This window comes from Heteronotia binoei, chromosome 3 (genome assembly GCF_032191835.1).
Source record: "Heteronotia binoei isolate CCM8104 ecotype False Entrance Well chromosome 3, APGP_CSIRO_Hbin_v1, whole genome shotgun sequence".
In the NCBI taxonomy this organism is placed as follows: Eukaryota; Metazoa; Chordata; class Lepidosauria; order Squamata; family Gekkonidae; genus Heteronotia; species Heteronotia binoei.
Window position 1 is genome coordinate 7403096 of NC_083225.1, and position 72089 is coordinate 7475184.

Genomic DNA, 72089 nt, shown 5'->3' on the forward strand with positions numbered 1-72089 from the left:
GGATCCCAGATCTGGGTTTTCAGGGTTCAGAGCATTATTACCAGGGGTGGGATTCTAGCAGGAGCTCCTTTGCATATTAGGCCACACCCCTTGATGTAGCCAATCCTCCAAGAGCTTACAAAAAAGAGCCTTGTAAACTCTTGGGGGATTGGCTACGTCAGGGGTGTGTGGCCTAATATGCAAAGGAGCTCCTGTTAGAATTCCTCCCCTGATTGTTACTATGCGTGGTCCAGAAAATGTGTGGACTCCAGAAACATGGAAGCAATATTTTTCCCCCCTTCAGTTTCCCCCCTTCAGTTTCACACCATTTTGCCACAGACCATATTGCCTGAGGCAGGGGTTCTTCCTCCGCCTCTCATTCCTATGCTAAAGCATCTGGTTGCTAAAATTTAGCATCCCTAATCTGGGCAGCGGCATGACCTGGATGGCCAAGGCTAGCCCCATCTCATTAGATCTCAGAAGCTAAGCAGGGTTAACCTGGTTAGTATTTGGATGGGAGACCAACAAGGAAGTCAAGAGTTGCTCTGCAGAGGCAGGCAACGGCCAACCATCTCTGAATATGTCCTGCCTTGAAAACCCTACGGCAGGGGTGGGGAACCTTTTTTTCTGCCAAGGGCCATGTGGATATTTATAACATCATTCGTAGACCATAAAAAATTATCAACTTAAAAAAACAGTGCTCTGCCAAGGGAGAACGATTCAGGCCAGCAAAATTAATACAAATAATTGTTTTTTCTATTTGTAGTCATGTGGGGAGACACACACAAAACCCACCACCCTAGGCAAATGCCTAGGTGAACTGACACACACACACACAAAACCCACCACCCTAGGCAAATGCCTAGGTCCAGGGCTTTTTTGTAGAAAAAGCCCAGCAGGAACTCAGTAGCATATTAGACCACATCCCCTAATATTAGCATATTAGGTCACACACTCATTAGCATATTAGGCCACACCATCTGGGATAATCAAGTGCAAACTGAACTGTGACAGTAACTTTTCCAGGCTCTGCAGCAATTCTGACTGGCCAGCCAGGCCCCAGGGAGGCTGCCGCACAGTGCATCTGGGCTAGGCTTCCCAATCCCCAGGTCCCAGCGGGGGATCCCCTGGTTTTACAGGCTTCCTCCCTCCCCCAGCCAGCTGGCCGGCTGGGGAAGCCCCACCCCCACAGCTATTATGCACCTCCATGAACAATTCCCATAGGGAATGATGGGGAATTGATCTGCGGGTATCAGGGGCTCTGGTGGAGCTGTTTTTGGAGGTAGAGGCACCAAATTTTGAGTATAGCATCTAGTGCCTCTCCCCAAAATACCCCCCATGTTTCAAAAGGATTGGACCAGGGGGTCCAATTCTACGAGCCCCCAAAGAAGGTGCCCCTATCTTTCATTATTTTCTATGGAAGGAAGGCATTTCAAAAGGTGTGCTGTCCCTTTAAATGTGATGGCCAGAACTCCCTTGGAGTTCAATTTTGCTTATCACACCTTTGCTCCTGGCTCTACCACCAATGTCTCCTGGCTCCACCCCCAAAGTCCCCAGATATTTCTTGAATTGGACTTGGCAACCCTAACCTGGGCCCTGTGATCCCTGCCTGACCCTAGGGAGGCTGTTGCACAGCGCGGCTGAGCCCCACGATCCTCGCTGGCCAGCCAGGCCTCAGAGAGGCTGCCACATGGCTCTGTTCGGCCCAGCAATCCCCGAGGGCCACACCAAGTGACCTCGAGGGTCGCATATGGCCCTCGGGACAGAGGTTCCCCATCCCTGCCCTATGGGGTCACCATAAATTGGCTGCAAATTGCTGGCATTTTCCAACACTGTCAATCTGGGTAGTAATTCTCACAAATGGTTACAAGGGACACTTGACATCAGGGCTTTTTTTTATAGCAGGAGCTCTTTTGCATATTAGGCCACATACTCCTGATGTAGCCAATCCTCCAAGAGTTTACAGGGCTCTTAGTACAGGGCCTATTATAAACTCTTGGGGGACTGGCTACATCAGGGATGTGTGGCCTAATACGCAAGGAATCCCTGCTACAAAAAGCCCTGCTTGACATAGTGGTAAAATTACAGATTCAGGTGAGTAGCCATGTTGGTGTGAAGCAATAGGAAAAAGTTTGGATCCAGTGGCACTTTTTAAGATCAACAAAGCATAATTCTAGGCAGGCCTTGAATTCAGCAGATGCTCACAGGAGCACAGATCCTGAACCTTTCTGAGGGTTCGCCTCCTCCTCCCCACCTACCTACCATGTCCACTGAATAGTAGGTGCAGCTGCATAACAATCTCTGGATGAGCTCCACCACTAGGGTTGCCAAGTCCAATTCAAGAAATATCTGGGGACTTTGGGGGTGGAGCCAGGAGACATTAGGGGTGGAGCCAAGATCAAGGCTGTGACAAGCATCATTGAACTCCAAAGGAAGTTCTGGCCATCCCATTTAAAGGGACGGCACACCTTTTCATTTTCTTCCTTCCATAGGAAATAATGAGGGATAGGGGTACCTTCTTTTGAGGCTCACAGAATTGGACCCCCTGGTCCAATCTTTTTGAAACTTGGGGGGGGGTATTTTGGGGAGAGGCACTAGATGCTATACTGAAAATTTGGTGCCTCTACCCCGAAAAAAAGCCCCATCAGAGCCCCAGATACCCGCAGATCAATTCTCCATGATTTTCTATGGGGATAAATCTCTATAGGGAATAACAGAGTTCCCAGCAGACATTTCCCTCCCTTCCCCCCCGCTTTCTGATGACCCTGAAGCGGGGGGAGGGCCTTCAAACCGAGGGATCCCCTGCCGCCACCTGGGGATTGGCAACCCTATCCACCACCTATTTTTCTACAAAACAGCACCTGGGGTATATGCTATCGTGCAAATGCACACTAATGAAGTGTACATGTACACAGAAATAGTAACCTAGAATCAAACTTTGTTGGTCTTAAAGGTGCCATTATACTCAAACTTTGTTCTAGTAAAATTATATTTCCACAGGGCCATCATGGTGTATCCACCTTCTATCCGTTTCTATCTGATATATTTAGGGTGGTCGTGGGGGGAAAGCTGGGGTGTATGTTGTATGTAATGTGTATGTATTCCTTTAAGTGAGCCCCCCAAAACTATTTTTTTCCTTTGAGGCCTATATGTGGGCTTTGGTTGCAGTCTCTTGGGGCACTTCCAGACAAAGAAAGTTATCCCGTTTGCATTTAAGTTCAGTCCCAGATGTTGTAAAAATGAGGTGGAATTGTTTCAAAGCGATTACTTTGAGAGGGGCTCTTTAAATTGCATGTGGAGCAGATCTGGATAAGATTTAGAGTTTCAGATGGTGTTGCATTTTCTCTCAGTTCCTGCTTTTTTTGTTGCTCTTGTTCTCTCTCTTGGTTTTGTGGTAGATAGATACACCATATTGAAAAAAAACTGCTTCTGTTTCTTAAAAAAAAAAATAGAAATGGGCAGAGGAAAAAATAAAGCAGCTCATTATGAACAGTTCAGATAGCATCTTCTGTGACTCAGAAACAAAACCACACAACAAAACCTACAGAAAAAATGGTTTCACAAAACACAGATAAAACTTTCATAAAAATGAGACAATTGTGCTTGCCCTTTAAGACATCTGAGCAGAATAAGTACACTGCCCGCCACTGAAATCAGCAATGATTTAAAGAGCTTGCCTGTCTAAAATGCAAACAACAACAACAACCTCCATCAGATACCAAAGTGAAATAAAGAGCCCATCTGAAAACAATTCCACTGCATGTCTCTGTCAGAACTTAAGAACTCCAGGCAGATCCCATACTTAGTTTCCAAGCTAGGATTTTATTAGAGAGAACTAAGAACTGTTAGATACAAGGTACAAGATAACAGTGATGGCGAGAGCCAGCACTGGCCCAGTTTTATATAGTAAAACAAACAACCCACAAAGCTTTAATTCACACCGTTACAGGCACATCTGTCTTCCCACCAGTGCTATCAGCAAAGACGTTGCCTCCTTACTCTGAAGGCCACACGATTCGGCTTCAAAGGGTGTCAGTGTGAGAAAGTACAGAGATACAACATTATTCAGTCTACAGCCCCCAAATACTTTGGATACCATCGGGGCAGGGTCAACTACTACTCAGGCACTTCAGGTTAAGAAAGGTTACAATATGGGGTCGGTCTGGTTCAACGCTCAGGTCCCCTCTACGCATACTTGCCAACCATCAATTATACTGGTTCTACATTAAGCTAGCAATAATAAAGTTACAAGTTCTGACATACTGCCCCCCCTAAGCGCCCTCCCCCGGGGGGTGGCGGCTTGGGCTTGTGCGGGTACAGCAGGTGAAACTTTTTTAACAATTGCGGCGCAGCTACGTTCTGAGATTCGACCCATTCATCACAGCTCGGGGGGAAGTGCTTCCACCTGATTAAGTAATACAGTTTCCCCCGTTTGACTTTGGAGTCCAGGATTTCGTGGACTTCATGGTGACTCTGACCCCTCACTGTCGTCGGAGGGGGCGGCGGAGCCCTGGGATGGAAGGACGTGGCACCAGGGTCTTTCCGGAGTAAGCTGCAATGAAAAACAGGATGGATTTTGCTTAGAGACTTGGGCAGCTCGAGTTCTGCAGTCACCTTATTGATTACTCGTTTGATCCTAAAAGGCCCCAGAAACTTCAACGCAAGTTTGCGGCAGGGCTGAGGAAGGGGGAGGTTTTTTGTGGACAAAAAGACAGTGTCTCCCACTCTCAATTCCCATTCAGGAGAGTGTTTTTTATCAAACTGTTTTTTGTAAGCCTTTTTCGCCTCCTCCAGGTTCTCCTGAATTCCCTTCCAGCTCTCCCGAAGGCCTTCCCACCATTGTTGGCACGATGTGGGTTCTGAGGGGGTGGCAGGGAGGGGAAGCGTTGGGAAAGGCTTGCCCTCATAGCCATTTATGATTTGGAAAGGAGAGGTTTTAGTAGAGCTGTGAAGGCTGTTGTTGTAGCCGTATTCAGCGAATGGGAGTAGGTCCACCCAGTTGGACTGTTGGAAGTTAATGAAACAGCGGAGGTACTGTTCTAGAAGGCTATTAACCCTCTCCGTCTGTCCGTCCGACTGGGGGTGGTAGGCTGAGCTGAGGCCCTGCTCAATACCCGCAAGTTTGCAAAACTCCCGCCAGAAGTTGGCAACGAACTGCGTCCCGCGGTCGCTAATGACCTTGTCTGGGAACGAGTGTAGGCGTACAATGTGTGTAAAGAAAAGTTGGGCAAGTTTTTTAGCCGTGGGGAGCTGCTTGCAGGGGATGAAGTGGGCTTGTTTGGAGAATGTATCGACCACTACCAAAACAACAGTTTTGCCCTGCGACGGCGGGAGCTCCACAATGAAATCCATAGACACTACCGACCAAGGCCGGGTGGCTGTTGGGAGGGGCACTAGGTGGCCGGGAGGTTTACCCCCCCTTCGTTTAGCCATCAGACAGGTGGGACATGAGAGGACGAATTCGGAGACGTCTCTTTTGAGCCTAGGCCACCAAAACTGTCGGGTAATGAGGTTAAGGGTTTTGACATAGCCGAAATGGCCCGCCAGGCGGCTGGAATGACAATGCTCTAAAATCTGCTTGCGGAGGGAGGAGGGCACATAGATCTTTTCGTTGTGCAACAGGAGGCCGTCCTCGCTTTTACGGAGGTTCGGTGGTTGGTCTGCTTCCCGAGCAGTCTCCGTAACTAGCTGAGACAAGAGGTCCGGCTCCGGGGGGCCGATCCTCTTCCCGGAGCGGGTGGTGACCCCCCCCGCGATGGCCGAAGGGGGGACAAGGGAGTCCACCACCTCCTCGCGGAGGCTCTCGTGCTGTGGCAGGCGGGAGAGGGCGTCCGCCAAGAAATTCTTGGTACCTGGGATGTGTTTCAGTACAAAGTCGAATTTGGCGAAAAACCCAGCCCACCGGATTTGTTTTGCAGTCATTTTGCGGCGCCCGGTCAATGCCTCGAGATTTTTGTGGTCAGTCCAGATTTCAAATGGGACTCTGGCCCCTTCAAGCCAGGAGCGCCAGGTTTTCAAGGCAAACATGACTGCAAAAGCCTCCTTGTCCCACACTGACCAATTTTTCTGCTCGTTCGAGAACTTTCGTGAAATGTAGGCGCAGGGGCGCAGAACCCCGTTGTCCCCCCTTTGCATTAATATGGCTCCGACAGCGGCGTCGGAAGCATCACATTGAACCACGAAAGGTTTTAACTCGTCAGGGTGGGCCAACACGGGCTCCGAGGTGAAGAGGCGTTTCAATTCTGTAAAGGCTTTTTGACACTCGGGCGTCCACGTTAGGCGCGCGCCCGGCTTTTTTGCCTCTGCCCCCTTCCCCTTTGTTTTAAGGAGCTCCGTAAGGGGTAACATGATGGTGGCGAACCCCTTTATGAAGTCGCGGTAAAAATTTGCGAACCCGAGAAAACTTTGGAGCTGTTTGCGGGTTCGTGGGGGCTCCCAGTCTAGCACCGCTTGAACCTTTGCTGGGTCCATTGACAACCCTTCCCCCGATACTCGGAAGCCCAGATAGTCTAGTTCAGTCTTGTGAAATTCACATTTTGATAGTTTGGCATACAACTTGTGCTTGCACAGGGTGCTCAACACTTTTCTGACTAGTGGTACATGTGACTTGAGATCTGGCGAATAGATAATGATGTCATCAAGGTACACCACCACCCCCTTAAACAGGAACTCTCGCAGAACCTCGTTGATAAAGTTCATGAATACCCCAGGGGCCCCCTGTAGCCCGAAAGGCATAACCAAGTACTCAAATTGTCCTAGCGGGGTATTGAACGCGGTCTTCCACTCGTCCCCCTCCCTGATGCGGACTCGGAAGTACGCGTCTCGGAGGTCGAGTTTTGTGAATATTTTCCCTGTGGCCACAGTATTCAATAGGTCCTTAATCAATGGGATCGGGTAGGCATTAGACATCGAAATCCCGTTTATCGAGCGAAAATCTGTGCAAAGTCTAAGCGACCCATCCTTTTTCTTTCTGAAGAGGACGGGGGCGGCATGGGGGGCTGTTGCCGGTCGTATGAACCCCCGCTTCAGGTTTTTGTCCAAAAATTTGCGGAGTTCCGCTTTCTCCGCCCAACCCATGGAGTACAGTTTCGCTTTTGGTAGTTGTTGCCCCGGGATCAGTTCGATTGCACAGTCCGTGGGGCGGTGAGGTGGTAACTCATCCGCCTCCTTCTCACTAAAGGCCAGTTTTAAGTCCCGGTATTCTTTGGGGATCGAGGCGACCTCCTCGAGGGTGAGGCAGGCTCGCTCATTCCGGGGAGGCGGATGCGGCCCCCATTCGGGGCGCCAATGGTGGTGTTCGCACCTCCAGTCCGGGAATCGGACGATCTGCTCCTCCCACCTTATGTCTGGCTGGTGGCGGGCGAGCCAACCCGAGCCCATCACCACATCAAACGAGCAAGAGGGGGCAATTACAAAAGTTTCGATCCCCCAATGCTCTTCGGTCCCAACGGGGACCGCCTGCGTTTCTAGCTTACATGGCTCTCCCCTCATGGGCCCCCCGTCCATCTGCTGGAAAAGCATGGGTAGCGGGAGGGGGGACGTGGCTAATCCCAGCGCCTCTACTAGGCGGGGGGTGATTAAGTCCCGGTTGCACCCCGAGTCGATTAGTGCTCGGGCATGCATGAACCGTTTTAGGTTCGGGTTGAGAAGGGTTACGGCCATAAACAATAAACCCCCAGTGGCTCTCACCGTGAGGAGTGCCGGCTGTTGCTGGACCTGCTTCGCGGCACCCATTAAAGCAGGTCGTTGTCGTTTCCCGCCGACTCGGTGTCGTCCGACTCCCCGGTCGATTCTTCCACGGTTTCTGGTTCGGCGGTAAAATCCTCGTCAGTCGCCAAGGTGGTGGCGACGGAGCCCCGTCCGGGCTCTTTCGGCCGATTACTCTTTTTCTTCTTGGGCCCCGATGCGGTTGGCCTGGCTGTCGGCGGGGTGGACCCCGCTTTGGCTGGGCAGTTGGAGGCGAGGTGGTCCGGGTCGCCGCACCGGTAACACTTTCGGGCAGTGGTGGGGGTCGAGGTTGTCGGGGCCCGTCGCCCCTCCGCCTTGGTGGGTGTGGATTTCAACCCCTTCTTCGCCAGTTGCTGTCGGCGAAGCCCCACGTGCTGGATGTTGGTCTCGACCTCTCCGGCTAGCTGAATCCACCCGACCAAGGTGTCGGGTCGCCCGTGGCTGTAGCAGCGGTCGAGGACGTTCGGGTTCAGCCCGTTACAAAAAGCAGTATATTTCATAATCTCGTTCCACCCTCTCACTGCCGCGCAGTAGCCCAGGAACTCCGTGGCATACTCGCGAATGGATCGGTTGCCTTGTTCGATGCGCTGGAGGGCTGCGCTGGCTTTCTCCTCGCGGAGCGGGTCGCCGTACTGGCGGAGCATGGCGTGCAGGAACCCCGCTACGGTTGCTAGCTCGGGCTTCCTCGCGGTGAACAGCCCGACGTACCATTTGCGGGCTGGACCTCTCAGTCGGGACGCAATGTGGTACACTCGGCTGGCTTCGGTCGGGTAGTCCGCACCCCAGTGGGTAAAGAACGTGTCGCACTGTATGGTGTTATAATGTCAGAACTTAAGAACTCCAGGCAGATCCCATACTTAGTTTCCAAGCTAGGATTTTATTAGAGAGAACTAAGAACTGTTAGATACAAGGTACAAGATAACAGTGATGGCGAGAGCCAGCACTGGCCCAGTTTTATATAGTAAAACAAACAACCCACAAAGCTTTAATTCACACCGTTACAGGCACATCTGTCTTCCCACCAGTGCTATCAGCAAAGACGTTGCCTCCTTACTCTGAAGGCCACACGATTCGGCTTCAAAGGGTGTCAGTGTGAGAAAGTACAGAGATACAACATTATTCAGTCTACAGCCCCCAAATACTTTGGATACCATCGGGGCAGGGTCAACTACTACTCAGGCACTTCAGGTTAAGAAAGGTTACAATATGGGGTCGGTCTGGTTCAACGCTCAGGTCCCCTCTACGCATACTTGCCAACCATCAATTATACTGGTTCTACATTAAGCTAGCAATAATAAAGTTACAAGTTCTGACAGTCTCTTAGTGTTCTTCGCTATCCAGTGTTCTTGCTCAACTGGAACCAATAAAGAGTCTCCCAACATCTCCTGTGTGTTGGCTGCAGTCCAAAGCCAAAGGTTGAACTGAAGCAGGATAGAACAAAGCAGTAGACAAGTGCACCTTTAAGACCAACTAAGTTTTATTCAGATTGTAAGCTTTCGTATGCTCTTAAACAGACTTCATCAGACAAAATGGGAATGGCAAGCAGCAATTCTTGGGCAGTGAGTTGGTATGCGGAATCATGGGAATGTTTTTGGCAGATTAAAAGAATCACAAATAGGGATCTGTGTTTGTTAGTGTTAGGACAAAGCAGGGCTGAAACAACACTGGAGGGTGATAAAAAGCAGACTACTGTTGAAGGTGCAAAGTGCTATAAATCTAGGTAACATTCTGGCTTTGTTAGTTTAAATAGAGGGCATGATTTCTCAAGAGGTTATAACATTCATTATAGTTTGCCATTAGAAAAAAAGGAAGACATTAAAATACAGTGGAGGATGGGTATATGCAATAGGCAAAAAGTATATGCAATAAGACAATGCAATAAGTATAAGCAATAAGACAGGATAGGTAAGTTCATACCTATAACCATACTTAAAGATTTTTTATTGATGTTGTGATCAGTGTCCTTTCTAAGCTGAGTTAGCGTGAGCCGGCTCACAGATTTTTAGCTTCCAGTTCACACATTTTTGTCTTAGCTCAGGAAGGATGACCCCAAAGCACACTAATTTATGCAGTAGCTCACAACTTTAATGCCAGGAGCTCACAAAGTAGAATTTTTGCTCATAAGACTCTGCAGGTTAGAGGGAACATTGGTTGTGAGCCATCCCAAACTTTGTGACCTAAGAGAAGGATGGAGTATAAGTTTTTTTTTTCAAAAAACAAACAAACCACAAAGCCAACCCTCCAGGAATACTACAGGCTTTGAATGTAGGTTATCTATCTAGTACATTTTTATCCTGCCCTTCTTCCTATGGCATCAGAGCAACATGAATTGTTCTGCCACCACCATTTTATCAGGAGAACATGAGCCAAAAAAAGCTCACGATGAAGTAGAGCCAGGGTAGATTTCTAGCAAGAGCTCCTTTGCATATTAGGCCACAGACCCCTGATGTAGCCAGTCCTCCAAGAGGTTACAAAAAAGAGCCTTGTAAGCTCTTGGAGGATTGGCTACATCAGTGGGTAATATGCAAAGAAGCTCCTGCTAGAATTCCACCCCTGAGTAAAGCAATATGTATGAGTGGAAGATTTCATGCCTATGAGTCCCTAGCTCGTTCACCTGACAAAGGTCTTGTGAAACGGCTGTAGGCAGCTAGCAATCCGTTGTCGGAACAGGTGGGGACATAAGAGACCATCTATGCGCATCCACGGGAGCTTTTAGAAAGGAGTAGATCTCCACTGTAAAGACTGTACTCCTGGTGGGATGCGGAAAATGCTGTGAATACATTTGGGTCTATGCCCCACATATAGGAGCTTGTGTGTTCGAGACAATGTGATCACAGTTATTGAGCTGTCCATCATTTAGCCAGCTTGACTGTTCAGGGGGAAAAAATGGTATAAATTTATCCTTATTGTCAGTAAAGCATATTTTTGCCTAGTAATTTTTGCCGTGCTCTTTTTTTTGGTTCTTGTTTTCCTGGTCTTTTCCATGGCTTCCTCTGTTTGTCAAGCGCCATCATTTTATCCTCATCACACTCCTGGGAAGTAAGTTTGGCTGAGAGAGTGCTGCTGGCTCAGTCACTCAGCGATGATAGGCTCACTTTTACACTCTTGCCTTGACTTGGGTGGCCCAGGCCAGCTTGATCTCATCAGATCCTGGAAGAGAAGAAGAAGAGGAAGAAGAAGACTGCAGATTTATACCCCACCCTTCTTTCTGAATCAGAGTCTCAGAGCGGCTCACAATCTCCTTTCCCTTCCTCCCCCACAACAGGCACCCTGTGAGGTGGGTGGGGCTGAGAGGGCTCTCGCAGCAGCTGCCCTGTCAAGGACAACATCTGAGATGTCTATGGCCAGGGCTTTTTTGTAGAGAAAGCCCAGCAGGAACTAATTTGCATATAAAGCCACATCCCCTGACATCACCATAGTTTTACACAGGGGGTTTTTTTGGTAGAAAAAGTCCAGCAGGAACTCATTTGCATATCAGGCCACACGCCCTGACACCAAGCCAGCTGGAACTGCGTTCCTGTGCATTCCTGCTCAAAAAAAGCCCTGGCTATAGCAAGGCATTCCAGCAGCTGTAATTGGAGGAGTGGGGAATCAAACCCGGTCCCCCCAGATAAGAGTCCACACACTTCACCACTACACCAAACTAACCAGGATTGGATTTGTCAATATTTGGATGGGAGACCACCAAGGAATACCAGGGTTGCTTAATGGAGGCAGGCACTGGCAAAGTACCTCTCAACACTTCTTGCCTTCAAAATCCCACCATATGTGACTTGGCAGGACAAAACCAGCCCTCACTCTTGTATATGTGTCATTCAGTGCTTTTTTTTGTAGCAGGAACTCCTTTGCATATTAGGCCACACACCCCGGATGTAGCCAATCCTCCTGAAGCTTACAGTAGGCCCTGTACTAAGAGCCCTGTAAGCTCCAGGAGGATTGGCTACATTAGGGGTGTGTGGCCTCTGGCCTAATATGCAAAGGAGTTCCTGCTGCAAAAAAACCCTCAGGTGCCATCAAGTCACAACCTGAGAAGCAGAGGTGGTTTGCCACTGCCTTCCTCTTTAGAAACTTCCTTGGTGGTCTCCCATTCAAATGCTGACCCTGCTTAGCTTCCATGATCGGATGATATCAAGCTACCCCATGCTGCCTTCCCTCACTACTCACTCTTACATGTTTGTTTAAGAAGTGAGTCTATCAATATAAATCTTATCGATGGCTACTAGCCATGGTGACTGAGGGGAACCTCCACATTCAAGGGCGCTAAGCCTCTGAATCCCAGAGCCAGGAAGCAACACCAGGGGAAGGCCTGGGCCTCTATGTCCTGTCGTTGGCCATGCAGAGGAACGGGTTGGCTACTGTACATGACAGGACACTGGACTAGATGGACCACTGGTCTGGTCTAGTGGAGCTCTTCTTATAAGAGCATAAAAGAAGACATGTTGGATCAGGCCAATGGCCCATCCAGTCCAACACTCTGTGTCACACAGTGGCCAAAAAATCAGGTGCCATCAGGAGTTCCACCAGTGGGGCCAGGACACTAGAAGCTCTCCCACTGTGCCCTCCCAAGCACCAAGAATACAAAGTATCACTGCCCCAGACAGAGTTCCATCTATATCCTGGGGCTAATAGACACTGATAGACCTCTGCTCTATATGTTTATCCAATCCCCTCTTGAAGCTGGCTATGCTTGCAGCTGCCACCACCTCCTGTGGCAGTGAATTCCATGTGTTAGTCACCTTTTGAGTGAAGAAGTACTTCCTTTTATCCATTCCAACCTGACTGCTCAGCAATTTCATTGCGTGTCCACGAGTTCTCATATTGTGGGAAAGGGTGAAAAGTACTTCTTTCTCTACCTTCTCAATCCCATGCATAACCTTGTTAGCCTAGATCATGTCACCCCTCAGTCCACGTTTCTCCAAGCTAAAGAGCCCCAAGCTTTTTAACCTTTCTTCATAGGGAAAGTGTCCCAACCCTTTAATCATTCTAGTTGCCCTTTTCTGCACTTTTCCCATGTGCTTAGTGGAGCTGTGATTCTCATTTAAAATACTAGATACCACCCATATTTGGACGCATATGCAGCTTTTTCCAGTTAGGCTATCCAAAACATTGCAGAGATATCTGAAGCACTGGATGAAAAGTGGAAAGCTCTATGGGAATCAAAGGCCCTAATTTCAGTAAGACGAGTGAAGTTCCTCAAGGGAGCGTCACTTGTCCCTTCTTCTAATCTTGTTTAATCTTTCTTCTAACCAGTTTCTGATGGATTTGAGATTTGTGTTATTGCTACTTCTAATTCTGAGCTGTTACACTCCAGAAGTCATGTTTTATAATCCTTCCGTTCTTTCAAGGGGAGGAGGGGGAGAGAAAGAATCTTGTCATGCTGCTGTGTAGTTATTCATAATGTTATTTATCTCTAAATGCCTGGAAATACTTTGTCACATTACCAAGTAACAACATGAGTTTGGAAATGATACCAAAACCGCAACGTTCAAAAGAATAACCCTAGGAATTAGAGAGATGGTAAATAATAGAGTCTTTATCTTTGCACACGCACACACGCACACACACACGTCCCAAACTGACTGATTGCTTTTGATCGGAAAACAAAGCGGAAGCCTTTGAATTTCTCACCCTAACAAAAGACGCGGCACGCACAGTCAAGAATTTATACTGTCCCCTCCCCCAAAATATGATAATATTTGTTAAAAAAGGAAAACTCAGGGCAATGTATTGTGTAGTTTTGGAACATCTTACATGCAGTTTGAACACAAAATATTCTTACATCATTTATAGTTTGATTACATTCTAAGTGCTGACAAGGTACTGCACTTATGAATAATGCAAGGAAACAGAAGGGAAAAGGCACGTTTTTTAATATTCTATTCTAGCCACTGTATTTTCGTCCCCAGCCCAGACGGTTTAACAATCTAAAGCACATGTCATTGATGGAATATGATTAGAAAGGCATTGTGTTTCTTGACAGTTAACAATTATTCCACCGGGGAAATGAGGCTGAAGCCGGCGTGGCAACAAAACCATCGTGTCAAGGAGCTCAAAAGACGAAGCCAGTAATACATGCAATCATTGCCATTCTCGGGGAATAATGTTTTGCTATTAATATAAATAATTAGACAGAGGCATTGCAAAAATACAGCTCTGGGACATTTCTATTGATCAGCATAATAAGCGTATCGGTGGGGGGTGGGGTCTGCTTTGGATATTCAAAGTCAAGGGAACAATGCGTGGTGTTCCATGTATTCCGAAGCCGAGATGTCTATAAACACCGCTGACTGTTCATCTCAAGAGCTTCGGTTGAAGATTCATGACAGCTCAGCTATTGCACTGAAACACACAGGAAGGTTAATCTTGATTTATGACGAGCCAAATAACTATTTTACTCTAATTTCCTTCTCCTGGAAATCTTTAATTGCTTTAAATAGTGCGCTAGTCAGCATTATGAGCAACCGCATTAGGCTGGTGGAGATGAGTCTTGGACGATACACCAATTTCCCACTGAAAAGGTATTACAAGTTGGTTTCTGTGCAATTAGGACTTCCCATTGCATAATATGTATCAGGTAAGGGATTAGTGGCTCTTAAAAATGTTACATTCATTCAATAAGTATGGCCATTTTTCTGTGCAAGTGTTTTAAGGAAAGGATTGTCAGTATACAAACACACAATGAATTACAAATCCCATTCAGTCTCTGAAGCGAGGTTGCCCAGTAGGAGGGTTATGTGGGGCATTATTTGTGGCACTACATCACTTGTGGTAAAAATAAAATGGAAGGGACACAAAGTACCTCTAGAAATTGCTAGGAAGTCTATGGTAAAACCAGAGAGTATTCAGCTTTTCCTTTTTGTTGTTCAGTCGCACAGTCGAGTCCGACTCTAGGCCCTCCACCATCCTCCGAAGTCTGCTCAAATTCATGTTAGTTACATCAGTAATGCTGTCCAGCCATCTCAACTTTTGCCATCCCCTTCTTCTTTTGCCTACTGTCTTTCATACCATCAGCATCTTCTCCAGCGAATCCTCCCTTCTCATTTGGTGGCCAAAGTATTTGAGCTTCAGCTTCAGCTTCAGCATCTGACCTTCCAGCGAACAGTCAGGGTTGATTTCCCTTAGGATGGACTGATCTGATCTTCTAGCAGTCCAAGGGACTCTCAAGATTCTTCTCCAGCACCACATCTCAAAAGCATCTATTCTTCTGTGCTCAGCCTTCTTTATGGTCCAGCTCTCACAGCCATACATCATTACTGGAAATACCATAGCTTTAACTATACAGACTTTTGTTGGCAGGGTGATGTTGCTACTTTTTCTTATACTGCCCAGGTTCGCCATAGCTGTCCGCCCAAGGAGCAAATGTATTTTAATTTCATGGCTACAGTCACCATCTGCAGTGATCCTGGATCCCAGAAATGTTAAGTCTGCCATGACTTCCATGCTTTCCAAAGTGTGATGGGGCCGGATGCCTTGATCTGAGTTTTTTGTTTTTGGTGCTGAGTTTCAAGCCTACATTTGTGCTCTCCTCTTTTACCCTCATCCTAGAGTTATACTTTATCGCTTCTGATAAGAACTTTCAGCTTTTCATTTTTGGCCGTTTTCCCACTGACCTTACTCCGGAGCGATGTCCCTCTTCACCACGCAGCGTCTGCGCGGATTTCCCACCAACTGCTGCACACAACCAGGAAGTGCCGCGCCTTTTGCGTCGCAGATGTAAACCACTAAAAACCAGTTTACATCTGCGCCGCAAAAGCCGCAGCTCTTCCTGGTTGTGCGCAGCAGTTGGTGGGAAATCCGCGCGGTGGAGAGGGACGTCGCTCCGGAGTAAGGTCAGTGGGAAAACGGCCTTAATGTTTTTCTCCTGCTATCCCTTGGAGTGTCATCAGGCAATGAGACTTGGCAGCCCTATTCTGAAATAACCAAAGACTGTTATGCATGCCATTTTCCTATAGGGATAATCCAAAAGATCCCTTTCATTTCTCCCCATGTGTTGTGGGGGATTCTGACCACAATTCATAACTAACAGATCTGCACCACTCCTAGCATGCCCAACAATAAGTGTGTGATGCCCCAAAGTGTTCACCCCCTACCCTGGGGAATCCCATTTTTGTCATGGTTTCTTCCCCCTTTTGGTACGTGTGTACACCTGAGCGTGGGCCAGGAAATGATAGAAGGAGCTTGAATTAAACTGATGTCAAAGCTTATTGAGTCATGCCGAAGACAAAAGGAATGTAAGCAGGGGTGGAATTCTAGCAGGAGCTCCTTTGCATATTAGGCCATCCCCCCCCCGCCCCGATGTAGCCAATCCTCCAAGAGCTTACAAGGCTCTTTTTTTGTAAGCTCTTGGAGGACTAGCTACATCAGGGATGTGTAGCCTAATATGCAAAGGAGCTCCTGCTAGAATTCCACCTCTGAATGTAAGTCAATCATACAATGTCTCAGCCATACAAAAACTCATCCAAAGTGGGACTGAGTTGAGAGCTATTTCCTCCAAGGACTTCGGATCCTCCTCATAGATAATTTGATCTGGGGAAAAACAACAACAACAACAACGCAGATCTCCAAAACTATAACTAATGGGTCAATTGCAACAGTTTTCTCCATGTCTCAACAACAGAACAGGAAATTTCTGGCTATTCCCCCATCATGGTACATAACTAACCATAGATCACCCCAAGGAAACACTTCTGGGCATGCTAATTGTAAAAGGGGAAAACTCTCCATAATATAGACAAAACATTTCTTTGCAGGCTTGCTTTCCCCAGGAGAGATCGAATTTTTATTGCTCCCACTTTCCATTGCCAGCACCCTATTCTCTCCTTATTTGAAGCTAAAGTGTTATGCCTGAAGAGTTATGCCTAAAGAGTTATGCCTCAGCCCCAATTTTTGTAGCTGGTTGGTCTCATTGTGTTAGCCTCATGGTTGGCCTCTTCCTTCTCTCCTCCAAAGATCTGGCTTTCTCTACCTCTACTTCTTTCCTCTGCCTCATCAGTTTCATCCCTGTATGCTGCTTCATCGCTATGAGGGACAACACCCTTCCCATTCTCTCTAGAAGCAGGCTCAAATGTCTCCTTTTCTTTCCCCCTTTTTAGGTTTATTCATCTTTAGGTGGGCAGATTCAATATGGAAAAGTTTTGTGCTTTATTACCACATTGTATTTTTGCTTTTTGTAATTTCTATTTTAGTCTACAATACTGCCTAACTTAATTTGATCCTTTTTTTCTTTTTTATAAAGCAAAACACATTTTGTTTAAGAGCCTTTGCCCCCCTCATTCTTGTGAGTGTTGATCTAAATCTGGACTTGGTGGCTAACAGCACAATCCAGAGAGGGGGGGGCAGAAAGTCTTTTGGCAGCATACAAGCTGCTACATGGGCGCAAGAAGGGGGTGCACCAACGTACGACCGCTGCTGCCACAGTGGAGGGGAGTTACACAGGCAGGGGGCCGCCCGAGCGCTGCTCCGCCCAAGGGCAGTGGCATCTGAGGGCTACGCTCAAGCATGGGCAGAAGTGAAGTGAGCGTGGCGTTCAGGCGGAGGAGGGGGTGGAGTTGGGGGCATGGCGAGACTTAGGCTGCTTCCTGAGCAGTTTGGCCATGACACCCCCCCAAGAGGCGCAACATCACGCTGGCAAAAATAGTGGCATGTCCCATAGGCACTCATTGAAACCAAAAACAAAGGTTGCCTCCGCTGCTGTGGAAGCTTACAAACCCCTTAGAGAGTGGCGTGATTGCCTCACCAATCCCCTCGTGCCTCGGCCTGGCGAGCCCTCTCCCCAGTGCCCAATTGCGGCCTCCCCTCCAAGAAATACTTCTGCTCTGCCTTGCACTACTCAGTTGTTAAGAACAGGTTCGCGTGGTGGGAAGTTCTGCAAGTGAGCTACTGGCCATACAGACTTAGAGTGAGGGACAGGCAGGCACGTTGGTGATGAGTTTTGCACCACACGGTTGCTTTGACAATATCTTTGACTTGCGAGGGGGAGAGAGCCCCCTGGGGCTAACTACTCTTGTTTCCAGGTCTCCACAGGTTCCCGGCTCCCGGAGGCTCTGCATGCAAGGACTGTTGCCCATGGCTGGGTAAGTTCTACTGTCCCCCTCCCCTCACTCTCGACCACTTGGTGTGCAAGCGTCTTTGGCACTTGAACCAGGCAGTGGGATCCGGCAGGGAGCATTTGCTGACCCTGCTCCTCTGTGCTGCCGCCTGCTCCCTTCCCTTGATCTGCCCTCTGCTGCATTCCCAACCCCTGGAAGGGCAGGGTGTGTGTGTGTCGCAGCTGCCCCAATGTGGGGAGGTAGGTCAGAGACTGTCCCTTTAAGAGAGTGCCCAGCTGAAATGCAGTCTGCTCTTTCAGCCGCCACCCCTGCAGGTGCTCTTGATCTCTGTCTTTTTTTTGCAGATGGGACTCCAACACAGAGGCTTCCACTTTTGTCACTCCACCGCCCCCCCCACTCCCGCTGCTCTGAATGGAGCCCCGCCCATGGCGAGACTGCCCAGTGCACACCAAGGAGACTGTTGCAGTCTGTTCTGGAAAAATAAAGTCTGAGTTGTGCCCTCTGTTTTCTCTCCTGCTTGGCATCTGCTGCACATTCCCTGGGCACCCCCCCCCATCAGTGGCCTCTCCGAGGGAATGCCTGGGAGGGTGGGCAGACTTGGTTTTTGGGGGAGGAACGGTCTATGAGCCACCACATTGCCCCCCCACATGGCTGTACAGGGGAGGGGAGTGCTGCCTCTAAGCCTGCCCGGGCTGACAGCCTACCTGACCCCACAGGGCTGTTGTACGCAGGGCACTAAGGGGGGGGGGGGCTGATGAGGTGGATTCAGAGTTCTGTGGTTGAGGCACTCGCAGAGTTCTGTGGCCCCTGGGGGAGGTGTTCTGTGCACATGGCAGGGGGCGTCAGGGCAGCACAGGGGGTCTCTGGGTGGGGGGGTGTCTGCTGCTGGACTGCTCAATCCCAGACAGAGCCTCAGTCTCGGCCTTTTGGCTAAGATCAAGTGTGTGTGTGTGTAGTATGACAGTGAACTCCTGCACTTGGTACTTCCTGCTTGTCTGCCTGCCATTGGCAGATTCTCTGACAGTGGGAGGGTATGAGGGGATTGATGGCTTCTTGGTGGTCCCATGCGGGCCTGTCTTACCCCCACCCCCACCTCGCCACCAAGCCAGACTTCTCGTGTGTGCATGCCCAGTCTCACTCCTGTTCCCTCCCAGTGTTGGTGGGATGTCTCTCCTTTGCCTTTGATGGTCTGCCCATCATTGGCTCCGTTCTCTGTTTGGGGCGGGTTGGGGATGGCTATCAGCCTTTCTGGAGCCGCCTCTCCGCATCCCTGACTGTCATGAGCCGCGGCGCATGCACCAGGACTGGCCAATGGTGGGGGGGGGGGGGTAGGCCGGCCTTCCCCTCCGGCTGCCTCCACCTCCCTTGTGTGCCTATGCCAGCAGCGTTGCACTGGCAACCGTCTCCCTCAAGGCAAGCTATGCTTCTCCCCTCCCCACGCTCCAGCATGCCAAAATCCTCAGGAAGTCTACTAGCAGCGTGGAAGCTATGCCACGGCTGGCCACCACTTATGTCTGGATTAGGCTGCCTGGTGCCGAATATATAGGTGCCCCAAATACATGGCTTTGATCCAGGCAAGCAAGGGGATACCTTTGCACATCATGGACCCTACACATATATACCTATTTATTGTAAAATGGTGACCTGCTGAAAGTGATGCATTAGTACTGACAAAGCAGGAGTCAAGGAGTACCTTTAAGACCAACAAACTTTTATTCAGAATGTAAGCTTTCGTGTGCATGCACACTTCTTCAGATAAGAGATGAGGTACAGTAAGCAGAGTTACATATAGCTGGTGGGGTTTAGAATGCAAAGTGGTACAAAGTTAAAATCCAATAGCAGAATAGTAAAATTAACACATTCAGAAAACCTTTGATTTGGGTAGCATGAGCGTGGGAAACCAATAAAACACTAACATGTCAGAATGTGATGATGATGATGATGATGATGATGATGATGATATTGGATTTATATCCCGCTCTCCACTCCGAAGAGTCTCAGAGCGGCTCACAATCTCCTTTACCTTCCTCCACCACAACAGCCACCCTGTGAGGTGGGTGGGGCTGGAGAGGGCTCTCACAGCAGCTGCCCTTTCAAGGACAACCACTGCAAGAGCTATGGCTAACCCAAGGCCATTCCAACAGGTGCAAGTGGAAGAGTGGGGAATCAAACCCGGTTCTCCCAGATAAGAGTCCATGCACTTAACCACTACACCAAACTGGCTCTCCTGGAGAGCCACTGGCTGCTATACTAAAAGTTTGGTGCCTCTACCACAAACAACAGTCTCCCCAGAGCACCAGATACCTGCAGTTCAATTCTCCATTATTTCCTATGGGAATAAATTTCCATAGGGAATAATAGAGTTACCAGCAGACATTTCCCTCCCCTCCCCCTGCTTTCTGATGACACTGAAGGGGGGGAAGGCCTCCAAACTGGGGGATCCCCTGCCCCCACCTGGAGATTGGCAACCCTAGATGGCTCTGATTTTGCCACCTTAGGAACCCTATAGAAGAAACGTTGTGACTGGCAATGTCACCTGCTGAGGACTTCCTTTAATAGCTGGAGGTGCAGGGTTGCAGAGATCAATAAATAAAATCATGTAGGTTGACACAAGACACATTTGATGTCTGGAGCAGAATCACTGGGGAGACCTGAGGGGAATGTCAGTGAAGAAATATTTTCAGAAGGAGTGCCAAGGGAGAGATAAAAATTCAAGTTCTCCTACAACTACAGACTAACAAGGATGCCTACCTGAAACTGTCTCTGTCTTTGAGATAGTTGTGTGTTTTGGCATTGTTGGTTAGTTAGTCTCTAAGCCTTGGACTTAGAGGGAGGAGGAGGAGGAGAAGACAACTGTAGATTTATACCCCACCCTTCCCTCTGAATCAGAGTCTCAGAGCAGCTTACAATCTCCTTTATCTTCCCCCACAACACACACTCTGTGAGGTAGGTGGGGCTAAGAGAGCTCTCACAAAAGCTGCCTTTTCAAGGACAACTCTGTAAGAGCTATGGCTGACCCAAGGTCATTCCAGCAGGTGCAAGTGGAGGAGTGGGGAATCAAACCCAGTTCTCCCAGATAAGAGTCCACACACTTAGCCACTACACCAAACTGCTTTGGCAATGTTGAGATTTCCTTGAATTAGCACCTATGCATTAGGGTTGCCAAGTCCAATTCAAGAAATATCTGGGGACTTCGGGGGTGGAGCCAGGAGACTTTGGGGGTGGAGCCAGGAGACATTCGGGGGTGGAGCCAAGATCAAGGCTGTGACAAGCATCATTGAACTCCAAAGGGAGTTCAGGCAATCATATTTAAAGGGACGGCACACCTTTTCAATTCCTTCCTTCCATAGGAAATAATGAAGGACAGGGGCACCTTCTTTGGGGGCTCATAGAATTGGACCCCCTGGTCCAAACTTTTTGAAAATTGGGGGGTATTTTGGGGAGAGGCACTAGATGCTATAGTGAAAATCTGGTGCCTCTACCCCAAAAAACAGCCCCCCCCAGAGTTCCAGATACCCGCATATCAATTCTCCATGATTTTCTATGGGAATAAATCTCCATAGGGAATAATAGAGTTCCCAGCAGACATTTCCCCCCCCCCTCGCTTTCTGATGACCCTGAAGCAGGGGGAGGGTCTCCAAACCAGGGGATCCCCTGCTCCTACCTCGGGATTGGCAACCCTATTATGCACTGTATATACTTCAAGTGCATAGGTGCTTCAAGTGCAATGTAAACACTTCAAGGCAGGGCTTTTTATGTAGCAGGAACTCCTTTGCATATTAGGCCACACCTCCCTGATATAGCCAATCCTCCAAGAGTTTACAGGGCTCTCGCTAGAGGGCCTACTGAAAGCTCCAGGAGGATTGGCTACATCAGGAGTATGTGGCCTAATATGCAAAGCAGTTCCTGCTACAAAAAAACCCTGCTTCAAGATCTCAATCTCCATCCAGCTCAAAAATCTATACACAGTTTTACAAGATAACAAAGTGGTTAAATAGCCCATAGCGCTCATATACTGCTAATATAAACATTTCTGTATTTAGGGGAGGGACGGTGGCTCAGTGGTAGAGCATCTGCTTGGTAAGCAGAAGGTCCCAGATTGAATCCCCAGCATCTCCAACTGAAAAGGGTCCAGGCAAGTAGGCGTGAAAAACCTCAGCTTGAGACCCTGGAGAGCCACTGCCAGTCTGAGTAGACAGTACTGACTTTGATGGACCAAAGGTCTGATTCAGTATAAGGCAGCTTCATATGTTCATAGATATCCAACAATTTAAGATATGTTCACCCCAGGGGTCATTTTGTAGAAAAATAGGTGGCAGAACTCATTAGCATAACTCATTAGCATATGTCACCACCACCACCCAGCCAAAAGCAACCCAATGCAAGAAAGGAGATCCCCGGGCGAGTGAGGCCTGCTTGGGCTGGCTAGAGATCCAGCCCGCCCAAGCAGGCCTCACTCATCTGAAGTCCTCCTGGGCCGCTCCCTCTCAGTCAAAAGGCCAGCAAGTTGCCCTCCACCCAAAATCACATCAGAAGTGGAGAAAGGGTGGTGTGGGCTTCTCCAGAGGTTAATGAGGGCTGCTGGGGGCGTGGTAAAGCCCCTGGTGGCTGGCTGGCTGCCCACTCTCCTAATCCAGGGATTGTTATGCAGCTATGCAACTGCATCTATTATTCCATGGACAAGGTAGGTGGGGAGGAAGAGGGGGAACCATCAGAAAGGTTCAGGAGCTGTGCTCCTGTGACCTCCTGCTGAATCTGAGGCCTGGTTCACCCAGTTTGGATTTACTTCCAAAAGCTCACCTTGATTAGCCCACCCCCATTCCAGGGTTTTTGTTTTGTTTTTGGCATGAAAATGCAGGATATCTAATTAAACATCTGATTATAAAATCTTGATGGAAGCTCATTCTTCTCCTTAAAAAGTAATCACCTCCCTCTGAGTAACACATGATCAGCTTCGACCATTGCACTGATGAAATTAATCAAAGAAGGCAACTGTGACGAAGCAAATGACATCAGAGCGATTCATCGTTACTGGTTATCATTAGGCTGATGATCTATTAATGGATTCCTCCAAGAATGGCAGAAAGAATGGAAATGCGACATGACATTCAGGTAAGAGAACGAACAACAGAAGCCCAGCATTAATAGAAGAGCCTATGGCTCAGTGACAGAGCGGTTGAAGGGACAACATCTACTAGCATCTAAGTTAATAATCTCCTGTTCTAAAAAATTTTTTTTGCTACTCTATCCAGGGTTAAACATAGGGTTGCCAATCCCCAGGTGGGGGCAGGGGATCCCCCAGTTTGGAGGCCCTCCCCCCACTTCAGGGTAATCAGAAAGCAGGGGAGGGGGAGGGAAATGTCTGCTGGGAACTCTTGATTCCCTATGGATGCTTATTCCCATAGAAAATAATGGAGAATTGATCCACGGGTATCTGGGGCTCTGGGGGCCCTGTTTTTTGAGGTAGAGGCACCAGATTTTCAGTATAGCATCTAGTGACTCTCCCCAATGTCCTCCCTAAGTTTCAAAAAGATTGGACGAGGGGGTCCAATTCTATGAGCCCCCAAAGAAGGTGCCCCTATCCTTCATTATTTCCTATGGAAGGAAGGTATTTTAAAGGTGTGCAGTCCCTTGAAATGTGACAGCCAGGACTCCCTTTGGAGTTCAATTATGCTTGACACACCCTTGCTCCTGGCTCCGCCCCAATGTCTCCTGGCTCCACCCCCAAAGTCTCCTGGCTCCACCCCCAAAGTCCCCAGATATTTCATGAATTGGACTTGGCAACCCTAGTTAAAAACCATCCGTACGACATCTTCACAGTGTTTGATTGGACACATTCTGAATGAACTTTTTTTAAAATGATACATTCTGCTGTAGCTACTCAGAGAAATGATCAACAAACTATGCAGGGGACTGAACCCACAATCACTCAAAATATTATTTAAACTCCTGCCACTTCCGCATTCTGAGTTTTGATGGCCTGCATGCTTTCAAGCATACCTCAGTGAGAATAAAGTCTAGAAACTGAGGTGCATAGGAAGCCTAATTCTCCACCTAGTATGTGTGTGTGTTTCTGGGGTCCTCTGGAACTTTAGCATACATTTAGCTTCGTATTGAGGAAGTTTGGTTAGTTATGTATTTATTTAATTAATATCCAGAAAATCTGAGAGTAAATTTGCAGTCAGAATATACATATATAAATATACACAAGACTTTTTGTGAGCAGAAATGCACAGGAACACAGTTCCAGCTGGCTTGGCACCAGGAGGTGTGGCCTAATATACAAATGAGTTCCTGCCACACTTTTTCTGCAAAAAGCCCTGTGTGGAACAATGGTGATGCCAGAGGGTGTGGCCTAATATGCAAATAGGTTGCTGCTGGGCTTTTCATCCATCTATCTATCTATCTATCTATCTATCTATCTATCTATCTATCTATCTATCTATCTATCTATCTATCATCTATCTATCTATCTATCTATCTATCTATCTATCTATCTATCTATCTATCTATCATCTATCTATCATCTATCATCTATCATCTATCTATCTATCTATCTATCTATCTATCTATCTATCTATCTATCTATCTATCTATCTATCTATCTATCTATCTATCTTCTTCATCATCACCATCACCATCACCATCATCATCATCATCTATCATCTCGCTATCTCTAATGTATATATATGTATGCAGGGCTTTTTTTGTAGCAGGAACTCCTTTGCATATTAGGCTACACCCCCTGATGTAGCCAATACTCCTGGAGCTTACAGTAGACCCTGTACTAAGAGTCCTGTGAGCTCTAGGAGCATTGGCTGTAGGTGTGTGGTCTAATATGCAAAGGAGTTCCTGCTATAAAAAAAGCCCTGCTGTATGTATCTAATTTGTGTGTGTTTGTGTGTGCATAAATTTGTGTGTGTGTATAAATGAGAACCTGTACCCCCAGGGGCCCAATATACAAGTGGTAGACAACAGTATATTACAGTGATATTCTTCATAATGCTGACCAAGGCACTCAAGATAAGATTGTTTTACCCTTTTAAGTGGCAGGCATATTTCACATTCTCTCAAGGTGTAAATCTTTTTTTTTTTTTTTTGGCCATTATTCTGCTTACATGGCTGCTTGCGGCTCTGTAAACAATGTTTATTGTACTCTGGATGAGAAAAAGTCTCCAATTGCACTAGAAGAAAATAATAAGTCATCAAATGGGATAGCTGAGTGATAAATCATGCAGTGCGATATTTTAAAATAAGTGCATGGTAAAACACAATGGCCAAGGTGCTCTGGAGTCACTAGCGTATATGCAATGTCATGTTTAAGTGACAAGAGTGCATTTCTAGGACAAACTTTTAATCCAGTGGCACCTGTAACACCAACAAAGTTTAATTCTGGATATAAGTTTCTATGTGCATGCAAGTTTATATCCAAAATTAAACTCTGCCTGAGATCACACATGTGAAATAACGTCGTTTCAATCTGCGTTCCCTCTAAGCTGAGTTAGTATGAGCTAGCTCACAGGTTTGTTTAACCTCTGGCTCACAAATTTTTGTCTTAGCTCAGGGAAAACGGCCCCAGAGCAAACTAACTTATGCAGTAGTTCACAACTTTAATGTCAGTAGTTCACAAAGCAGAATTTTTGTTCACAAGACTCTACCGTTTAGGAGTATTGGTTTCAATTCATTTTCAGTGCACTTTCCAAATGGATCTTACTGTACGGACTGACAAAATCTAGTTTGAATATCCACTGAAAGTGGATTAAAACTGAATTATTTAGCGTGTGTGATCACAGCCTTTGTTAGTCTTAAAGGTACCACTGGACACCAACTTCGTTCTATTGCTTCAGCCCAACATGGCCACCCACCAGAACATATCTAGGAATTACTCAGTAGATAATTATTTCTTTATTCTGAGGTTTATATATATATATTCAAATCAATCAAACTTTATTGAAAGTATAAATACCAAAATATACATATATTTCTTTGTATGCCAAACAATGGCAAATATAAGAACAAAATACATATCCAAAATCTTGAACAAAAAGAATATTATATATTCTGGTGACTGCGTAAACAGTGCTGGGAAAGAAAGAAAGAAAGAAAGAAAGAAAGAAAGAAAGAAAGAAAGAAAGAAAGAAAGAAAGAAAGAAAGAAAGAAAGAAAGAAAGAAAGAAAGAGGGGAGGTGGTTAAGGAGAGAGGGGAATAGGAATGAAATGGCAAAGGAAATCAGTGCAATGCTAGTAGAGAAAGATAGTCCATAGATAAGTTCAAACCACTTTGAACTGGAGAACCCATATTCCATGAAAGGAAAGGTTCCCACTTGGGGAGAGAGGTTTATAATTGTGCCCCCTCCAGCATTCCCTCAGAATCTGACAAAAAAAGAAGGAAGTTTGGAGGATGCTATATTATACCATCTTTTCTGTAGGAATAAAGATGACCTCATCAGCCAACATTTTCAATAAATGCAAATTGGCCAAAGACAGGAAATTTCTGTACAGTGGGGCAAGGGATGTGTGATTTTTTTAAACAACAAAAATGCTGTTAGGAAGGAGGACAGATACCCTGAGGGCTAGATACCACTCTACGAGCCCTGTGGTGCAGAGTGATAAGCTGCAGTACTGCAGTCGAAGCTCTCTGCTCATGACCTGAGTTTGATCCCTGCAGAAGCTGGGTTCAGGTTGCCAGCTCAAGGTTGACTCAGCCTTCCATCCTTCTGAGGTCAGTCAAATGAGTATCCAGCTTGCTGGGGGTAAAGTGTAAATGACTGGGGAAGGCAATGGCAAACCACCCCATAAAAAGTCTGCCAAGAAAACATCATAATGTGACATCACCCCAGAGTCGGAAACATCTGGTGCCTTCACAGGGAACTACCTTTACCTTTTAAGATACCACTCTACAGGAATTTCCCTTCTCAAAGTTTCCTGCCTTCCCCAATGCACTGAGGTTTCCAACAGCAACTGAAAGGATTGGAAGGGATAGAATCCAGGCCTGGGTATAAATCCACCGAAGTCTAGATTAAGAGCTAAAAGACAAGGCACTAAAATGACAGGAACAATGCTTTTTAAATGAACAAAATTTATTCAGGAAAAAAAAAAAACTCTGAGTTAAATATTAACCAGGTGTCAAGGGATGTTAACAAAGATTTGTCTCCACAGATCTCTAATTCACTATCTTGTTTAAACTAACTCACTCTTCATTTCTAACCTCCAACTGTCAACCTAATTTGTCTAAACTCCCCCTGTTAGATATTAACTTCCTTTTTGAAGGATGCTTGTTTGCCTGTTCATTTATAAAACATTCCTTGACTTTCTCTATCAACCAGCTTCATCTGCCCTTCATAATATCATCACATAATTTTTTTCCTTCTTCATTCCTTCTTTCTCTCCTTCCCTCCCTTTCTCCTCATCAAACCTCATACTTTGTGTCGCTCTATATGGAGTGAATTCACTTTTATTTTTACATACTTCAGAGTCTCCTATTAAGTTATTTAACATTTTCCTAATAGTTTTACAGTATGCAAAGCTTTATAGCAGGGGTGGGGAACCTTTTTTTCTGCCAAGGGCCATATGGATATTTAAAACATCATTTGCAAGCCATAAACAATTATCAAAAAACAGTGCTCCACCGAGGGAGAATGATTCAGGCCAGCAAAATTAATGCAAATAATTGTTTTTCTATTTGAAAAGTCTTGTGGGGACAGCCTAATCTGGCACACACGCACACACACACACCTGGCTGCCCTAGGCAAATGCATAGGTCCAGAGCTTTTTTGTAGAAAAAGCCCAGTAGGAACTCAGTAGCATATCAGACTACATCCCCTAATATTAGCATATTAGGTCACGCACTTATTAGCATATTAGGCCACATGATCTGGGATAATCAAGTGCAAACTGCACTGTGACAGTAACTTTTCCAGGCCCCGCAGCAATTCTGGCCGACCAGACAGGCCCCAGGGAGGCTGCCGCACAGTACATCTGGGCCCTGTGATCCCTGCCTGGCCTTGGGGAGGCTGCTGCACAGTGCAGCTGGGCCCCATGATCCTCGCTGGCCAGCCAGGCCCCAGAGAGGCTACCACATGGCTCGGTTCAGCCTGGCAATCTCAAAGGGCCACACCAAGTGACCTTGAGAGCCGCATACAGCCCTCAGGACAGAGGTTTTCCACCCCTGCTCTATAGTTTGGTATACACAATCTCTTTCAACTCATTTCATACTTGACATGTTACTTGCATTTTGAATATCTACTTACTTGTTTACTGATTTTGCTTTTCCTTCTGTATATCTCTGAGTTTTCTTAATAATTTTTTGAAAAGTTTAAAAAAAGACTGATTTATTAGCAGGGAGCTTTTTTTGGGGGGGGGGGTCAAAAAAGCCCAGCAGGGACTTTTTTGCATATTAGGTGACACTCCCTGATGTCACCATTGTTCCACACAGACTTTTTTGTAGAAAAAGCCTACCAGGAACTGAGTTGCATATTAAGCCACACCCCCTGAAATCTAGCTGGCCAGAACATGATTCCTGTGCATTCCTGCTAAAAAAAAAAACCCTGCTGAAGAGCATCAAAGGGACAAAGGGAAACAGGAATCATGATGTATGTTTCCATTGCCCCAATCCTCTTCTGAAGATCTGAAATAAAATGTGTGTCTTTTCTACTTTTTGCATGTATATAAGTATGAGAGCCCTGTGACGCAGAGTAGTAAAGCTGCAGTACTGCATTCGGAGCCCTCTGCTCACAACCTGAGTTCAATCCTGGCGGAAGCTGGGTTCAAATAGCCAGCTCAATGTTGACTCATGCTTCCATCCTTCTGAGGTCAGTAACATGAGTACCCAGCTCGCTGAAAGTGTAGATGACTGGGGAAGGAAATGGGAAACCACCCCGTAAAAAGTCTGCCGTAAAAATGTTGTGAAAGCTATGTCACCCCAGAGAGTGATCCTTGTTGGAATTTAACTGAACTGGCAACTTTCTGACCGAATGGCGAAGAGAGCTCCAAATAATAGTGAACTCCCGAACCCTCTGGAGAGAGGAAGAGGCGAGAGCCAAGAGGATGAGATCGAGGTACAGACACACCCCCCCCCCCCCGTGGCACATATTAGATGCTCAGCGGGCCACGGGGCGAGGATCTCTCCTGCATGTGCAGCAACTTCCCATCACACCCCAAAATTGGGAGCCGCGGACTTCCACCACCCTGATGGAAGAGGCACCAGCTTGGAGAGAGGCCATCCTGACATGACACTCCCACAGAGTAAAGGTGATGATCGGGGAGAGTGGCCCAGAAAGTGCTCATGAAAGTACCCAACACGTCAGCGGTGAAGAGCGAGAAGAACCCCAACCTGATGAGGAGGAGGAAGGTGAAGTTCCTAAACAACCTGGCCCTGAAGGGGAAGATGAAGAGGTCGAACTGGATGAGCGAGGAATACTCCAGACGGTGAGAAATGAGATGGCCGACATGGCAAGGGTCTTGAGGGACAAGATTCAAGCCAATGCTACCTTCATGGCACAAGAAATTAGAAGGCAACTCGATCAGGTGCTGAGACCCGCTGACCTGAGGTGAGTACCAATACCGCCCCCTGGGAAGACAACCTGTTGTGCCACCAATGCCAGCCCCGATGCCACCACCGATGGCGCTGCTGCCGGTCCCCCAAGACTACAGTAGAGGACGGGCGCTAGATGCTACATTCAACGGGGACCCCAAAGAAGTGGAGTACTTCTCCATCCAAGCCAGTAGTTACATGCACTATTGGGGGTATACATTTCCTGATGAGTTCAGTTGAGTGGACTACCTGGGGTCGAAGCTGAAAGGGGCCGCCAAATGATGGTATGTGAGTCTGTACGAGACCAGATGCCCTGAATTGGATACAGTAGCCACTTTCCTGCAAGCTCTACTCACACAATATGAAGACCCACTACAGGAAACTCGAGCGCTGATGGCCCTCCGAGACATGAAGCAAGGGTCGAAATCGGTGCGTGAGTATGCGGCCGAATTTAGGGCAAACACAACCAAAGTTCAGGGTTGGAACGAGCTGATGAAAATAGAACAGTTCCAGAGGGGCCTGAACACAAGCGTGCTGGATAGAGCTCTGCAACAAGCTCGTCCCACCACGTTGGTGGGATAGGTGCAAGTAGCAGGTGAAATAGAAACTAACATGAAAAGAGTGGCCCTGCAATGACAGCAGCAGCAAGGGGGGACGTGAGTCTCGGTCTGGGGCAAAACCTGAAGGAAAAAAGGCCACTCCCGCTGGAGGAACCACCAAGCCGACTACTCCACACCGTTGTTTCCGGTGTGGGGATCTAAACCATCTAGCTGCTAACTGCCCGGAATGGCCTCGAGCCCCCCCCTTTACTCTGAAGCCCGGTGCGTCGGCACCCAAGAAGACTTCCAGTCGTCCCAAGGAATTGGCAAAAGGGAGCACCGTAGCCACTACTTCACTGGACGAAGAAACTATCATCATCGATGAGCTGAGCGAGATGTCCTGGGAGGACAAACTGGCGGGAAACAGGAACGACCTGCACTGATAGGGGAACGACCTGCACTGATAGGTGCCAAGCACCATTGAGGGTGAGAATAACAGGATCTTTATTTTTTGTCCCATTGACTTTACTAAACTCGAAGCTAAAGAGATTTGTGCATGTGCGAGCCCTGATTGATTCAGGATGCACCAAAGAAATAATTACCCCCAAGTTAGCGGATGCTTTGGGTCTTCCCAAGATCCCATTACCCCAACCCATACAATTTGAGCAGATGGATGGAACAGTAATGAAAGGGGAACCATGTGTTGATCAAACTCAAGCAGTGCCAGTGGGCATAGAAAACCACTGGGATACCGAACTCTTTGTAATTGCTCCTTCAGCATCTTTCGACGTGGTTTTAGGAGTGGGTTGGTTGGAGAAGCATGAACCAGACATTAAATGGGGAGACCAAACCATAGACTTACTGACATTAAATGCAATTGCCACCGATGGGATAAAACTTGGGGCATGGAGCCACCCCCCAGAAATGAAAGACTATGCTTAAAAGTAGAAGAATTACACTCCATCCCCAAGGAGTATAAGGATTTAAAAGGGGTGTTTAGCAAAGAAGATGTGAACAAATTCCCCCCCGCACCGGAATATAGAACTGATCCCAAGGCAAGAACTACCCAAGGTGAAACTGTATTCCATGAGGTGGGCAGAGAAGACTGAACTGAGGAAATTTTTAGACAAACACCTAAAGAGGGGTTTCATTAGACCAGCAACCGCCCCACATGCCACCCCAGTATTTAGAAAGAAGGACGGGAGGCTTAGACTTTGCACAGATTTTTGAGGAATCAATGGGATTTCTACCTCGAATGCCTACCCCATACCATTGATTAAGGACCTATTAAGTACAGTGTCTGAAGGAAAAATCTTCACAAAATTGGACTTGTGAGATGCTTACTTTAGAGTGTGCATAAAAGAAGGGGATGAGTGGAAAACTGCATTCAATACTCCCATGGGACAGTTTGAGTACCTAGTCATGCCGTGTGGATTACACGGGGCTCCTGGAGTTTTTATGAACTTCATAAATGAAGTACTAAGGGAGTACTTATATAAAGGGGTCATGGTGTACCTGGATGATATAATTATTTATTCCAAGGACTTAAAGTCTCATGTGAAATTAGTATGTAAAGTACTCAACACTCTGTATGAACATAAGCTATACGCCAAATTGTCTAAGTGTGAGTTCCACAACACAGAACTGGATTATTTGGGATACAGAGCATCTGGAAAGGGACTAGCGATGGACCCTGCCAAGATACAAGCAGTGTTAGATTGGGAACCCCGGAGGACACGTAGACAGCTCCAATCTTTCCTCGGTATCGCAAATTTTTACCGTAACTTCATTCAGGGTTTTGCGCACACCATGTTGCCATTGTCAGACCTTCTTAAAACAAAAGGAAAGGGCCCAGAATCAAAATGACCAGGCATGAAACTAGAATGGACAGCCAAGTGTCAGGAGGCGTTTAATAAACTGAAAAGATTATTCACCAGTGAACCTATTCTTAGCCACCCAGATGAACTGCGACCCTTTGTGGTCCAATGCAACACCTCTGATGTTGCTGTGGGAGCCATTTTAATGCAATCAGATGATGATAGGAGGCTACGGCCCTGTGCATACATTTCTAAAAAAAATTCCCAGGAACAGCGGAATTGGTCCGTGTGGGATAAAGAGGCATTTGCGGTAACTTTTGCGTTAAAAACCTGGAGGTCTTGGCTAGAGGGAGCCCAAGTCCCGTTTGAAAGTTGGACAGATGGATAGAGGCACTTACGGGATGCTGGAAACTAACTGAAAAGCAAATTCAGTGGGTGGGATTTTTCGCCAAATTTGATTTTACTTTAAAACATATCCCCAGATCCAAAAACTTTTTAGCGGATGCTTTGTCTCGACTTCCTCAAAACAACAGTCAAAGAGAAGAAGTCATTGACTCTATCATATCACCCAATCATCTAGTGGGGGCAGTCACTACCAGATCCATAGCAAAAAGAGGCAACATAGAAGAGAAATGGGGAGGAGAAAGACTGATCACTGAGGTGGAAAAAGAGGGAGATACCAAACCAGGAGTTACCAAGGGAGAAGGAGGGTTCTGGTACTGGGAAGGGAAACTCTATGTACCGGAGATCCTCTGGAAAGAAGTGCTACAGTTTTGCCATAGTAGTAAAATATCAGGGCACTTTAGGTATGTGAAAACCTTACACCTGGTCAATCGACAATTTTGGTGCCACATATGAAGAAAGACATCTCGAGCTATGTATCCACCTGCCCAGTGTGCGTAATGGCCAAGAAAAGGGGGAGGGAAACCCCCTGGATTACAACCTTTAGAAACTGCCAGGAGGCTGTGGTCAGTAGTTTCAATGGACTTTATTGTAGAGCTCCCAATGTCTCAAGGGAAAACCGTGATATTGGTAGTAGTGGATACTTTCTCAAAGCAAGCACACTTCATTCCATGCCTGCAGCTGCCTAATGCAAAAAAGCTAGCCTACCTGTTCTTCCAAAATGTAGTTAAATTACATTCCTTCCCTGATAAGATTATTAGTGACAGAGGGCCGCAGTTCATTGCCAACTTCTGGCGGGAGTTTTGTAAATTAACGGGCATGGAACAAGGACTGAGCTCAGTGTACTATCCTCAGACCGATGAACAGATGGAGAGGGTAAATGCACTCCTAGAACAGTATTCATGGTGCTATGTGAACCACCAACAATCCAATTGGGCGGATTTGTTGCCATTTGCAGAGTATGGATATAACAACACTGTCCACAGTTCCACCAAGACTTCTCCCTTCAGATTAGTGAATGGTTATGAAGGGAAACCTTTCTCATTATTACCAGGAGGAAATGCCACGGGATTACCTTCACCTTTTGAACACTGGTGGGGAACTTTAGGGAAAGTATGGAAAGTAATACAGGAAAACTTCGAAACGGCTAAGGACACTTATAAAAGACATTATGATAAGAATCATGTCCCAGTATGGGATTTCAAAGTAGGAGAGACAGTTTTCCTATCGACTAAGAACTTGCCAATGTCTTAGCTTACAAATTCCTGGGCCCATTCAAAATAAAGAGAGTCATCAATAAAGTCACCATGGAATTAGAACTACCAAAAATGTTTAGTAAAATTCATCCTATCTTTCATTGTAGCCTATTACGCCAGGATCCTGGAGCTACATCTTGGCACCCTCGACCACAAACTTCACAACCTATCCAGATTGGAAATCAGAGTCACCATGAAGTTCAAGAAATTCTAGATGCCAAATTAAAAAGAGGGGTGCTGTACTTTCTAATTAGATGGAAACATTTCCCACCTAGCCATGACGAGCGGGTAGAGGCTTCAAATGTAAAAGCAGCAAAATTAATAAAGAAATTCTACCAATTAAATCCAAAAAAAACCCCATAAAAAACTTAAGGGCGGCAGTATGTCAAGCATGCTATTTCTGTGTATTAAATCAATGCAGTTATTGGAATCTAATTTCCCCCTCTCCTTTGTTCTGAAATCTTTCCTTTCCCATAGTTGCATTTCAAAGCTTACTCCCCCCTCACTTTTCTCACATTCCTTTTCCTTTCTCACCTCTGGTTAGAAAATGTAGGAATGCAGTAACTTTGATGATAGAGAGAAAGGAGGCGCCTCCCCCGAACAGTTCCCATTCACCGCTTATCAAGATAAGCAGGAATGTATGGGAACAAAGGATGTTTCAACCACATGATAGTAGTGGGTAGTATTTTTGCATAGTTGTAGCAATTCACATATACATGTTATGTCTTGAGGTTATCTTTTAAGAACATAAGATAAGCCATGTTGGATCACGCCAATGGCCCATCCAGTCCAACACTCTGTATCACACAGTGGCCAAAAATTTATACACACACACACACACACTGTGGCTAATAGCCACTGATGGACCTCTGCTCCATATTTTTATTTAACCCCCTCTTGAAGCTGGCTATGCTTATAGCTGCCACCACCTCCTGTGGCAGTGAATTCTCAGTGAATTTTCTATGTCCTTTGATGTAGCCCTTAAAACGCTATGCTATATGCAACTCTGTATCACTCTCAAGGTACCATACCTTGAGCAACAACGGATTATCAATAAAACAAGTCTTTGTATCAAACAATTGCTTGTTTATTCAAAATACCGATGCTTGACAGAAGGAAGCCGATGACAGCCAGTTGACCTCCAGGAGCCTGATTCAACACCTGAGCCACATGTTTGACACCCCTGGCCTAGGATTCCTAGGACTGTCTCGACAAATGCTAGGAAAGTTTGAGATCAGTGCCTGGGGAGGACAGAGCTTGGGAAGATATTATGTCACTTTTGGGTCAAGGCCATAGCGATATGTGGAAATCCATGGATGCCTTCTGCCATTTTGTTTGTCTCACTATGTTTCTTGAAGTCAGAGGACCAGGGAGAAAAGCAGGGGTTTACCTGCTATGGGTGGGGAAACAGAAGCCTGCATGAACTGGGCCTAGGGATGCTAGCTCCCAGGTGGGACCTGGGGATCCATCAGAATTGCAGCTCATCTCTAGACTACAACAATCAGTTCCCCTGGAGAAAATGGATGCTTTGGAGGGTGGATTCTACGGCATTGTACTCCACTGAGGCCCCTGTCCTCTCTAGGTTCCATCCCCAAATCTCCAGGCGATTCCCAACCTGGATCTAGCAACCCTGCTCCTCCATCTCCCACATGGCAATGTAGGGTTGCCAAGTCCAATTCAAGAAATATCTGGGGACTTTGGGGGTGGAGCCTGGAGCAAGGCTGTGTCAAACATAACTGAACTCCAAAGGGAGTTCTGGCCATCACATTTAAAGGGACTGCACACCTTTTAAAATGCCTTCCTTCCTTAAGAAATAATGAAGAAAAGGGGCACCTTCTTTTGGGGCTCATAGATTTGAACCCCATGGTCCAATCATTTTGAAACTTGGGGGGCATTTTGGGGAGAGGCATTAGATGCTATACTAAAAAACTGGTGCCTCTACCTCAAAAAACAGCCCCCCAGAGCCCCAGATACCCGCAGATCAATCCATTATTTCCTATGGGAATAAGTCTTCATAGGGAATATTAGAGTGTCCACCAGACATTTCCCTCCCCTCCCCCTGCTGTCTAATGACCCTGAAGCAAGGGGAGGGCATCCAAACCAGGGGATCCCCTGTCCCCAACTGGGGATTGGCAACCCTATGGCAACCCCAGTCTTAAAGAATCTCCCAAACCTCTTTTGTGCTTGCTGTTCTAGAGGGTAACATTTTTTCTCAACTAGTAGGACCTTGGATGCTACCAGCACACCCGGGTCCCATTTATCCAAAAGCTCGGTTCAGTCTCAAAATCTATATCTTGGTTCAGCCTCTTGACTTGTTTTCACATGAAAACAAGGGATCTGATGCTTCTGGGTTTCTCCTTTCACATTTCCTTTGTTCCCACATCAGCCTCTCAGTAGCCCTGGTAACAGCCGTTCACTTAGGAACTGCCCACACTCTTCTTTAGTCTCTTTACTATTACATCACTTAACTTTTATACTCTTCTGCAGGGCTTTTTTTTGCAGCAGGAACTTCTTTGCATATTAGGCTACACCCCCCTCTTACGTAGCCAATCCTCCAAGAGCTTACAGTAGGCCCTGTAAGATGAACCCTGTAAGCTCTTGGAGGATTGGCTACATCAGGGGGGTGTAGCCTAATATGCAAAGGAGTTCCTGCTACAAAAAAGACTTGCGTCTTCTGACGTAGATGGAACTCCTGCCCCCATTGTTCGTAATGGCACAAGTCTTGTTCACGAGTCACAGTGAATGCACACATGATCCATGTGTCGTGTACACTTTATTTTTGTTTATACCCAGGGGTGGAATTCTAGGAGGAGCTCCTTTGCATATTAGGCCACACCTCCAGTTTAGCCAGTCCTCTAAGGCTCTTTGTACAGGACCTTCTGTAAACTTGGAGGATTGACTACATAAGGGGTGGTGTGGCCTAATATGCAAAGGAGCCCCTGCTAGAATTCCACCCCTGTTTATACATAAGTAGAGTAATTCTCATGTTACATTCAATGTATGCATAGCTCGACATGTGACTGAAACTGAAACCATTGATACAGATCCGGCCCTGATTTTTTTTTGTAAAGTGAATGTGTGTTGGCTCTGTAATCACTCCAGAATACTGGGTACCCAAAGAGAATATGTTAAAAATAATTCTCAAGTCACAGCTGACTTATGACGAGCCTGTGTGGTTTTCAAAGCAAGAGATCTTTTGGAGGTGGCAAAAGTTCAAGATCAACATTGACAAGGGAACAGGAAGAGGAGAAGAAGGAGGAGGAGGAGGAGGAGAAGGAGGAGGACTATTTACAATCTCCTTCCCTTCCTCTCCCCACAACAATAGTCTCTCATACTCAAAGTGCATACAATAACAGTCGTAAAGAAGCAATAAGACCTGGGAAGTAGGCTTGCTAGTCCATCATCAGGCTTCCCTGGGAACTTTAGAGGCAGGGCAAGGGGCAAAAATGATGTCACACCAAGCATTGACATCACTTTTGGGTGAACACCTGCATGTGACATCAGCACATTAGGTGATGTTCTGGGATTCTTGCCAAACTCTATGGTAAAGATTTGGAGGGATTCAAGAACATTGCCTGACATGCTCATGTCACGTCTGGGTTTTCATCTGGAAGTGACATTAATGTGTAGGTCAACATTTTCCCCCCCTCCATATCCCCTGAAGACCCAGACACAATGCTGGTTGGGAGAACTGGACCTCTAGGAGGTTGCCTGACCAATGTGGGTAAAAGGTAAACCAACTGGAGAGGGTAAGGAAGAGTAGTATGTCAAAAGCATGATCATAAGCGGAGAAGAAAGAAGAATTTGTCCTAGGCATTTGTTTTTTTTAAAAAAAAAAGAGAGAAAGAATGCAAGAGATAGTGGGAAAACATGCAACACAAGCTGAAATGTTCCACGAAGGAGAGACTTTTGCTATCATCAATTATCCCCAAAGGAATGTGCACAATGAACTCTGAAATTTTAGATATGGGCTCCAAAGAACTACTTCAGAACATAAGGAATGCCCTGCTGGATTAGATCATGGTACATCTGGTCCAGCGTTCTGTTTCATACTGTGGTTAGCCAGATATCTCTGGGCACTCATGAGCAGGAATAAAAATGATTGATGGTCATCTCGTATTTTCATCCCCAACACCTGTTATTTAGAGGTAAACTGTTTTTGAGCATCGAGATTCACCCTTCACAGATTTTTCTGATCCTGGCCAAAAGGCCAATAGCTGTCACCGTATCATCTGCTAATGAATTTCCAAAAGTCTTGAGCCTACTGCTGACTGACTCACAGAGCGACTCCAAGGTCTTGCATTTCACTTGTTTAGATTTTACTTTTCTCAGTTGTATTTTGATTGCAAATTTTGAACAGCTCATGAATGACTTTGGGGCACTTTTGGGCATATCTCCAATGAACTTTCCACTATAGCCCCAAGTTTCCGGGCTTGGCACTGCAACAAACAATTTTTTTTTTCCAATCCCACCCTCACTTTTAATTAGGGTTGCCAATCCCCCGGTGGGGGCAGGAAATCCCCTGGTTTGGAGGCCCTCCCCCCTCAGGGTCATCAGAAAGCGGGTGCGGGGGGGGGGAGGGAAATGTCTGCTGGGAACTCATGATTGCCTATGGAGACTTATTCCCATGGGAAATAATAGAGAATTGATCCGTGGGTATCTGGGGCTGGGGGGGCTGTTTTCTGAGACAGAGGCACCAAATTTTCAGCAGAGCATCCAGTGCCTCTCTCCAAAGTACCCGCCAAGTTTCAAAAGGATTGGACCAGTGTTCTTTCTTTCTTACCCTCCCTCCCCAAAAAAACCCTTGCTTCTGGGCTCCATTGTTCAACCCCCCTGTGAGAATTTTGCTGAACTCTGAGATTTGACAAACTTTCTCATATTTCCCCCACACACAAAAAAAAATGGGCAAAGAACCAAAACATCTAAAGCTGACAGATGGAAATCTTGATCGTGCCACTGTGACCACCTAGGAAAAAGTAATTTAAAAAGTATGATGGAAGTAAGGCTTTATTATGACAATTTTAATTCAAGAAGCATTTTAAGGTAGATGCTGAGCTGATATAATTCAGTATACCTTCCAGTGATGTCAGCAATAGCTGGCATTTGCAAATGAGTTATGCTAACGAGTTATGCTAATGAGCTCCGGTAACTCTTTTTGATGAAATGACCCCTGGTCTCATTATTGAATCCCTTCAAAAGGACCACTTTGTGTGTGTGTGTGTGCCTAGAATGGCTTCCCGATTCCAAGATGTCATCTTTTTCATTAAATGTCTTATCATTCATACAAAAATTTCTTCTGCTCACATTCCGATTAAAAGTATAATCATTTCTCACTTGTGTCACTATTGACATCTCTTCAGTTTTTTCTCCCCCCCTTTGCTGGAATCCTCATCCCCCCCCCATCATCTTTCTTCAAGTCTTTTTCTTACTATTCTGCTTAGTTAACTCCCCTCCTTTTTTATTCCCCCGTCACTGCATTTTTTATTCATTTCCAGCAGTCGCCTTCAAGATGGAAGATCCGTCTTTACGTTTTTATTATTGGTTTTAAAAAATTGTTAAGCATTCAGCGCCTTTTTATTGATGTGCGCTGGTTCGGCTACGCTCTCCAATGTTCAGCCCTTGCTAAAAAGCACCGGGGCAGAAGATCATCGGCTTGCTAAAGTTTGTTCAAATAAAGGAAGATTCAAAAGCTACTCCACATCTTTTCAAAGTGTGGACTTTGCTAAGTTTTAGTATGCCTGTTGTGCCAATTGCTTAATGATGCTCATTTTAGAAAAGTGATGGAGACAAATTTATAGCTGTAGGATTTTTGATGTTTGAGAATAGCTTTGAGGGTGCTTGTAAGGGAGTCTGCAAAGGCACCAGTGCACATGGAGACTGCCAGCCAGTATTAAGGTTACCAACTTGCAGTTGGGGTTGAGTGTCTGGGCCTGTTCAGATGCACAGTTTAATCAGTTGTCGCTGCTGTTTCCTACCGGAATAAAAGTGGCTGATCAGACAGCAACATCTGCCTCCTGGTTGTTACATCCCACCTAGTTTTGGGGTTCCACCCCTCAGGCTGCCATCACCCTGTGGCCCCCGGGGCCCCACCCTGGGGTGGCCAGGAGGTCTCAGGGTAGGGTGGTGGGCCGCGTTACTCCACCCTGTCTCTCCTCTGGCTGGCCCATGGCTGCAAGCCCACACACACTCTCTCTCTCTGCTGCAAGGCTCTTTCCGCTTCTGGCTCCAGCAGCACTCCTCTGGCATCATCGACCTCCCACTGGCCATCTTCCCCTCTTTTTATCCCCCTTCCAGTACTATGCCCTCTCCCCAGTGGCTGCCTCCTCAAGCCCCATCCCTCCTCTTTAGGGGAGATGCCCAGCAGCCCTCTCCCTTGCTGAGGGCTGGCAGTGGCCGGCAGCTCCTCTGGGCGTGGCATGGCTTGGCGCAACTTGGCCTTGCTGGCCTGGCTTCTCCCCACCCCTTCCTCGGGTGCTTCACCAGTTTGCAGAGCCCCGGGGAAGGCCAGGCAACGCTGGACTCTCCTGTGGGGGCGGGCTTGTCCGGCGGCCCGGCAGCTCTCAGCCCTTGCTTCTGTAGCGACGGCAGCAACCCATTTTCTCCATCTGGATAGTTCTGCTGCGATATTAACCACCTTCCAAATGTCTGAAAGCTGTCCTGGAGCAAATGGAGCCTCAGACATTCAGTTTACGGTCGCCTTTTTTTTTTTTTTTTTACCATTTAGCGATATGCGCATAAACGCAAAACTGCACATAGAATTGTGGGAAAACTTTTTTTGATCCCTATGCATGCGTGGAGGTAGTGTTTATGCTCTTATGTGCACAATAGCAGGGAAAACAAACAAGCAAAACAAAAAGAGCTGTATGGTGCTGTCATGTGGACGGTAGAGAACAATTTCACCCTGGAGTGATGCGAATTGCAGTATGGCAGACTGATCAATAATATCCAGAACAAAGATATTCAGGACAGAACCGGGTCAGTTTGACGCTGTGTGACCAGCACCTCTGTGTGTTTTCTTAGGTTTACCAGTGATCTCCAGAGATGAGCTTTCATGCAGTCCCTTTGAAGTTTAAAGAGACTGCTCAAGACAGCTGAGTGGCAGGGAACATCTCCTCCTGCTCAGCTATTTTTGCAGCTTTAGTAGGGAACAGAAAGCAGAGGTTTAAAGGAACTGTCCTTAATGCTGTCCTCTGCTGTCCTTAATGTTTTAAATGTTTTAAATGTTTAAATGTTTTAATTATTTTAACTGTTTATATGCTTAAACCTTATTTATGTGAGATTCTATGTTGTGAGCCGCCCTGAGCCACTTGCGGGATATAAATCATAAAATAAATAAATAGATAAATAAATAAATAAATACTCTGAGTCCCTTTAAAATGAACGGCTTCCAAAGATTCCCTTTAAAACAAACTGATTTCAAAGTTTGTGGAAGTTTGTGATCATGGACCTGTCACAAACTTGTGTTCCTGAACCATGAACAGGGCAATATTTGGGCTGAATTTTGCTTCATTGTTCAAATTGTGCCCATCCCTAAAACAGATAAGCCTCTCAAGCAGTAACACCATTATTACTACAATTGTAGAAAAAATGAGAAATAAGATTTGCATCATTGACACTGCAATCCTAGAGACAGAAGAATAGAAAAGAATACAGGAGAAGATCACCAAATATCAAGACCTATGGACAGAGTTAGAGTGCTTCTGGATTAAGAAGGTTACATAGCATTATGCTAATTCTCATGGAAGCACTTGGTGTAGTGCCTAGAAGTCTCAGAAAACACCTGGACATTCCGGACATTGAGCAAATAAGACCAATCCTCCTGAGCTCTCTCCTTTCTCCAAACTCTGCTCTCCATTCCCATTGGCTACCCTACCAGCCATCATACGTAGTTTTAAAAAGTACAAAAAATAATAACTTCCTGATGCCGGTATGCTACATGGCCACTACTATTGACTGTAATCTGTTGAATGCAATGCCTGTTTTTGGTATATCATAATTTTAATGATGTGTTTTAATGGATTTTATTGTATTTATTGTTTATGATTTAATAATTGCTGGAAGCCGCTCTGAGCTGACTTTGGGAGGAGCTGGGTATAAATTAAGACAAACAAACAAACAAACTGTTTCTCCCACCAATGATCAGGTCCTGCCAAGTCAATGAAGCTTTTCCTGGAGATCTCCAAGAATATATATATTTCCTGAAGGCTCTCTAGTATTATAATTCCTTCAAATCTCTGTTCCCTGCTTGGGGGAAGGGAAGAGCTTGGCCCAACCATTATCTCTCCTCCTAGGTCTATTAGCATTTGTATGAAGGTGTTCAGTGGTATGTCTGGGAAGCAATTGATCTGACTTCCTCCTTCCTAGACTGTTCCCCCAGAGGGGGAAAATGTTTTTAAGAAGCAAAGGGGATGTTTTGCTCCTTTCAAATCTCCCAGGAAAAAAATGCATTTATTCAGTTACATTTCCCCCCCCCCAAAAAAAAAAAATTATCCTGCTTCATCTGGTACTGCTGCCACTCTTTTGGCAGGAGGAAGAGCTGCTCATTCAGTGTTCAAGTTACTGTTAACCACGGGTGGCTCTTTCACACACATTGTGTGGCTCTCAAAGCCCCCACTGCCCTGTCAGCTGACTTGGAGAAGGCAGTTCTCTCTCTAAATCACTTCTGGAAGCACTACGTATGATGGCTGGTAGGGTAGCCAACGGGAGTGGAGAGCAGAGTTTGGAGAAAGGAGAGAGCTCAGGAGGATTGGTCTTATTTGCTCAATGTCCGGAATGTCCAGGTGTTTTCTGAGACTTCTAGGCACTTCACCAAGTGCTTCCACCCCTGGTTAGCAGTAATCTGAACACTGAATGAGCAGCTCCTCCTCCTGCCAAAAGAGTGGCGGCAGTAGCAGGTGAAGCAAGAGAATGCATTTAGAATTAGTTGCTTTCTTTTCAAATCTCTCTCCCTCCCCATCTATTTGCCTTCCTTCCTTCCTTCCTTCCTTCCTTCCTTCCTTCCTTCCTTCCTTCCTTCCTTCCTTCCTTCCTTCCTTCCTTCCTTCCTCCCTCCCTCCCTCCCTCCCTCCCTTTCTTCCTTCCTCCCTCCCTTCCTTCCTCCCTTCCTCCCTCCCTCCCTTCCTCCCTTCCTTCCTTCCTTCCTCCCTCCCTGCCTCCCTCCCTCCCTTCCTTCCTCCCTCCCTCCCTCCCTCCCTCCCTCCCTTCCTCCCTCCCTTCCTCCCTCTCTCCCTTCCTTCCTTCCTTCCTTCCTTCCTTCCTTCCTTCCTTCCTTCCTTCCTTCCTTCCTTCCTTCCTTCCTTCCTCCCTCCCTCCCTCCCTCCCTCCCTCCCTCCCTCCCTCTCTCCTGCCTTCTTCCTGCCTCCTTTCCTGTCTTGCAGCTCTCAAATATCTGATGTTTATTCTATGTGGCTCCTGCATTAAGCAAGTTTGGCCACCCCTGCTGTTAACTATGGCAAGGGGAGTGAGTGTGCCTTGCATACCTTTAGCAGCTTAAACACAAAAGACAGCTGATTGCAGATCAGTCCACTCCATAAACAAGCTACTTTGCAACAGACCAGAGAATCTACCTATACAGCTCTCTGGGGAGAAGTGAGACTTTCAGTGGGGTGTTTTCTCTGATACACGTGCAGCACCTCTTCCATCTTACACCTTCCCATTCATTCAATAGCCTCGAGCAGGTGTTTTGGATTTTTTTTTTTTAGTCTTGCTGTCTTTATGGTATATTGTGCAAGCAAATTATAGTCATGATGGAAGATCTGGGGCAGCAGAGTGTTGTCTGACAGTCAATAAAATGAAAAGAAGGACACAAAAGCATCAGTACACCTTTTAAAAGATTCCCTATTACAATAATCATCCACAACAAATGTTCGCGCAGGAATAGTGCAGATGGGGCAGGGAATAACGAAACAAAAAAAGGATACTTGCTGTCAGGGGTCGTTTTGTAGAAAAAAGAGGTGGTGGAGCTCATTCAGGGATTGTTATGCAGCTGCACCTACTATTCAATGGACAGTAGGGAGGAGGAGGGGGAACCGTCAGAAAGGTTCAGGAGCTGTGCTCCTGTGAGCTCCTACTGAATTCAAGGCCTGCTTGCTGGAATTCAAGCATTTGGGGTCCCCCTCCTCACAGGAGTTGTTTGCCCTTAAAAAGCACCCTGGTAGACAAAGTGGAAAAGCTAGAAAGTTTTGCACTGTATGCTGTAGCCTTGACACAGCTGTCCGGAACAGTAGAGAGCAGGGCTTTTTTTTGTAGCAGGAACTCCTTTGCATATTAGGCCACACCTCCCTGATGTAACCAATCCTCCTGGAGCTTATAGTAAGCCCTGTACGAAGAGCCCTATAAGCTCTTGGAGGATTGGCTGCATCAGGGGTGTGTGGCCTAATATGTAGAGGAGTTCCCGCTACAAAAAAAAAAAAAAAAGCCCTGTTGGAAAGGAACTGGAGGCTGGAGAACCTGTTTTGTAAAATATTTGCTAATGTGTCCTGTTTGCTAAGATAGGAATATGGACTCAGTCCATAGAAACCTGGTAACAGCAGACTCCAGTTACATCCAAAGAAACAAAGTAAATATGATTAACTTAAGTGCTTTTGTATTCAGTGGGACATACAGCTTAGAGTTGCATCCTTCTAACTCTAATATCTTACCTAAGCAGCGTTACACCCTTCTACATCTATTGACTCCACTGCAAGTCACAACTAACTTCACCTGAACTGAGCACCAAAAACATAGAAGTGACTAGTCTTGAATCGGAAAAGAGTGTTGACTTCAGAGCTTTTTTTGTAGCAGGATCTCCTTTACATATCAGGCCAAACCCCTCTTATGTAGCCAATCCTTTTGGAGCTTACAGGGCTCTCCTTACAGGGCCTACTGTAAGCTCTTGGAGGATTGGCTACATCAGGAGGGTGTAGCCTAACATGTAAAGGAGTTCCTGCTACAAAAAAAGCCCTGAAAGCTCATACCCAAAAATCTTGTTGGTCTCTGAGTTGCTACAGAACCTGAATCTAGCTGTCATTTTCGTTTGTGTTCTTTAGACCACTTTTCCATCAGTGACTTCCGCTGGTTAATGGAAAGGCCAATCTACAATATATTTACAATAACAATAATTATAACGCTTTGTGAGACAATGTGGTTTGCTAATATGCCCTGTACTTGGGGATATGGGGGAATATAAGAACATAAGAGAAGCCATGTTGGATCAGGCCAATGGCCCATCCAGTCCAACACTTTGTGTCACACAGTGGCCAAAAAAATTATATATATACACACACATACACACACACACACTTTGGCTAATAGCCACTGATGGACCTCTGCTCCATATTTTTATCTAACCCCCTCTTGAAGCTGGCTATGCTTGTAGCCACCACCACCTCCTGTGGCAGTGAATTCCACATGTTAATCACCCTTTGGATGAAGAAGTACTTTCTTTTATCCATTTTAACCTGACTGTTCAGCAATTTCATCGAATGCCCACGAATTCTTGTATTGTGAGAAAGGGAGAAAAGAACTTCTTTCTCTACTTTCTGCATCTCATGCATAATCTTGTAAACCTCTATCATGTCACCCTGCAGTCAACGTTTCTCCAAGCTAAAGAGCCCCAAGCGTTTCAGCCTTTCTTCATAGGGAAAAGCATAGTATAGTTTGTTTTTTTAATTTACATCTAACTCACATGTATTCCCATTAAATGAATATCAAGCCAGATAAATCTTTCCTATAACTTTTTCAGAAACCAATCTGGATGGGGATGTACAATCCTAAACCCTTCTAAGACCATTGACTTTGGCAGCCAGTTTGGCGTAGTGGTTAAGTACACAGACTCTTATCTGAGACAACCAGATAATGATTCCCCACTCCTCCATTTGCAGCTGCTGGAATGGCCTTGGGTCAATCATAGCTCTCATAGGAGTTGTCCTTGAAAGGGCAGCTTTTGCAAGAGCTCTCTCAGCTCCACCTACCTCACAGGGTGTCTGTTATGGTGGGGGAGGTAAAGGAGATTGTGACTGCTCTGGATTCAGAGTATAGGGCAGGATGTAGATCCATGGCTTTGGGAGGGGACCTTGGTGTTGGGATGTGTGGCCAAATATATAGATGAGTTCCTGCTGGTTTTTTTCTACAAAAACCTTGTGCTAAGCAAACATGATGTCAGGGAGTGTGGCCTAATATGCAAATGAGTTCCTGCAGACCTTTTTCTTAGAAGGCTCTCCTTGGTTCACATTCCACATTTCACCCCTGAGGGGTGCTTTGAGGCTATCCCAACTGGCAGCAGAGATCTCAACAGAATGTTGAGCGGAGGTAGACTCAAAAGCATTAAAAAAGAAGATTTTGGCTGCCCGTCTCCTAACCCAGGGACTGTTATACAGCTGCACCTACTATTCAATAGACAAAGTAGGTGCGGAGGAAGAGGGGGAACCCGCAGAAAGGTTCACGAGTTGTGCTCCTGTGAGCTCCTGCTGCATCTGAGGTCTGGTAAGACCCACCTAACAAATTCTGATAGCCTTATTTGTTTCCTTCTATTATTTTTTTTACATCCCCCTCCCACCAACACACACACTTGTCTCCAATTTAACTGTAGGTGAACTTCAGTGGTAAGAGAGGGATGAAAGGAGCCAAATCACACCCGCCGACTAACAAACTACTTTGAACTTTCCTTTGATTCCCAGATGGGAATACGTGGACTACTACTGAGAAATTTCAATTTAGCGGGTGTGCTTTTGCTTCCTTCACAGTTTCTCTGACCTTTAGCTCGCATGGACATCTCTCATTCACCTTTAAATTTTGTATTAGGGAAGACTCCAGATGGAAGCACGACTGTAGATGGCGAGTGTTTGAGGCTCTTTGCAGCTTCTCCCAGTTCATTTTGAACCACCAACAAATAGATTCCTCCACAATAACTCAGCCTCAGTGTTAATGGCACAGTGATAAAAGAAGTCACTGAATCATTTCACTTTTTTTTTTAAGGTAACCTCTTGTTGAGGGTGAAAGAGGAGAGCACAAAAGTAGGCTTGAAATTCAACATCAGAAAAACTAAGATCAGGGCATCTGACCCCATCACACCTTGGCAAATAGAAGGGGAAGAAGTTATGACAGACTTCACATCTCTGGGATCCAAGATCACTGCAGATGGTGACTGTAGCCATGAAATTAAAAGATGTTTGCTCCTTGGGAGGACAGCTATGGCGAACCTGGGCAGTATAATAAAAAGCAGAGACATCACCCTGCCAATGAAAGTCCATATAGTCAAAGCAATGGTATTCCCAGTAGTAATGTATGGCTGTGAGAGCTGGACCATAAGGAAGGCCGAGCGCAGAAGAATAGATGCTTTTGAGCTATGGTGCTGGAGAAGAATCTTGAGAGTCCTTTGGACTGCAAGAAGATCAAATCAGTCAGTCCTAAAGGAAATCAACCCTGACTGTTTTCTGGAAGGTCAGATGCTGAAGCTGAAGCTCAAATACTTTGGCCACCAAATGAAAAGTTCCTGATGCTGGGTAAGACAGAAGGCAAAAGAAGCAGGGGATGGCAAAAGATGAGATGGCTGGACAGTGTTACTGATGTAACAAACATGAATTTGAGCAGACTTCAGAGGATGGTGGAAGACAGGAGGTCCTGGCGTGACTTTATCCATGGAGTCGCAAAGAGTCGGACTTGACTGTGTGACTGAACAACAAATCTTCAATGCCATTCCGGGAGGGGAATTATAGGCACGTGTCTGCAAATTGAGCAAGATCTGGACTGAGCTTCTGTTCCTGTTTTTCTTGCAGGTATTGAAGCCTGGGTGTGGTCTTTTGATGGAAATAAAAGGGCACTTGGTAGGGTGCCTGTGTTTGAAGATAAAAATTCCTTTTTTTCCTGTTGACATCAAATTGGATGTGTTCAGGTCAGCTTTTGGAAGAAGCTATGTGATGCAAAATGTGGATTGCGAGTTAGCGAACGCATAAAGGATTAAAGATTATGAGATTTCTATTGTTCTTGGTGGACTAAAATGTGGATGTGAATCCCACTGTTTGTGTTTTGAAAATTTCAGCAGCTATCTGTTGTGGAATTCATCTTGGAGGACAATACAGTGGAACCATCCCTGGAGAAACTTTTCATCCTTTAAGGGTGATGTCTATGAAATGTGGATTCTGTACAGCACATTAAGTAACTATTCTGTACAATCTGAAAGGAAAAGGAAAGGTCCCCTGTGCAAGCACCAGTCTTTTCCAACTATGGGGTGACGTTGCTTTCACAACGTTTTCACAAAAGACTTTTTTTACGGGGTGGTTTGCCATTGCCTTCCCCGGTCATTACACTTTCCCCCCAGCAAGCTGGGGACTCATTTTACCAACCTTGGAAGTATGAAAGACTGAGTTAACCTGGAGCTGGCTACGTGAACCAGCTTCCACTGGAATCGAACTCAGGTCGTGAGCAGAGGGTTCCGACTGCAGTACTGCAGCTTTACCACTCTGCGCCACGGGGACTTTATACACAATCTGAAGGGACTGTTTTATTTTTCTATGCATCTCTCTCTCTCTCTCTGTTTCTGTTTCAAAAACATTTTAAATACAAACAATAAAACAATTAAAAACATATAGGAAAGGAAAGGTCCCCTGTGCAAGCACCAGTCATTTCCGACTCTGGGGTGACGTTGCTTTCACATTTTCACGGCAGACTTTTTACGGGGTGGTTTGCCATTGCCTTCCCCGGTCATCTACACTTTCCCCCCAGCAAGCTGGGGACTCATTTTACCGACCTCAGAAGGATGGAAGGCTGAGTCAACCTTGGGCCGGCTACCTGAATCCAGCTTCCGCCAGAATCGAACTCAGGTCGTGAGCAGAGAGTTCAGACCACAGTACTGCAGTACTGCTGCTTTACCACTCTGCGCCACGGGGCTGCTCTAAAAACTTATAACCATACCATAAAACATAATAAGCAACATAACTATCGACACTCTGTTACAAAACCTAAATTCACAGCTACCAACCACCTAGATTTAGTTGCATTGTGAGGATTATATCCTTATCACACATGAAATCCAAAACTGGTTTCTATGTCTCATCATATTCTAATAAGGGAATTACCGCACAAAAGTCCCCCCAAAATGGATTGTGCATAAGCCTGCCCATCAAAAATTGTTCCCAGAGTTTCTGGTACTATTATCTAAGTAAAGAACTTGTGGGGGACTTCCAATTTCTGACAATAATGAGGCGAGCAGAAGCAACCAATGTCAAGACAAGAGATTTGTTGTTCTTATCTATTTTTCCATGCATTAAAAAGAATAAGGTACAAGTATTTGAAGAAGCTTAGAACGTTCCCTATTTGAACTTTATACTTAATCTGTCCTACAAAGGGCTCTAAGTATTGTGTGATGCTTTTGTAGTGCTTGTGTGATTGTATGATAAGAGTGATATAGATTGTATGTATGTCAAAGGATTCGGAGATAGTATAAATTTTGACATGATACAGAGTTTCATTAGTGTGTTTATTAATTTGTTACACCGTTGAACTTTTGGTCTGCTTATTTGATGATGTGTTGTCATTGTTTCTTCCGGACTTCACGTGGGGCCTGGAGATCTTCTGGAATCACAACTGATCTCAAGATCATAGAGATCTGTTCACTGGGATGCAAACATCAGAGGATGGACCATCTGGCATTATACCCCACTGAGGTTCCTCACCTCCTGCCCTCCCCCCCAGACTCCACTTTCAAATCTCTGGGAATTTCACAACCCACAACTGGCAGCCCCTGCTTTTGACCCTTTCCATGGCTTACCTGATGTGGCTTACCTCTTGTGGCCTGTTCACAATGACCCAGCAGATTCTGGACTGGCCCAATGTTTGTCTAAACCAGAGCTGTCAAACATGCAGCCCGAGGGACGAACCAAGCCCCCGGAGAGCTCCTATCAGGCTCACTGTCATCTGCTTCCTTCTCCCTCTCTCTAGCTCTAGCTTCTTTCTGCATCCCAGCTTGCTTTGCCAAGCTCACTCAATCATGCAAGAGCTACAGAGCAAAGCCTCTATTTTCTCCATTGGCTGACCAGCACATAAATCAACTTGTGTACAAAAGCTTCCAATGCCCAGCCATTTCATGTTTTCCCCTGGGTCTTAGGCTCAAAGCATTGACCATGAGACTTCTGTAATGAATGTCAATAAATCAAAAGTAGGTTTGCAACTTTCAGACACACATGAACAACTCCTGAACAGCATACTCAAGATTGCTGCAGTACAGACATTGTCTCCAGACAGGGCTGGTTCACCCACTAGGCAAACTAGGTGGTTGCCTAGAGTGCTGGGAAGGGAGGTGATGAATTCGGTTCTCCCCCTCCTGGTGCCCAAGACAAACACCTAAATTTGCCTCTCCACCCCCCGCCATTGTTTGCTGCCACTACTGCCAGCCCCCTCCTGACAAGGATCGGCCCTACTGGTTTCGAGATGCCCGACATTTGAGTGTTCTTTTAAGACAGTGCTAGAGGAGGCTTCGCTCCCCCCTCACTTCTGGTTCTAGGAGGGGGGAGAAGGGCCAGTAGGGCCGGTCCTCAGCAGCATGCTCCTCTGATCAATGAAGTGGGAGTGATGAAGCACGGTGCTGCAGAGGGAGGGCGGGAGGTGGCAACAAGGGGGCAGCAGGCAGGGAGCCTGCCTGGGGCACTATGTGCCCTTGAGCTGGCACTGGCTCCAGATTTTGATGCCATAATTCAAAGCAAGAAGTGTCAGTTATCAGAAACTATTAAATAAACAAAATATTGCAAGAGTGCTAATCTTTTAAGTGTGTTTTATTTTAAGGGTTTTTTTTTTAAATAATCTTTATGTTTGCCTGTGTCCTTTATAAATTTTATATCAACGCTACCTGGCATTACATTTAATTACACACTTGACCTGGCCAAACAAGGGCTCATTCATGTTGGATCCAGACCTCATTACAAATGAGTTCAACACCCCTGGCCTAAACTATGAATTGCATCCATCCAGCTTTTTTGTTCAAGCACATGGCTTTTTCAGGTGCCACGATCTTCGGTAGGGTTGCCAACACGGGCTTTGGAAATTCCCAGAGATTTGGTGCACTGCCTGGGAAGGGACTTCTATTTCGGGAGCTGCCATTTTCAGTAGGGGGGGGGGCGGATCTCTGCCAACTGGAAGTCTGTTGTCATTCCTGGAGAATCCCAGGTCCCATCTGGATGTCGATTGTCCTAATCTCCAGCATCTAATTTCCCCAGAGGAAAAGCTGATGTGGTCCAACCCAATATTTTTGTGTTCTTTTTAAACGTCATTCTCCAGCGGAGAGAGAAAATAGAGGTAAGCACAACTAAATAAGCACAAATTTAGAATTCAAGGAAATAATTAAATGACTCCGGGGTCAGGCCAGATTTTAATGGGAACTGTTTCACAACAGGTGTAAACCATAAATCCGGTTACATTGAGGAGATATCCATTTTTTCCCCAATAAGCCCTGCTTTATTTGAAACAGTCTGGTGTTGTCCCTGTTAATGCGGTAGATAAAGTAGTCAGCCTTCCTGATATATTGCCTTTTCAGAGGCTCGTATTGAAATGGGTTGTTATGCGGTGCTTGAATATCATTAAACTGGCATTGCTTTGGCAAAATATAGTCTCATTGTCCTATACCAAAAATAACTCTTCCGTATTGGAATGATCCTTTTTAATGAAAATGGTGGCCATGTCCCCACGTCTTTGTGGTTGTTGGATCATAACTAGGAATAATCAGTCTTGGTGTAAATCTAGCCTTCCTCTCCAAGTAGAGAGTTATAATAGATTTTTATTTTTTTTTAAAAAAAAATAGCATTGGGCCAGTTTTCCCCATGAACAGTTTTAAAAATGATGCTAAAAAAAAAAAAAAATTATACAGAACTCTGCTGCTTAGGCAGTCCTTTAATGAACCCGGATGATTGATAGGGTTTTCTATAGGCAAACAGCTACAAGAGAAACAGTAAAAACGGAAAAGAGGATTCATAGAATAACATTATGCTAATCCCAGGAAACTAATTCTAGTGATGTACTACAGCGAGTTCATGCATTCCACTCACCCCCCTCTGAAACGAGAAAATGCACGGCAGAGACAATTCAGAAGTTTACTGTCACTACTTCGCAGTTTACAGTGAATCAATGCAGGATGAGTTACTCGGGGCACTCTTCGAGTTAGTGAGTTTTGAAACAGAAGAAAAAATATAGCCAGGAATGGCCGAGTGCCTTCTATTTAATCCCAGTGTTCCCTCCCCTGCAGTGCCCTGTCCTTTTAAGTAAGTAGGGTACTTACTGAGTCAAGAAACACATAAGCTTTTCAAATTATGCCGAAAATCGTATGTGGCAGAGTGCTCTGTGATCAACAGTGGAGCTGAAAGGGAATGCAAACATGTTTATTTTTGGAAGGACTGAAATCACCCTTTGCCTCTCAGTAGCACTGTATCTGGCAATCAGAATGTGGTCGTTGCTGATTGGGTGAGGCAAGGTTCCACCCCCAAGGGAAAATCAACCTCCTATCCTGCAGGTTTCTGCTGAAAGGGACTGAACCTTCTAACGCTTCTTCCTGCCAATCAAAGCATTGCCACTGCTAATTGGGCGAGGAGAAGGTGCTTCTCGTAGGAAAAATCAGTGTGGTATCATGCAGAATTCTCCTGGGAGTCCTGTGGAGAAGGAATTGAACATTCTAGTGCTAGAATTCAGAGTCAGTTTGGTGTAGTGGTTAAGTGCATGGACTCTTATCTGGGAGAACCGGGTTTGATTTCCCACTCCTCCACTTGCAGCTGCTGGAATGGCCCTGGGTCAGCCAAAGCTCTCGTAGGAGTCGTCCTTGAAAGGGCAGCTGATTTAAGAGCTCTCTCAGCCCCACCTACCTCACAGGGTGTCTGTTGTAGGGGAAGAAAATAAAGGAGATTGTGACATCACTGAGACTCTGAGATTCAGAGTATAGGGCAGGATATCAATCCAATTTCTTCTTCTTCTTCCTGCCAATTGGAACATTGCTGGTGTTGATTGGGTTAGAGAGGCTCCACCCCCTAGGACAAATCAAACTCATATCCTGCAGATTTCTGCTGGGGTGGGGAGGAATCAATGCTTAAACACATTTTTCTGTCGCCTCGACAGTTTTCTTTTATTATTTTAATCATGCATTCTTTTGATTCCTTCTTTTTTACTGTAAGCACTGTGGGAGCTGCTTGGGCTGAAAGGCAATCTATAAAAGATGCCAAATAAATAAAGAGAGGCGGAGCCTCAAGCTGGCTCTCAGTAGCTGTGATTTATATGTAAATTGCCCACGATGTGTTCTGGTAGCAACCTTCTGTCAAGCAATGTTTTATCTTTCTATAACTGCCTATGTTTATCTGAATATAACTGCTTTGCTTTAAAATGTTACTAACCCTGAACTAAGCTGAGGCACATCAAAGTAGAGAATTGGCTGGCGCCTCTTTCGCGCCTCTTTCGCTTTAACTATCAAATGCAGGAATTTGCTTTTTGAAGATAGAGCCTCCAAGGACAATTTCCTAGGCCAAGCCTGGACCCAGGAAGAGTAACCACAGAGGAGATAAAGAAGTACTGTGTGAATTTTCACACATGAACACAGGATTGTTTAGCAATTGTAGCAATGTTTAGAGAACCTTTGATGTGCCACCTTTATGTATGCATTCTACTGTTACTTTGTATCAGTTCCAATACCTGTCTCAATAGAAGCACATTGATTATCAATAAACCATACTTTGTTTCAAGGACTGGTTACTTTGAAATCTGCTTGCTTGACATTTTGGAACTGATTCATTACCAAGAGTTTATCTGCACCAGCAACTTTTAAGCCGGATGGCTGAAAAAGTTCCAGATAACAGAGAACCTACTGAATCTTTTGAAGGAACAGGAGTAAAGACTCCCCCCTGGCACATCATCGAGGCCCGGAGAGTCAGGGGACATGGGTCCCCACTACACATCCAGGAGCTGTTCATCACCCCTTGGAAGTGGGAGCCCCGCACCTCCACCACCCTGATGGACAAGGCCCCAGCATGCCACGAGACCTTCCTGACGAGGCCTGTGAAAGGGGAGAAGAGTGGGAACCCTGGGGAACAAGGGGACGAACGCCCCATCCGAGACGATGACGAACGGGGAAGACCGAGGCCAGATGATGACTGCCACGATGGGTCGGACTCGGAAGACGGGAGCCCCCCGAAAGAAACGGGCATCCTAAAGACCATGAGGGGAGAGATGGCAGCCATGGCTTGAGAACTGTGGCACAAGATCCAAGCGAACATCACTTTCATGGTGCGAAAGATGCAGAGGCAGATCGACCGGCTGTTACTGCACGACTTTGGGAGGGCCCCACCCGCGCCACCAGCCCCTCCGGCACCACCAGCAGCGCCAGCTCCACCAGCGGTCCCGGTGGTTCCAGCCCCACCTGGGGCCCCAGCACCAGTGCCAGCACTCCCCGGGCCACGAGACTACGGGAGGGGCCGGGAGCTAGATGCCACTGACGGTGACCCAGAAGAGGTGGAATATTTCACCATCCATGCCAATAGCTACATGCATCATTGGGGGAACATGTTCCCAGATGACTTCAGCCGAGTGGACTATCTCAGCTCCAAGCTGAAGGGGGCTGTCAGACACTGGTACGTGAGCCTTTACGAGATGTGGGGCCCAGAACTTGATAGTGTGGCCGGGTTCCTACAGGCCCTACTAGTCCAGTACGAGGACCCCCTCCAGGAGACCCGGGCCATCATGGCTCTGCGAGACATGCACCAGGGGTCAAAGTCGGTGCGCGAGTACACCGCTGACTTCAGGGCACAGTGCGCCAAAATTCAAGGCTGGAGTGAGATGATGAAGATCGAAGCCTACCAGCGGGGCCTGAATGCCAGTCTCCTGTATCGGGCCCTTCAGCAAGCCCGACCCACGACTCTAGTGGGATGGGTGCAACTAGCCAGTGAGGTGGAAACCGACATGAAGCGAGTGGCTCTCCAGCACCAACTGCAACAAGGGGGAAAGGGGGGATGTGAGGCTCGGTCAAGTCAAGGAAGCACCACGACATCGACGGTGCTAGACGAGGATACTATAATTCTGGGCGACATGAGTGAAGAGTCGTAGGGAACCGAGCCGGTGGAAAACGAGAACGACCTGCACTGAGGGGTGCCGAGAGGCAGGTCGTGGATCTAACAGCACCTACAGGTGAGAATAACTGGATCCCTATTTTTTTGTCCCACTGACTTTGCTAAATCGGAAGCTCAAATGCTTCATGCACACCCAAGCTCTAATTGACTCTGGGTGCACGTGAGAAATTATCACCCCAAAGCTGGTGGATGCTCTTGGACTAATCCGAAAGTCCCTGCCCCACCCAATCCAATTCGAATCCAACCGCCACACCAGACTGGCTCTCTAACCTAACTCTCAGGATTACTGTGAAGATAGAATAAAAAATAAATAAAAAGGGGATGTGTTAATTGGAAGGGAAGGCCCCTCACTCCCGGCCTCCACTTGACAGGCCAGCAGGCGGATAGGGAATGTTGATAAAATGCTAAAGACCCTCCCTTTCCCCAGAGAACACTTTCCTAGGTGCACCTTCTATGGGGGTCTGTAGACAACAGTAACTTCTGGTGCATCCCCCCCCCCCCCGCTGCACTGATAACATCACCAAGTCACATGGTGGGGGGGTGCCCAATTTGGTGCCCCCAGAAGGCTGGCGCCCTAGGCAATCACCTAGTTTGCCAAATGGCAGGGTCGGCCCTGCTGGGGATTTGGGGAGTGGAGCCTGAGGACTGTGCGGTTTCGGTTTGAGGAGGAGAAAGACCTCAGTAGAGTATAATGTCATAGAGGTCACCCTCGAAAAGAGCCTTCCTTCCTTCTCTTCTTCAACTGTAATAGTGTGGGATTGCCAGGTACGTAAAATAATTTCCCCAGCATCCTGACTCACGTTGAAAAGGGCAGCACCCACGTCGAACAATGCAACTTCACAGCTACAGCATCTGCTTCCATTAACGCATGCTGACCCTATCGGCCGAGCTTCAGATTCTGCACCGATATAAATGCAAATGATATTTCTAATTGGCCTGTCTGGGTTGCCTGGAAGACCCTGCCACCATTCTGTGGAATAGAGCATCCCGTTTTATGCTGAACTTTCAAGAGATGGTGTTTGTTGTTCCCATTTCCTCTTTCCCAGCGCAGCAGAAAAGCCTGTGGTTGATGCAACTGGTAGTGACATATCTCAGCTGACTATATTCATGCCGATGGAAATGGGGGGGGGGGAGCCTCCCGTCAAATCAACGCACCCAGTGTTTTACAGAGTTATGTTATGCAGAAACCAAAGGAGGGGTGAATTTAAAAATTATGTACTCAACAGCCTCCATTTACATCCTCTGGCAGGGGAAATGAATTCTTCGGAATTGCATATCTTCTTTACAGCCCACAGTCATAGACGCAAAGCACCGCATATGTGCTCCTTCATAGCACACCACACGTGACATACGTAACGCCAGGTACTTAATTATGAATGATCTTTGCTTCCCATCTGTATGAAACATCTGCCTCCTCTTTTGTTGTCTGACACCCTAAGCAAGGGAAACCCAGAAACAGAAGCCTTGAAGTTAAAATGTCAAGAATGATATAACAGACGCTCGCTGACACTGATCGGAAGAAAAGCAAACCCTGTAACAACGTTTAGGGTGGCCAGTGAATTATCTGCAGGGCTTGGACTATTCTTACAGAGAAGGTGGAACTGCCTTTTTGCCTTCAGTTGCATTAAAGGCACACCATGATTAGCGGAGCAAGGATGAAAATCAAGTCACCCGTTTGTCAATCACCTGTCTCGAAGGCTGCCAGTTGGTTGGCAGGAAGACTTAATGGGAACGGAAGAAGGCCTAGACGGGCGTTGCAGTGATCTTGGCAGCAACACAAGAACATCACAGGAAGTGACAAAGTCTCAAAGGCTGCCAGTTGGTTGGCAGGAAGACTTAATGGGAATGGAGGAAGGCCTAGATCTTGACAGCAACACAGAGACATCACAGGAAGTGACAAAGTCTCAAAGGCTGCCAGTTGGTTGGCAGGAAGACTTGATGGGAATGGAGGAAGGCCTAGATCTTGACAGCAACACAGAGACATCACAGGAAGTGACAAAGTCTCAAAGGCTGCCAGTTGGTTGGCAGGAAGACATGATGGGAATGGAGGAAGGCCTAGATCTTGACAGCAACACAGAGACATCACAGGAAGTGACAAAGTCTCAAAGGCTGCCAGTTGGTTGGCAGGAAGACTTGATGGGAATGGAGGAAGGCCTAGATCTTGACAGCAACACAGAGACATCACAGGAAGTGACAAAGTCTCAAAGGCTGCCAGTTGGTTGGCAGGAAGACTTGATGGGAATGGAGGAAGGCCTAGATCTTGACAGCAACACAGAGACATCACAGGAAGTGACAAAGTCTCAAAGGCTGCCAGTTGGTTGGCAGGAAGACTTAATGGGAATAATAAATAAATAAATAAATAAATTTTATTTTTATATCCCGCCCTCCCCCACCAAAAGGCGGGCTCAGGGCGGCTCACAGACATGACTACGTCATGATTCAATTAAAAGCAGATAAACATTATGAATACAATACAATTACATATATAGATTAAAATACATAAAAATAGGTGCTATAATTTCTGGTGTCACAATTACATATTATCAGCTTCAGTTACAACATAAGATGGCTAGAGTTAGAATGATTTTATCAAGTTAGTCTGGTCCTAATTCAAATGCGAGTTGGAAAAGAGAGGTCTTGCAAGCCCTGCGGAACTGGTTCAGGTCCCGCAGGGCTCGCACCCCCTCTGGGAGTTGATTCCACCAGCGCGGGGCCACTAATGAGAAGGCTTGCTCCCGAGTTATCTTCATTCTAGCCTCTCTTGGCCCAGGGATTTGTAGGAGGTTTTGGGAGCTAGATCTTAACGCTCTCCTGGGGATATATGGGGAGAGGCGGTCCCTGAGGTAGGCAGGTCCTCGGCCATATAGGGCTTTAAAGGTAATAACCAGCACCTTATACCGAACGCGGTAGACGACCGGTAGCCAATGCAGATCCCGCAGCACCGGCCGCACATGTTCCCACCTAGGTAGTCCCATCAACAGCCTGGCCGCTGCGTTCTGCACTACCTGAAGTCTTCGCGTTCGGCACAAGGGCAGCCCCATGTAGAGGGCATTGCAGTAGTCTAGAATGGAGGGCATTGCAGTAGTCTAGAATGGAGGAAGGCCTAGATCTTGACAGCAACACAGAGACATCACAGGAAGTGACAAAGTCTCAAAGGCTGCCAGTTGGTTGGCAGGAAGACTTGATGGGAATGGAGGAAGGCCTAGATCTTGACAGCAACACAGAGACATCACAGGAAGTGACAAAGTCTCAAAGGCTGCCAGTTGGTTGGCAGGAAGACTTAATGGGAATGGAGGAAGGCCTAGATCTTGACAGCAACACAGAGACATCACAGGAAGTGACAAAGTCTCAAAGGCTGCCAGTTGGTTGGCAGGAAGACTTAATGGGAATGGAGGAAGGCCTAGATCTTGACAGCAACACAGAGACATCACAGGAAGTGACAAAGTCTCAAAGGCTGCCAGTTGGTTGGCAGGAAGACTTGATGGGAATGGAGGAAGGCCTAGATCTTGACAGCAACACAGAGACATCACAGGAAGTGACAAAGTCTCAAAGGCTGCCAGTTGGTTGGCAGGAAGACTTAATGGGAATGGAGGAAGGCCTAGATCTTGACAGCAACACAGAGACATCACAGGAAGTGACAAAGTCTCAAAGGCTGCCAGTTGGTTGGCAGGAAGACTTGATGGGAATGGAGGAAGGCCTAGATCTTGACAGCAACACAGAGACATCACAGGAAGTGACAAAGTCTCAAAGGCTGCCAGTTGGTTGGCAGGAAGACTTGATGGGAATGGAGGAAGGCCTAGATCTTGACAGCAACACAGAGACATCACAGGAAGTGACAAAGTCTCAAAGGCTGCCAGTTGGTTGGCAGGAAGACTTAATGGGAATGGAGGAAGGCCTAGATCTTGACAGCAACACAGAGACATCACAGGAAGTGACAAAGTCTCAAAGGCTGCCAGTTGGTTGGCAGGAAGACTTGATGGGAATGGAGGAAGGCCTAGATCTTGACAGCAACACAGAGACATCACAGGAAGTGACAAAGTCTCAAAGGCTGCCAGTTGGCTGGCAGGAAGACTTAATGGGAATGGAGGAAGGCCTAGATCTTGACAGCAACACAGAGACATCACAGGAAGTGACAAAGTCTCAAAGGCTGCCAGTTGGTTGGCAGGAAGACTTGATGGGAATGGAGGAAGGCCTAGATCTTGACAGCAACACAGAGACATCACAGGAAGTGACAAAGTCTCAAAGGCTGCCAGTTGGTTGGCAGGAAGACTTGATGGGAATGGAGGAAGGCCTAGATCTTGACAGCAACACAGAGACATCACAGGAAGTGACAAAGTCTCAAAGGCTGCCAGTTGGTTGGCAGGAAGACTTAATGGGAATGGAGGAAGGCCTAGATCTTGACAGCAACACAGAGACATCACAGGAAGTGACAAAGTCTCAAAGGCTGCCAGTTGGTTGGCAGGAAGACTTAATGGGAATGGAGGAAGGCCTAGATCTTGACAGCAACACAGAGACATCACAGGAAGTGACAAAGTCTCAAAGGCTGCCAGTTGGCTGGCAGGAAGACTTGATGGGAATGGAGGAAGGCCTAGATCTTGACAGCAACACAGAGACATCACAGGAAGTGACAAAGTCTCAAAGGCTGCCAGTTGGTTGGCAGGAAGACTTGATGGGAATGGAGGAAGGCCTAGATCTTGACAGCAACACAGAGACATCACAGGAAGTGACAAAGTCTCAAAGGCTGCCAGTTGGTTGGCAGGAAGACTTGATGGGAATGGAGGAAGGCCTAGATCTTGACAGCAACACAGAGACATCACAGGAAGTGACAAAGTCTCAAAGGCTGCCAGTTGGTTGGCAGGAAGACTTGATGGAAATGGAGGAAGGCCTAGATCTTGACAGCAACACAGAGACATCACAGGAAGTGACAAAGTCTCAAAGGCTGCCAGTTGGTTGGCAGGAAGACTTAATGGGAATGGAGGAAGGCCTAGATCTTGACAGCAACACAGAGACATCACAGGAAGTGACAAAGTCTCAAAGGCTGCCAGTTGGTTGGCAGGAAGACTTAATGGGAATGGAGGAAGGCCTAGATCTTGACAGCAACACAGAGACATCACAGGAAGTGACAAAGTCTCAAAGGCTGCCAGTTGGTTGGCAGGAAGACTTGATGGGAATGGAGGAAGGCCTAGATCTTGACAGCAACACAGAGACATCACAGGAAGTGACAAAGTCTCAAAGGCTGCCAGTTGGCTGGCAGGAAGACTTAATGGGAATGGAGGAAGGCCTAGATCTTGACAGCAACACAGAGACATCACAGGAAGTGACAAAGTCTCAAAGGCTGCCAGTTGGTTGGCAGGAAGACTTGATGGGAATGGAGGAAGGCCTAGATCTTGACAGCAACACAGAGACATCACAGGAAGTGACAAAGTCTCAAAGGCTGCCAGTTGGTTGGCAGGAAGACTTGATGGGAATGGAGGAAGGCCTAGATCTTGACAGCAACACAGAGACATCACAGGAAGTGACAAAGTCTCAAAGGCTGCCAGTTGGTTGGCAGGAAGACTTAATGGGAATGGAGGAAGGCCTAGATCTTGACAGCAACACAGAGACATCACAGGAAGTGACAAAGTCTCAAAGGCTGCCAGTTGTTTGGCAGGAAGACTTAATGGGAATGGAGGAAGGCCTAGATCTTGACAGCAACACAGAGACATCACAGGAAGTGACAAAGTCTCAAAGGCTGCCAGTTGGCTGGCAGGAAGACTTAATGGGAATGGAGGAAGGCCTAGATCTTGACAGCAACACAGAGACATCACAGGAAGTGACAAAGTCTCAAAGGCTGCCAGTTGGTTGGCAGGAAGACTTGATGGGAATGGAGGAAGGCCTAGATCTTGACAGCAACACAGAGACATCACAGGAAGTGACAAAGTCTCAAAGGCTGCCAGTTGGTTGGCAGGAAGACTTGATGGGAATGGAGGAAGGCCTAGATCTTGACAGCAACACAGAGACATCACAGGAAGTGACAAAGTCTCAAAGGCTGCCAGTTGGTTGGCAGGAAGACTTGATGGGAATGGAGGAAGGCCTAGATCTTGACAGCAACACAGAGACATCACAGGAAGTGACAAAGTCTCAAAGGCTGCCAGTTGGTTGGCAGGAAGACTTAATGGGAATGGAGGAAGGCCTAGATCTTGACAGCAACACAGAGACATCACAGGAAGTGACAAAGTCTCAAAGGCTGCCAGTTGGTTGGCAGGAAGACTTAATGGGAATGGAGGAAGGCCTAGATCTTGACAGCAACACAGAGACATCACAGGAAGTGACAAAGTCTCAAAGGCTGCCATTTGGTTGGCAGGAAGACTTGATGGGAATGGAGGAAGGCCTTGGCCAGCATTGCAGTGATGCCAACAGCAACACCGGGACATCACTGGAAGTGACATCATTGCATCACCAATGACACAGGATGTTCTTATATTTGGGCAAAAACTCTATGGCACAAAGGGTATCTACCAAAGAGTTCTTGCCCAAATGTCACATAGGTGGCCATGTAATGACATCACTTTCAGTGTGTGAAAGAGGTGATGTCACCATATCACTGGTAGCATCCCTGTGGTGTTGACCTAGGATCACTTATGGTAAAGTCCCTTGACACACACACCCAGTTGCCAGACAACCCAGCTTATCTCCCATATATGCTAAGATAGCAAAATGAAATTGAGTACCCTGGTCTTAACTGGTACAACAGGATATTAGCAGTTCAAACACTAGTGTGGCCTCCACATTCATTTTGAGGTACAAGGGCAATGAAATATATATATATATATATGCTCTATATCAGGGGTGGCCAACGGTAGCTCTCCAGATGTTTTTTGCCTACAACTTCCATCAGCCCCAGCCATTGGCCATGCTGGCTGGGGCTGATGGGAGTTGTAGACAAAAAAAAATTGGAGAGCTACTGTTGGCCACCCCTGCCCTCTGTATATACAGTATACGCTCAATTTTCCCATCACACAAAGCTGTGTTTTAATTAAACTAGCTGTGGTTTCCGTGATTGTCCGTATACAGGCCAGTCCTCTTCCTGTGGTTAGCTAGGCCAGGTATTCAAACCAGGAGCTGAAGTTGGTTTATTAACCAGTTAGCTAGAATCTCACGTGATGCATCAATGCAGACACCTTGGCTTAATCCTGACTTCTTCCCCAGCTCAGATTCGCTTGGTGGGCCAGTGGGAGTAAAATGGGGGAGGGGGAGTGTTGAAATTGGCGTTGTTTTGGCTGAACCCTAGAGGATCACACTGAGACAGTGATGTCACTTCTGTAATCATGCTGGATGTGATGTCACAGCATTGGTGTGACATCATTTTCCAAGACTTTGTCTCCCCCCCCCCCCATAGTTCCATGAGGCACCATTTCTGGACCGCCAGCCCCATCCCAGCTACACAGTGAAGGTGATGGAACCAACATTTGTCGAGGCAACCAGAATGTGGGTCATTGAGTTAGGTCCAATGGAAACGTTCACAGGAGTTAGTATAGTAGATCTTTTACCCACCACCACCTTTTCCTTTCTCCAGCCTGCTGTTGGCTGGGAAAGTCCTCTTGGAGTGCCAAGAAAGTCTGCCGAAAATGAGCCACAGTAGGGAGTCTTGCAGTACTGAATGGAAATCAGGTAAAATTGCCTTCCTTCCTTCTCTTCTGCCTCAAACTGCTAGTGGAAGAGGGAGAGGGAAGCAAATTTCCTGATCCCCCAAACACCCCATACTGTGGTCCATTTTCTTCAAGAGGTTCTCAGAACCCTCTAAGTTGTGGTCCATTTTCTTCAAGAGGCTCTCAGAACCCTCGAAGTTGTTGTGTTTTTTCCCCAAAACAAAAAGAAGGCTGATTAGAGAAGAGTGAAGTGAGGAAAGATCCTCACCTCACATGAACTTTTCTTTTGAATCCAACCCGCTGCCCACAAACAGAATGAATCCTAATTTCACAAACTAATCATAGTGAAAACACACCATGTTTTCATATTATATTGGAACCAAATCACCTCTGAAAGTTGACATCTCAGCATGCACATTGGACAAATATTTCTCAGCCAGATGAGACAAGACTACGGTTCTCCACTCCCTTTTGTGAAATTCTTCAAGAGTTGGTGGTGGATCCTGGGGATAGTTGGATTTGGGGAAAGGGACCTCAGCCAGGCATAATACCATAAAGCCACCCTCCAAAACAGCCATTTTTTTCCAGGCAACTTAGCTCTGTAGTGCAGGGGTCTGTTCTAACTCCAGGCCCCACCTGGAGGTTGGCAACTCTAAGCCAGACCAATACATGCTGCAATGCTGAGTTCTGTTTCCTGGAGCCAGGGCTTTTTTTTGTAGCAGGAACTCCTTTGCATATTAGACCACACCCCCATGGCCTACTGTAAGCTCTTGGAGGATTGGCTACATCAGGGGTGTGCGGCCTAATATGCAAAGGAGTTCCTGCTACAAAAAAAGCCCTGCCTGGAGCCAATCTATTGTGGACCCATAAGAACATAAGAGAAGTCATGTTCGATTAGGCCAATGGTCCATCCAGTCCAACACTCTGTGTCACATGTTGACCAAAAAAACCCCAGGAACCATCAGGAGGACCATCAGTGGGGCCAGGACACTAGAAGTCCTCACACTGTTGTTCCTCCCAAGCATCAAGAATACAGAGCATCACTTGCCCCAGGCAGAGAGTTCCAACAATACGCTGTGGCTAATAGCCACTGATGGATCTCTGCTCCATATGTTCATCCAATTCCCTTGAAGCTGGCTATGCTTGTAGCTGGTGGCAGTGAATTCCAAGTGTTAATCACCCTTTGGGTGAAGAAGTACTTCCTTTTATCCATTCTAACCAGACTGTTCAGCAATTTCATTGAGTGCCCATGAGTTCTTGTATTGTGAAAAGTACTTCTTTCTCTACCTTCTCTATCCCATGCATGATCTTGTAAACCTCTAGCATGTCACCCATGAGTTGACGTTTCTAATGAGCCCCAAACATTTTAACCTTTCTTCATAGGGAAAGTGCTCCAACCCTTTAATCATTCCAGTTGTCCTAGTTAGTGACTTAGGAGAAAAGCACTTCTTTCTCTACCTTCTCTATCCCATGCATAATCTTGTAAACCTCTAGCATGTCACCCCTGAGTTGACGTTTCTAAAGAGCCCCAAACATTTTAACCTTTCTTCATAGGGAAAGTGTTCCAACCCTTTAATCATCCCAGTTGTCCTAGTTTAATCATTATAGTTGACCCAGAATCGGAGTTGCCTTCATTAAGCTGTAGATGAGAAGCATATCGGCATGAACATTAGAGGGCATAGTAAAGGCACATTTCCACAAAACATCTTTCTGTGTCGACAGAGGAGGGGGTAAAACACAATGTCTGCCTGGAAGAATAAAATATCACAGGCACATTTATGACATTAATACTTCACAAAGCTCATCACCAACTTCACCATTTTTTAAGAGTGGAAGAGAAGATACAGCATACACAGTGATGTGATAAAGTGAGGCTTCTCAAATGATGTGATTTATTAATGGAAGAATCATAAGAACAGCCCTGCTGGATTAGACCAGTTCATCTAGTCCAGCATCCTGTCTCAAATAGCAGCCAACCAGTTCCTCTGGACAACAGAGGTTGAGGCCTTCCCCTCAGGTTGCCTCCTGGTTCAGGGATTCAGAGGATTCGTGCCTCTGAATGGGGAGCTTCCCCACAGCCACTGCGGCTAGTAGCCACTGATAGACGTATCCTCCTTGAATCTATCTAATCTCTTTTTCAAGCTGTTTATTGACACTGGCCATCACTACATTCTCCAACAGTGAATTCCACATTTTAATCACTCCCTGTATAAAGGAGGATTTCCAGGAACCATGCTTGAGGGGCGGGACAAAGTGAGAAGAACCACCCCAGAGATGCATGCAGATCTGGCCTTTGAAACGGCACGGCACTTGACACATGATCCCAGACGTCCCATACAATGTTCCCTCTAAACTGCAGTCTTGTGAGCAAAAATTCTATGTTGTGAGCTACTGACATGGAATTTGTGAGCTGCTGCATAAATTAGTGTGCTCTGGGGTCATCCTTCCTGCACTAAGACAAAGATGTGTGAGCTGGAAGCTCAAAATCTGTGAGCTAGCTTGCGTTAACTCAGTTTAGAGCAGGGGTGGGGAACCTTTTTTCTGCCAAGGGCCACATGGATATTTATAACATCATTCGCAGGCCATACAAAATTATCAACTTAAAAAAACAGTGCTCCGCCAAGGGAGAACGATTCAGGCCAGCAAAATTAATGCAAATAATTGTTTTTCTATTTGAAGTCATGTGGGGAGAGCCTAATCTGGCACACACACACACACACACACACACACACACACACGGCTTGCTGCCCTAAGCAAATGCATAGGTCCAGGTCTTTTTTGTAGAAAAAGCCCAGCAGGAACTCAGTAGCATATTAGACCACATTCCCCAATATTAGCATATTAGGTCACACACTCATTAGCATATTAGGCCACACCATCTGGGATAATCAAGTGCAAACTGAACTGCGACAGTAACTTTTCCAGGCCTCGCAGCAATTCTGGCTGACCAGTCAGGCCCCAGGGGGACTTCCACACAGTACATCTGGGCCCTGTGATCCCTGCCTGGCCCTGGGGAGGCTGCTGCACAGTGCAGGTGGGCCCCACGATCCTTGCTGGCCAGCCAGGCCCCAGAGAGGCTGCCACATGGCTTGGTTCGGTCCAGCAATCCCCGAGGGCCACACCAAGCGAGGGCTGCATATGGCCCTCGGGACAGAGGTTCCCCACCCCTGGCTTAGAGGGAACACTGGTCCCGGGTGGTTTCTGCAAATAGGGTTGCCAAGTCCCCACTGGCCACCAGCAGAATATTGGGGAGGGGGGTAGAGTTGACAGCCCCAGATTGCGAAACTCTCAATGGGGTACAGAGTCCAGCCTCCGAAGCATCTATTTTCTCCAAGGGAACCGATCTCTGTACTCTGGAGATGAGTTGTAATTCTGGGGGATCCCCAGGTCCCACCTGGAAACTCACATCTTTAGTAGAGCACCATGGGATGGAGCTAGTGAGTGAGGCAGCTCTACCCACCTGTGTCATACAAATCACCCCTTTCTATGTATCATTATAAAATCTCCAGGTGGGGGCAGGGGATCCCTTGGGTTTGGAGGCCCTACCCCACTTCAGGGTCATCAGAAGGCGGGGGGGGGGGAATGTCTGCTGGGCACTCCATTATCCCCTATGGACACCAATTCCCATAGGGTATAATTGTGAATTGATCTGTGGGTATCTGGAGCTCTGGGGAGGGGGGGAGTGCTGTTTTTTGAGGTAGAGGGACCAAATTTTCAGCATAGCATCCAGCGCCTCTCTTCAAAACACTCTCCATTTTAAAAATATTGGACCAGGGGTCCAATTTGATGAGTCCCCCCGCAAAAAAAGGTGTCCCCAGCCTTCCTTATTTCCAATGGAGGAAAGCATTTAAAAGGTGTGCAGTCCCTTTCAATATGATGGCCAGAACTCCCTTTGGAGTTCAATCATGCTTGTCACAATCTTGGTCCTGGCTCCACCCCCAAAGTCTCCTGGCTCCACCTCCAAAGGTCCCAGATATTTCTTGAATTGGTCCTGGTAACCCTTATCTTCAAACCCCTTCCAACCTTCCCAGCAATTAACACAGAACAATGGTCACATTCAACAGCCAGTTTCCTTATCACTACCCTTCCAGGAAGCCCCACCAAACAATGGGCACATCCACAAAACAATTGCCCTTTCATCACACCCCCTCCAGCCTACAAATAGCAGCTCTCCAGCAGCCCTGGCCCCACTCAATGCAAAGCAGCCAAGAAGGTCTGAGCGCCTGCTCCAGCTGCAACGCCACTGAGGATGTTCTCTGCAGCTGAGAACGAAACGTCTGGAAGGAAAACTTTCTCCAGTAGAACACGGCACTTGATCCCGAAAGATTCTACAAACCCTAACCCTAAATCCATTACAGAAAGACATTATGTCACTAGCAGTGATTCAGTGCCATACTCTCCCTTCTTTTGTGAGGCCATGTGTGTGTTTGTGCATGTGTGTGTGTGTGTGTGTATGTGTGTGTGTGTGAGAGAGAGAGAGAGAAGTCCAGCATTGTCCCAAGGTGCAATGGGGCACACAGACAGGGAGTTAATCCAAGCTATTTTTTTCCCCCTGGCTTGCCCTGTTTTGCTGTGTCAAAAAAAAGAGAGCTGATAACGGCTAATAAAGTGTGATTTAATACCTTGCCTGTAATGGGGTCAGACCGAGCGCTACTTATCCTGTTTGCCCACAGGTGAATTTGGAGAGATATAAAAGGTTGAACGACATTGGGAGGGCCAGACGAAATTGGATCGTAGGGGAGGGAACTTACCTCACACGGCAATAGTCCTATAACAGAAGCTGCTTCTGCTTGGCCGGAGTGTAACCCTTTCATCGCCATCACTCTCTGGCTAGACAAATTGGAATGACAATCATAAATGTCACCCAAAATGGGGTTTTAACCGTAATTTATTAACCATCATTCTCTGACTGAAAATGAGCTACAGAAAATCATAGGGACCAGAATCCAATGTCACTTCCCTGGAAACACCCCCCCCCCCCCCAAATTTGCAACCTTACATCTAATCTGACATTCCCCTCCAATGCCAGCAGGATATGTATAGTTTAATTCATTGATTTTCGCCCCCGCTGTGTGATTTTTTTTTTCCATAATGCCCTCAGGAGGGGTTCACAACACATACAATCAATGGAGCCCACAATTGCAGCAATAAAATCCCACCAGTACAAAGCTGTGTTTAGGCAATAATCTTTTTTTGCAATTATAACAGGAGTATGAGAACCGCCTACAACAGGCACCTGCCTTCATGCATCTGACCCTGCAGCTCCGTTCCCGCTAAGCTGAGTTACTGTGAGCTAGCTCATGGGTTTTTAGCCTCCGGCTCACACTTTTTTTGCCTCAGCTCAGGAAAGATGGCCCCAGAGCAAACTAATTTATGCAGTAGTCAAATCACTCGCTCACCACGTTAATGTCAGTTGCCAGGGCCAGCCCGAGACTGGCATCCTAGGCAAGGCGAACTTCTGGTGCCCCCCCCCCCCCCGCACTGATAACATCATCAAGTCACATGGCAGGCACCCAGTTGGATGCTCCCAGAAGGCCGGTGCCTTAGGCAGTTGCCAGTTTGCTGTAGTTTGACAGCCAGCTTGGGGTAGTGGTGAAGTGCGCGGACTCTTACCTGGGAGAACCGGGTTTGATTCCCCACTCCTCCGCTTGCACCTGCTGGAATGGCCTTGGGTCAGCCATAGCTCTTGCAGAGTTGTCCTCGAAAGGGCAGCTTCTGGGAGAGCTCTCTCAGCCCCACCCACCTCACAGGGGGTCTGTTGTGGGGGAAGGAGATAAAGGAGATGGTGAGCTGCTTTGAGACTCTGATTCAGAGAGGAGGGTGGGGTATAAATCTGCCGTCTTCTTCTAGTTTGCCTAGTGGTAGGGCCAACCCTTCCAGCAACTCACAAAGTAGAACTTTTGCTCACAAGACCCCTCAGCTTAGAATGGCCAAGCGGGTCTCCCATCCAAGCACTTTTCAGAGTCAACCCTGCTCAGAACTGACAAGATCGGGCTTGCCTGGTCTATCCTGGTCAGGGCAGTATAAGGTAATTTCATATGTTCTGTATCTGCTTGGCACTCAGAAGGTCCCAGGTTCTTCCCCCAGTGTCTCCAGCTGAAAGGATCAGGGAATAGTTGATTTGTAAGACCTCTGCAGAGCTGCTGCCAGTTTGAGTCAACAATATTAAACTTGATGGACCAAGGGCTGGATGAGGTGCCTTCAGGTGCAGGGAGCCCCATGGCGCAGAGTGGCAAAGCTGCAGTACTGCAGTCCGAGCTCTCTGCTCACGATGACCTGAGTTCGATCCCTAGCGGAAGCTGGGTTTTCAGGTAGCCGGTTCCAGGTTGACTCAGCCTTCCATCCTTCTGAGGTCGGTAAAATGAGTACCCAGCTTGCTGGGGGGAAAGTGTAGATGACTGGGGAAGGCAATGGCAAACCACCCCATAAAATGTCTGCTGTGAAAATGTGATGTGACATTACCCCAGAGTCAGAAACGACTGGTGCTTGCACAGGGGACTGCCTTTATCTTCAGGTATGCGCCAGTATTCACAGAACAGAGAGAAAAATCATAAAGACATCTTTCCATTTCCCATTTTTGCAAGAGAAATTCCACAGTATGTTGCAAAAAAAGTATCTAGAGCCTGGTCTTCCTTTTCCGTGGCTAAAAATCTTCCTATGTTTAAAAGTTACAATACGCCCTTGAACCTGTGGAGTCTTGTGAGCAAAAATTCTACTTTGTGAGCAACTGGCATTAAAGTTGCGAGCGACTGCATAAATTAGTTTGCTCCGGGGCCATTTTCCTGCTCGAAGACAAAAATGTGTGAGCCAGAGGCTAAAAAACTGTGAGCTAGCTCACACTAACTCAGCTTAGAGGGAACACTGGTACAACATAAACCTCTTGAGATCTCTGTCTCCTTCTCTGCTCATACAATCTATGATGTATCCTAATGATAAGAAATATATGCTTGGAAATATCCATTCTAAAGATTCTATAATACTGTAGGCCAGGGGTGGCCAAACTCTTGGTCGGGAGCCACATGTGACTCTTTCACACATTTTGTGTGGCTCTCGAAACCCCTATTGATCTATTGGGCAGCATTTGTTTCTTTAAATCACTTCTCCCAACCAAGACAGTTGGCAGCTTGGAGAATGCATTTTTAAATTAAAGTTGCTTTCTTTCCACCTCTCCCTCTCCCCATCTTCCTTCCTTCGTCCCTTCTCAACCAAAGAGAGGTGGGCCCATGCAAAGAGGAACAGGTCTGATTCTCAATGGCTGGGACCACCAGGGACATGTTTTGCCTCCATATCACTGGTGCCCCTCAGTGTACTCATCTACTTTCTCTCACAGAAGCAGAAAATTAACATGCATTTAGAAGAGGAAAGGAAAGTGTCGTGGGTGAGGAAACACTTAAGCACAAATATTGGTCTTGACCTTGAGACCGGGTAACCTGACTCTCACTGGCAGAGACTTTATAGCTTTCCCAGCCAATTCCCATTGATATGTATATCCCACAGGCTGTTGACTTAGTCTTTCCCGTTCCCCTGGTTGCAGTGAGGGATTCTATGTTCCAAGCTCCCATTGCTGCCACCTCTCAAGGCAGCATTAGGGGGACATTTTTTTTTAAAAAAATGGTGGTGTCGAATGGACCATTATGTCACTTTCAGAGAAAATCCGGCAGTAATGGCAGATTTTTCAGCAATTCCTAGAACCACGTGCATCACCTGGGTCTCTCCCCCCCCCCACCCCGGAACAAGGGCTTTTTTTTGAGCAGGAATGCAGTTCCATCTGGCTTGGTGTCAGGGGATGTGGCCTAATATGCAAATGAGTCTCCGCTGGGCTTTTTCTCCAAAAAAAGCCCTGCCTGGAACTGATGTCATCAAGCCGATAACGGTCTCTCTTCCACGTGTTCCTTAAAAAAAAAAAAACAGTACCTCATTTACCTATTCTCAAAACACAGAAGAGAGTATCTTAAGGAAGGACCAAAACATTATAGGTAAGTCAATTGATAATCAATTAATCAATTCAATTAATTATTAATTAATAATCGCATCATTCGAATCGTTCTATTCCAGGAGCAGGCTAAATCGTCTATAACTTTTTTTTTTTTTTTGGTAAGCAGTCAACTTCACCAGAGTATGTTTTCTTTACTTTAAGTACCCAATTCTAAAGATTAGGAGCCTTAGACTGTTTCCAATACCTAGCAAAAACTAATCTGGCAACAGTAATTATGTGTGAAGCAATTAGTTGTTGACAGGGCTTTTTTTGTAGCAGGAACTCCTTTGCATATTAGACTTTACCCCCTGATGTAGCCAATCCTCCAAGAATTTACAGGGTTCTTCTTACAGGGCATACTGTAAGGTCTTGGAGGATTGGCTACATCAGGAGGGTGGAACATAATATGCAAAGGAGTTCCTGCTACAAAAAAACTCCCCCTGCTTGTTGATCTCTAGAAAAATCAGGAAGATAATTCAACAACACTGGTTCTAGTTTATAAGAAATTCATTTTCCCAACCCACATGATGTAATTTCTATCACTTGTTTCCAACCCTCCCATCTGTTCCTAGGCTTGGCAACCCAATATTTACCATGACCAAGTGGTTCAGCCCCTAAGGAGCCATGATCCCAGCCAATGATCCCTCTAAGCTGTGGAGTCTTATGAGCAAAAATTCTACTTTGTGAGCTACTTTTGTTAAAGTTGTGAGCTACTGCATCAATTAGGGTCCGGTTTCCCCCATTGGCCAGCTGGCTGGTGAAGCCCCCCCCAAAACACGGGACCCCCCTTCTCCAAAATGGAGAATGGCGACACTAATAGGAATTTCCCCACCTAATTAAACCTGATGAATGGATATTATTGTTGTTTATTCCCTTTGAAATTCTGTTGTCCTAAAGTAAATTGGTGTTTTGTAAAAAAGAAAAAAAAGAGAAGAAAGAAAGAAAGAAAGAAAGAAAGAAAGAAAGAAAGAAAGAAAGAAAGAAAGAAAGAAAGAAAGAGAGAGAGAAAGAAAGAGAGAGAGAGAGAGAAAAGCGGGAAAATCAATATCCTTTACTTTGACTCAGAATGGTTACCATGCTTTCTGATTGATTTTTCTTAATGTTTATAATAGAAAGACTTATTGGAAGTATGCTGTTTTTAGATTCACTTATTTGTAACTCACCTTGAGTGCACCACGGCATAAAGGCATCAAAGAAACATGTTAGATACATAAAGGTAATGAGTGAATCCTGGAAACTGTTTGCCCAAAATGGCTATTTGCGCGGCTGCAGCTATCGGCAAAGAATAAAATAAAAATAAAAAATGAAATAAAAATAAACTGGATTTCATTTTTGTGTGCCTTGGAGAGGGGGGCACAGTGGGAAAGCCCAGGTCCTGTTTATTCCAAGAGACAATGGGGAAAAAAAGAAAAGAACACAAAGTTCCCTAAACAAAACATTTCTTTTTCTCACGCCAAATCAGAAGTGTGAAGGAAATGCAGAAGACGGGGGGTGGGGGGGGGGGAAATGCCTTTCATTGCTAATGTAATATACACTTGGAAATGGATCATTAGCCATCAGATTTGAATAACACCATGCACTTCTGCTATCGTCTGTAACTAATCTCGTGAAGGGGAGAATGGCGGAAGCTACAGTCTCTAATTGGCATCGTGCACACAAATCAGATACGCGACGTTAGACACAGTTTGCGTGCTGCTGCTTTGAGCTTTTGCAAATTTGAATCAAAATGTATCGCTGAGGGGGCTGAAGTTTTGTCCGCTCTTGGATTACACGGAGGAGAGTCCAGTCATTTCTGGGAGCACATCAGCCTCTATGTATTTATTTGCTTTATTATTTTACTTTGAAAATGTGTTTACATCTTTTTATGCCCTGCCTTTCTCTCTAGTGGAGTCCCAAAGCAGTTTCTGTAATTCTCCTCTTCTCATAAGAACATAAGAAGCCATGTTAGATCAGGCCAGTGGCCCATCCAAGTCCAACTCTGTGTCACACAGTGGCCAAACAAACCAGGTGCCATCAGGAGGTCCATCAGTGGGGCAAGGACACTAGAAGCTCTCCCACTGTTGCCCCCCACCACCACCAGTGTCAGACCCAGAGTCAAGGAAAATACAGTTGAAGTTC